Genomic DNA, 72,089 nt, shown 5'->3' on the forward strand with positions numbered 1-72,089 from the left:
TGCCTGAGGCGGGAATTGAACCCAGGTCTCTCGCAGTGTGAGGCAGCAGTGCTAACCACAGTGCCACCGTGGTCAGAGTACTGAGTACAGAGAGTTGGGAGGTCATGTTGCAGCTGTACAGGACATTGGTTAGGCCATTGTTGGAATATTGTGTGCAATTCTGGTCTCCTTCCTATCGGAAATACGTCCTGAAACCTGAAAGGGTTCAGAAAAGAAGTTGTCAGCTTTGGAGGATTTGAGCTACAGGGAGAGGCTGAACAGGCTGGGGCTATTTTCCCTGGAGCATTGGAGGCTGAGGGGTGACCTTATAGAGGTTTACGAAATTATGAGGGACATGGATAGGATAAATGGCTAAATTCTTTTCCCTGGGGTTGGGGAGTCCAGAACTAGAGGGCATAGGTTTATGGTGAGAGGAGAAAGATATAAAAGAGACCGAAAGGGCAACTTTTTCATGCAGAGGGTGGTGCGTGTATGAAATGAGCTGCCAGCAGAAGTGGTGGAGGCTGGTACAATTGCAACATTTAAGAGACATTTGGATGGGTAAATGAATAAGAAGGGTTTGAAGGGATATGTGCCAGGTGCTGGCAAGTGGGACGAGATTGGGTTGGGATATCTTGTCGGCATGGAAGGGCCTGTTTCCATGCTGTACGTTTCTATGACTCTATGACTCTAATATTGCTGAAAGAGTGTGAAGGGTCAATTTTGATATGGGCGTCCAGACTTTGGTCTTCACTCAACCAACTTAACGCTGGAATGAGGATGAAATTCTTCTCTCGTAGTTCATGTCTATTTGGAGCTCCTTTCTGTGACAACGCGTTGTCCAGAAGGTTAATTTGTATATCTCTGGCTGAGATTGATAGATTCGTAATCAGTAGGGGAATAAACACTGTTGATAAAGTGACTGTAATGTGGACATGCGGATTGTCTGACCAGTCATGACCTTCATGATTAACAGTTGAAGCTGATGGAATCAAATAGCGCACTACTCTTCATCATCCAAACCGTTTTAACTGAAGTTTAATTATTCAACTTTGATTTGAAAACATGACACTATACTCGAAACTTAACAGCGGTTTTGTTCTCAACAGATACTGCTCGGACCTGCTGAGTTTCTGAAGCCACTTCTGTTTGTCTTTCACACTTCCACAATCAGCAGGTCTGTCTTAATTCTGCTCCTTATTGTGAGTTGTCCAACTGAATTAATGTCATTTTCTTAGTCGTGTTCGACAGTGATATCTTAAAAGTATTTTGTTTTCTGATCCATTAAAACGATTTTAATCTCAGGTTATTCCACTTGAAACACATTTGCAATTTCTAATATGTATTCCTGAGTTTACATTGCATGACCAAAAAAAAACAATCCATCTGTACCTTACTGTAATAAAATATTAATAAATGTTTCAAGTCTCACAAGTACTCAAGAATTTTGATATTGTTAGTAAAGAACTGTGAGAGTTGATAATCGGAATTAAACAGAAAATGCCACAATCATTCTTACATAACTTTTCTCTTTGTTTTACTTGCTCAAAGTTCCCTGTTGATGATTTTGATTCTGGGGGCAGTAACTGTTCTGAGTCTTTTGAAGAATAATTTCTGGTATTTCTTGTCACCAGATATATATTATTTGACGAACAACCCATTGTTTTATAAAATGTAATTTCTTATTTAAATATCTCTGATCTGAAGAACAATTGAATTCATACGTCATATTCTAACACACTGTGCTCCAGTTATCCTGATTCTGTTGGAAAATATCTTCACTGTCAGACACATCTTGGTGAGCAGTAGATCCTGCAAGAAATTACAGTGGTGAGAATAAAAATGACTCAGAAATCAAGAACCTAACGAATTGATCATTTTGCTATTTGTTATTAGTGAAATTTCATTCTGTTATGGTCAGAGATTTTATTTTATAATATCAGGAAATGAAAGCAATATTCTTCGATAAAGTTGCCTTCCTTTGTGCTAGAAATGGGCTTGATGTTATCAATCATGGGTTGCTGCACAAACCTAGCTCGTTAAGCTGTAACACAGTCAAAATTCAGAGACCAATTTAAAAGCGCCCTGAAATATCCTTTTGCAGCACTTGTAAGACATTTCAAAATCGAAAAATAAAACCGAAAATGAAAAGACTTGGACCAGCCTCCAAATTGATCACAGCAATCACGATTGAACATAATTATCGGAAGTTTGCATTTCAGCGGCTTACAATTCTCATTTGCACAGGTATCAACATTGTGCATAATTCCACATGTTCATGTTGCTTTGAGAGAAGTCACTTCTGCTCGTGGTTTTACTTTAACTTCACCGCTCCCATCAAAAATCTATGGCCTCTCTTTGTACATGAAGTACTATCATCTCTACGCATACCTTGTTCACCCAGAGAGTAGATGGCTAAACTGTTAACTCTCTCTTCATAAGACAAACCCACTCATCTCTGGAACCAATTTCTTGAACATTCCCTGATTTGCCTCCAATAAACCTGCACAGCTCCTCAGTTCCCACGACTGCACTTCATACTTCAGATGCAGTCGCACTAAAGCATTGTCCAGGTTAAGTAAGTTAGCATCAAATGCCAGAATTATATTTGGCTTACATATGTACTGCTGTACATGCATACATGTGCACGAGGATAGACAGATCGGCGCGGGATTCTCAAAGGCTTTCCAGAATCCACAAGTCTCAAGTCAGAAAGGGCTGGCATTCCTCTCATTTGTCTGCATGAAAGGAATCTTAAATTTGTTTCTTTCCAGATTTAAATAGTACGTTACCTTCTCAAAGACATAACTTCACATTTATCGGCGGGATAATCCATCAGCCAGTTTTTAGGATAATCACTACAGCAATGCAATCTCATCTATAAATGTCTTGTTTATTTATTGCGGCTCAATTCCCCACTGTTTTTGCGTCATTGGCATGTTCTTTTTTTTCTCTGTTTTTTTTTCTATTGCCTCATCCAATTCAGCAATATTGATTGCGAATAGTTGGCCCCTGCGACCTGAACCTGTGGTACGCCAATAGCTGCATCTTGCCAACGAGGAATAGTGAATGATTTATCGTGATTTTCTATTTTCTGTTTTTAAATGGTTAATCAATCCTCTACCCAAGCTTATAAATTAGTCAAAACTCCAAGTAACTTGACATCGCATGTTATCATTTTTTGCAGCACTTCTTCAACAATCTTTTGGAAGACCAGACGTTTTGCGACCAAGGGTTACCCATTAACTACGTTCCTGGCATGTCGTCCAAGATGGTTTGTGAGTCTACGGATATTATATTGATTAACTGACCTCCTGATTCCCAAACATCGCCATCATCGACAAGGCACAAATCAGCAGGGTGATGACATAATCCTCATTTGTCTAAACGGATGAAACTTCAGCAATGATCGGAAAACTCGAAGACAATTCAAGGCAAAGCATCCTGCCTGAATGGCACTGTATCTATAATCAGCCATTTGCTCCACCACTAAACATCAGTTGCAGCAATGCACAACCTGCAGCAGGTGCAATGAAGAAAATCTTAGCTCCATCCAAAGCCAGTACCACCATTATCTGCAAGGACAGAGCATTAGATGTGTTGGAACATAGCCCCCTGTAATTTCATCTCAAACTGATGAGGTTTGGCGGAAAATGGAAAGGGTGAACAGAATGATGTGATTCCTCTAAAGGGAAAGGTTAACTCATGAGAGGTTTAATGTTAAAAAGAAAGTTAGCAGCTTCAGAGAAGATTCGAAGAAAACAAAACTTTTGACATGAGGTCCTGAGCGTCTGACTTGCCCTGCCTGAGAGGGATGTTGAGACCAGCACCCTCACAAGCCTTACAAATGTGCATTTGCATTTTCGGAACATTCAAGGCTGAGGCCCATTTGTGGAAAGTGGGCCACGTTTACATTTTGTTTATCTTTGCCAGTGCAGGCATTCTGGGGCAACGGTCCTCCTCTGTATTGCATAAATGTATGGTTTGCTCTGCCTTAGTTGTGGAATGGAGTGCCATCGAAAGATAACTTCCATTTCCATGTCCCATCCCTTGATAGCCATTATTGCACTCCTACACACGGTTGTAACATCCATGTTAACTGCTGTGTCTGTTTGACACATGGGTGTCACTGAATTTGTAAACTACACGATTGGAAAAAGCAAGACTCTCAGTGTGGGATGCGTCTCTTGGATAGAGAAGAAGGAGAGAATTTTGATCCAGCAGCAAAATACATCAGCTGGTGTCTTTCTAAGGCAGGTTTGCCCATGTGTAGCCCAACACCAAACAGTGAGGGGTTGGGGTCACGAGTCATAAAATATTTCAGGAGAATGAAAGTCTTTATTTATACAACTGCTGGGTGTGCATCCCACACATCCACCACTCTTCGAGTAAAGAACCTCCCTCTGACATCTCCGTAACGCTTCTCCCAACAACCCTGAAATTATGCCCTATCATGATAGAATCTTCTGGCCTTGGAAGAACTCTCTGTCCATCCACTGTATCCAAGCCTCTCCGACATCTTGTCCAACTCGATCAAGTCATCTCTCATCCGTCTTCACTCCAGTGAGAAAATTAATCAACTTTCCTCCATAAGACAAGCGCTCCAGACATGCAGCATCTTGGTAAATCTCCCCAGGACCATCACGAAAACTTCCACATCGTTCCTATAATGAGGCAACCAGAACTGAACGCAATATTACAAATGCAGTCTAACCAGAAATCTTTCGAGCTGCAGCATAGCTTCGCAGCTCTTAAAGACAATCTCCCTGCGAACGAAAGCCAGCACACCATATGCCTTCTTACGAACTCTATCATCTTGGGTGGCAACTTTGAGGACCTATGCTCATCGATCCCCAGATCCCTGTGTTCCTCCACACTGCAATGCATCCTGCCTTTGATCCTGCATTCTGCATTCGCATTCAAACTTCCAAAGTGAAGGACTTCGCACTTTTCTAGTTCAAACTCTATCTGCCACTTATCAGCCCATTTCTTCATCATGTCAATGTCCCGTTGCAACCTACAACAGGCCCTCCCCACTGGTCACAAATTCACCAACATTCGTGTCATGGACAAACTTACTCACCCACCCTTCCACTTCTCCTCCAAGTCATTTCTAAAACATCATCGAAGGCAGAGGTCCCAGAATCGATCCCTGTGTAACACCACCGATTACTGAGTTCCAGCCTGAATATTATCTATCTACCACCACCATTTGTGTTCTGTGGGGCAGTGAATTCACCATCCACACGGACAGGCTTCCTTGCATTCCTTCTTCTTACTTCCTGAATGAGCCTGCCATGGCAAAACTTATGAAATGCATTAGCAAAATCAAGATACACGAGATCCAAATAATGCAGTTCCAAAACACAGTGAGTTGCTGAAGTGAAGATGAGACTTCACTCATTTATTAAAGCAAACTTAACGAAATACACAAACAAACCAAAATTCTTAAAACAATGAAATTTGAATTGATACTTCAATATGGCTTGATGAATGTTCATTTAATTTGCAGAGTAATGTTACACATATTTAGCTAATTTATCAAATCCAGGTGACATCTTCAAACGTACAGCAGGAAGTTGTCAAATTGATGAACAGTTTTGGTTAGGATAATGCTGAGGAAAGAATTTTAAAAATCGATACAATATCTGATTAATTATGCTTGCTCGTCTGAATGACTTGTCAGACTTTTTTGCAGTGTCTTGTCTCAGCAACTTTGAAAAAAACAAGTTTTTATTTTGATAAGGTTACTTGCATTTCAAGAGACCAGCTTTTAACAAATGAAACATTGAACTGAATGGAAGAGAAATTCGCAAGTGACTGTTGTGTGCAACATTTTTGTGATAACATTTAAATGTCTATGAGCCCAAGCGTTGATGTTCGTTCCTCTGATACAAACATATTTTTTTTTAATTCACTCTCAAATCTCTTTTATTTTCCATTCAAATATCATTTACGTTACGGCTGCGACCAGACATTCTTCAAATAAGTTGCAATCTCTGGTGATCTTGTATGAGTCCTTACTCGTGCAAAGTCACATGTCTCCCAACCTCTTTCATAGAATCTTAGAATAACACAATGCAGAAGAGGCACTTTGATCCATCGAATCTCTGCTAACTTAGCTATACCATATTAAAAGGAGTCCCACTTGCGCACTCGGCCAATAACTTTGAAAATTATGACACTAGTGTTCATGTAAGTATTGACTAAAAGTCGACTACTCTCCAAGGCAAAGCGTTTCAGAATACCACCACTTCCGGATTTTCATTTTTGTCAGGAATTCCCCTGTGACTGTCCTGTATTTCACTGTAAAACAATGTGCCCATTTTTTTGCTATCCCTTAGTCGAAGGGAGACACCTCTTTCCTCATCACCCCCACGACCATGTCTCTTTCAATCATATGTATTGCTCGACCTGGTTGCTCACAGTAAGCAACAAGGGCTTACGCAGCCTCCATTCAGAGGTATTCCTTCCAGCTGTGTACTGCCATCCTGCATTCTTCATGAGGCAAGCCCTGGTCCCGACTGAACTTCCTCCAATATACTGGCAATGTGCAAATGCAGACATGTCAATTTTGCTCCTTTGCAGTCTCCCATACTAATCGTCTCAGTAAGCCCATACAGAACAAAAACTCTCGGAATGCTTGAATTAAATTCACGCCTTCGAATCTGTTAATAGAATAAAGTTTCTTCCTGTTTGAGTTGGAAGAAGGGACAAAAAAATCTTTCTCTGGAGAACGGCATTAAGTGCAATCACAACTGTTTCTTTTTAAAATAATCTACCATTAACCCCACTTTTCAATCTGTTTCTACAGTCCTTTGACTGGAATGACATCTGTCTTTTCCTGTGTATTATCCAAAGGCAGCATGAATTAAGAAGGGGAGCCCCTTGGGATTGCCCTGTTGCCTGTAAAGTAAAAGAGAAGAATCGAGATTGACTTTGTTTTTCTCTGCAGCTCCCGAGTTTTCACATTTTTCACATCTTCCTTCTTCCCCTGGAAAAGTCTAATATGCGAAATACTCCAACAAACACGACAGATGCACACCCAACACCGTATCACATATCCCTTCACCAATACAATAAGCCATATCTCACACAATATTAAAAGTCAGTTTACAAACACAATAATCCACCCTCCACGGTATATGAAAATTGTCTTGACGGACATAATAATGCACGTTTCACAATACAGAAAAAAAACCCTCACCAACACAATCACACACACGCCACACAGTATCACGAACACCTTCACCAAAAAATTTCCATCCACCAATGCCCTACCCCGACAACATCCTATTCATTGATCCAGTTTTCAGTTTCTAGGCGACCACCGAATATTCTCATTTTCGTGGTCACTTGGGTTTTTTCACTTTAGTTTTTCGAGTTTTGGCAGCAGAGTCTTGCATGGGAGATGATCTTTCAGCATCATCTGTACCTGGGGAGAGATGCAATTTTTCGGTGAGGAGTCGGGTATGAAAATTAGGAATTGCAGTTATACTGCAACTGACAGAATGAACTCAGGAGACATCACCAAACCCCTTTCACCATTGATAACCATTTTGTCTAAAAGAAGGAGAACTCCTGTCCCATCAATGACTGAGGAATCCCTTCATATAGATGTTACGGTATGAGGAACTGTCTCCCAATCCATCAATGACAGTTCCATCACTGAATCAGAAAGTGAAGGCTCATCAGTGCCATTTTACCAAAACCATCACGGGATATGTTGACGATGCAGCTCAGGATGTGCTAAAATTTGCAACTGCGGATGATCAGTTAATGCTGACTATGATAATTTAATCAGGGGTTGAAGTAACTGGGTATAACAGCAGAACAAACCCCTTACCTTTTCAAGATAGTCGCTTTGCTTCTCAGGAGTGTCCAGCTTGTTCCTGCCAACGTACATCACTTGAACATGGGCATTGATATGTTCGCATTCTTCCTCTGACAAATCCAGCATTACTAAAATGTTGAGAGGATATGGACTCAGCTTCAACACGTCAAAGCCCCGAATATGATTAATAGCTAAGAAATATTCTGAACGTAAGGCTCCACAAACATTTTAAAAAGTATCAGAATTACAGAGAATGATGTGTGCAAGCTCACAAATCTAAAGTATGCTAGGAGCGATTCGCATACTTTGGTTGGCACAGGTGCTTAGTTGCATGGCACAATGGTTCAGTGGTTAGCACTACTACTGTATAACGCTAGAGTGCCAGGTTCAATTCCAGCTTCAGGCGTCCGTCTGTCTGCGAATTGCAGAATCATCCCCTGTCTGTGTGGGTTTCCTCTGTACATGTCACTTTTCCTCCCCCAGTCCAAAGATGTGCCGATTTAAGTGAACTGGCCTTGGTAATTACCAATTTTGTTCAAGAATGTGTAGGTTAGCTGCATTATTCAGGGGAAATGTGAATAATAGATTATGGGTGTGATACTCATCAGAGGGTTGGTGTGGAATTGTTGTTCCAACTGGCCTGTTTCTGCACTGTAGGGGTCCTATGATTCTATCTTGACTTGATTTATGGTTGCATAGAGCGGAAGGTCAAAGAAGTTGTGATGAAACTGTGTAAGGCATCCTTCAGTGGATGATTGCATCCAATTGTGGGCGATGGACATCCAGAGTGAGACCGTGACATTAGATAGGAACAGGGAAAGATTCGCAAGAATGGATCTGCTGCAATTGGACTTCAATAACATAGATAACTTTGTTAATTTAGGACTGTTCTTTTTGGAGAGGTGAAGATCAAGACACTTTCAAATTCATTATGGATGTCGACAGTATTGATCCGGGGGAAATGGACAGGAGCACTTTTCCTTCTCATGCAACAACAGTCTCAAACTGAAAACGTGTAATTACTGAAAACGAACGAGAAGCAAATCAAGAGGGGAGGTTGGGGAGCGATGGCTTTGGATAATAAAGCGATTCAAGAGCAACTTTCTTGCATTGCTGGGGAACTGTTAGGGATCAATTTAAAAAATTCAGTGTAGCAGGTAGAACACTTACGAGGAATCTTGATTGATTTGTTTTTTTTCTCAAAGAAATTGTGCAGACAATACAGGGTAAAAGGCTGTGCTGCAGAAATTCTTCAACTATGTCTTATAGGAGACTTAAGTGTACCTCCTTGGAGTGGGCATTTGTATAGCAGGCTCATGGAGACTTTCAATTACGAAGCACCAATGATTATGTGAGAGAGTTAATGCCTGTAACAATTAAGTTGAATTTCTCCTCTCAGAAGCTTTTGGATACCTGGTGTGTCTGCTTGTTTGCACTCAGTAGTTGGTTCTGTTGCAGGGCTTGTTGATTCTGGAAGGAAAGACAAACACGTGAAATGTGGATTGAGGAAATAACTAATGTAAGGAGAGCTGTTGAGATTATGATGCGTGTAAAAGATTTGAATATGGACGCAGAATAGAAATACCGACAGAGTAGGGAAATGACATGTTGGAACAGGGTGTTGGAGAATTAGATGTGATCGATCAGAGGGTCCGAGCTTCGAACAGAGCAATGTAAAGTTATGTTCATCATGTTTCCAAAATGCATACAGGAACGAGATCTACACCATACAAAACGAGATGGTTATGACACGAGACAACAAGATCAAATGATCCGAGTAAATCACTTGTGGATGTGACTTCGAATCCAACACCTGGCAACGACTGTAAAACTGGAGCCTTCCATATACTTCATTGAACAGGACAAGCTGCAAAAGAGGATGAGTAAAGATTTTTGCAACTACAAAGGGTTTGGTTGAAGTAGATGGAGTGCATCTCTTACTCCTGATAACTGGCTGTTAATCCAGCGGACACTGTTTTAAACATGGTTCCAAAAGTTCAAAGAAAGTACAAAAGGAGGAGTTAGAACTTGGGATGAACCGTCGAGAAGAGTGAAGACTTGCAGCTCAGTTGAAGCATTCAACAGACAATCATGTAATCAGGAACAAGTGTCAGTGTAATGGAGAAAAGGTAGGACATTAACAGTATGGAGTGGTTGAAGAAGAGGCGAGAGAGAGGAGAGAACGTAGTTTGACGTTATCAATTTAATTTTGACCAGAAATATAAAATAAAAACATTAAAGCTATGAATTATCTGAAATAATTAGTACAATGCATAACCTGGTTAAGGACCTGAGTGGGAAAGAACAGAAGATCAGGGCTAGAAGAAGGAGAATAACAGGAAGCCCATGCAGGTTTTAAATTTCAACTGACTGGTCTGTTCCTATGATATACGAATCACAAAACCAGGTCAAATAAATGTTGTCAACGTCTAACCCTCTTTGAACTCTTAGTGAAATCTGCACTGAGTCATAGTCTCAATCACACAAGTTTTTTGAGGATTTATCGCGACACTTCTCATCCCTTAATCACATGAAAACTTAAATCAGAGGAAACGTTTAAATGGAATTCTGGTGATTATCCGAGATAGACTGCTATACAGTACTAAGAACAGGTAATTTCGATTCAAAGAGTATTTATTAGTCAGGGGTTTTTTTTTCCACCACTTTGAAGGGCTTCAGATTTGTTGGACATTGGGAACAGTTCTGGGGAAGGTGGAACTCTTATAAAATGGGCGGACATCTGTACCAGGCCGGAACCAATGTCTTGGGGGAGTTTTTGCTCCTGCTGCTGGGGAGGTTTTAAACAAATGTGGCAGCGGCCTGGGAACCAGAAGAGAAAACAAGTTAGGCAGCGAGGTGGCAACTCGAGACTGTAAGAATCATACAGAGAGCATTAATAAAGGGAAGAGTTGCCAGGGAATGTATAAGCTCAAAAGAACTGGTGGTCTGAAATGCATCTACTTCCATGCAAGGAGTATAGTGTATAAGGCAGATGAACTTAGGGCTTGGATTGAGGCCTGGGAGTATGACGTCATTGCAATCACAGAGACTTAGAACATAGAACATAGAACATAGAACAATACAGCACAGAACAGGCCCTTCGGCCCACGATGTTGTGCCGAACTTCTATCCTAGATTAAGCACCCATCCATGTACCTATCCAAATGCCACTTAAAGGTCGCCAATGAATCTGACTCTACCACTCCCTCGGGCAGCGCATTCCATGCCCCCACCACTCTCTGGGTAAAGAACCCACCCCTGACATCTCCCCTATACCTTCCACCCTTCACCTTAAATTTATGTCCCCTTGTAACACTCTGTTGTACCCGGGGAAAAAGTTTCTGACTGTCTACTCTATCTATTCCTCTGATCATCTTATAAACCTCGATCAAGTCACCCCTCATCCTTCGCCATTCCAACGAGAAAAGGCCGAGAACTCTCAACCTATCCTCGTACGACCTACTCTCCATTCCAGGCAACATCCTGGTAAATCTTCTCTGCACCCTCTCCAAAGCTTCCACATCTTTCCTAAAGTGAGGCGACCAGAACTGCACACAGTACTCCAAATGTGGCCTAACCAAAGTCCTGTACAGCTGCAACATCACCTCACGACTCTTGAATTCAATCCCTCTGCTAATGAACGATAATACTCCATAGGCCTTCTTACAAACTCTATCCACCTGAGTGGCAACCTTCAAAGATCTATGTACATAGACCCCAAGATCCCTCTGTTCCTCCACCTGACCAAGAACCCTACCATTAACCCTGTATTCCGCATTCTGATTTGTTCTTCCAAAATGGACAACCTCACACTTGGCAGGGTTGAACTCCATCTGCCACTCCTCAGCCCAGCTCTGCATCCTATCCAAGTCCCTCTGCAGCCGACAACAGCCCTCCTCACTGTCCACCACTCCACCTATCTTTGTATCATCTGCAAATTTACTGACCCACCCTTCGACTCCCTCCTCTAAGTCATTAATAAAAATTACAAACAGCAGAGGACCCAGAACTGATCCCTGCGGAACTCCACTTGTAACTGGACTCCATGCTGAATATTTACCATCTACCACCACTCTCTGACTTCTACCGGTTAGCCAGTTTTCTATCCAATTGGCCAAATTTCCCTCTATCCCATGCCTCCTGACTTTCCGCATAACCCTACCATGGGGAACCTTATCAAATGCCTTACTAAAATCCATGTACACTACATCCACTGCTCTACCCTCATCCACATGCTTGGTCACCTCCTCGAAGAATTCAATAAGACTTGTAAGGCAAGACCTACCATTCACAAATCCGTGCTGGCTGTCCCTAATCAAGCAGTGTCTTTCCAGATACTCGTAAATCCTATCCCTCAGTACCCTTTCCATTACTTTGCCTGCCACAGAAGTAAGACTAACTGGCCTGTAATTCCCGGGGTTATCCCTATTCCCTTTTTTGAACAGGGGCACAACATTCGCTACTCTCCAGTCCCCTGGTACCACCCCAGTTGCCAGTGAAGACGAGAAGATCATTGCCAACGGTACTGCAATTTCCTCTCTTGCTTCCCACATAATCCTAGGATATATCCCGTCAGGCCCGGGGGACTTGTCTATCCTCAAGTTGTTCAAAATGTCCAACACATCTTCCTTCCTAACAGGTATCTCTTCTAGCTTGTCAGTCCGTTTCACACTCTCCTCTTCGACAATACGGTCCCTCTCGTTCGTAAATACTGAAGAGAAGTACTTGTTCAAGACCTCTCCTATCTCTTCCGACTCAATACACAGTCTCCCACCACTGTCCTTGATCGGACCTACCCTCGTTCTCGTCATTCTCAGGTTTCTCACATATGCATAGAATGCCTTGGGGTTATCCTTGATCCTATCCGCCAGGGATTTTTCATGCCCTCTCTTAGCTCTCCTAATCCCTTTCTTCAGGTCCCTTCTGGCTATCCTGTATCCCTCCACTGCTCTGTCTGAACCTTGTTTCCTCAACCTTATGTAAGCCTCCTTCTTCCTCTTTACTAGACATTCAACCTCCCTCGTCAACCAAGGCTCCCTCACACGACCATTTCTTCCCTGCCTGATCGGTACATACATATCAAGGATACGTCGTATCTGCTCCTTGAAAAAGTCCCACATTTCCACCACATCCTTCCCTAACAGCCTATGCTCCCAACGTATGCTCCTCAAATCCTGTCTTACAGCATCGTAATTTCCCTTCCCCCAATTGTAAAATCTACCTTGTTGTGCGCACCTATCTCTCTCCATAACCAAGGTGAAAGTCACAGAATTGTGGTCGCCATCACCAAAATGTTCACCCACCAACAAGCCCACCACTTGTCCCGGTTCGTTACCGAGCACCAAATCCAATATGGCCTCCCCTCTGGTTGGACAATCTACATACTGCGTTAGAAAAGCTTCCTGGACACACTGCACAAACACCGCCCCATCCAATCTACTTGATCTAAAGAGCTTCCAATCAATATTTGGGAAGTTGAAGTCGCCCATGACTACGACCCTGTGGCTTCTGCACCTTTCCAAAATCTGTTTCCCAATCTGTTTCTCCACATCTCTGCTGCTATTGGGGGGCCTATAATAAACACCCAATAAGGTGACTGCACCTTTCCTATTTCTGACTTCAGCCCATACTACCTCCAGAGGCAGATCCCCCTCAAACTTCCTTTCTGCAGCCGTTATACCATTTCTAATTAGCAATGCCACCCCCCCTCCTTTTTTACCACCCTCCCTAATCTTACTGAAACATCTGTAACCAGGAACCTCCAACAGCCATTCCTGTCCCTCATCTATCCATGTTTCCGTGATGGCCACAACATCGTAGTCCCAGGTACCGATCCACGCCTTAAGTTCACCCACCTTATTTCTGATACTCCTTGCATTGAAGTATACGCACTTGAGCCCATCTCTGTGTCCGCTAGTAGTCCCTGTCAGTGCTACCTTCTCCACAGCCTCCCTACAGTCTTGGACATCCTGACACACAGCTAGCTTACTTGCTGGACTACAAGTCCGGATCCCATCCCCCTGCCAAATTAGTTTAAACCCCCCCGAAGAGTGCTAGCAAACCTACCCCCCAGGATATTGGTGCCCTTCTGGTTCAGGTGCAACCCGTCCTGTTTATACAGGTCCCACCTTCCCCAGAATGCAGTCCAATTGTCCAAATATCTGAAGCCCTCCCTCCTACACCATCCTTGCAGCCACGTGTTCAACTGCACTCTCTCCCTATTCTTTGCCTCTCTGTCACGTGGCACCGGCAACAACCCAGAGATGACGACTCTGTCTGTCCTAGCTTTTAGCTTCCAGCCTAACTCCTTGAGCTCTTGAATGACCTCCCCACCCCTCTTCCTACCTATGTCGTTGGTGCCAATGTGTACCACGACTTCTGGCTGCACACCCTCCCCCTTAAGGATTCTGAAGACACGGTCCGAGACGTCTCGGACCCTAGCACCCGGGAGGCAACAAACCAGCCGAGAGTCTCGCCCATGTCCACAGAACCGCCTGTCCGTCCCTCTAACTAGAGAGTCCCCTATAACTAGCGCTCTCCTCTTCTCCCCCTTTCCCTTCTGAATCTCAGAGCCACAGACCCCTTCACTGCAGCTTACACCTGCAAGGCTGTCCCCCCCAACAGTTTCCAAAGCTGCATACTTATTTTTTAGGGGAACGACCACAGGGGAACCCTGCACTGCCTGTTTCTTCCCCTTCCCACCTCTAACTGTTACCCAGCTACCTCTGTTCTCTGGCGTAACTATGTCCCTGTAGCTTCTATCGATCACCCTCTCAGCCTCTTGAATAATCCTCAGCTCATCCAGCTCCAGTTCCAGTTCCCTAACTCGTTCGGTGAGGATCAGGATCTGACTGCATTTCCTGCACACGAAGTCGGCAGGAGTATCGGTGGTCAGCCCTACCTCAAACATCCTGCAGGAGGAACATTCCACCGCCTGCGCTGCCATGACTGTACACTGTCTCCAAAAACAAGAACACTGAGTCAATAACCTTGGTTGAAGGAAGGGCATGATGATTGGCAACTAAATGTTCCAGGTTATAGACACTTCATACAGGACAGGGAGGGAAATAAAAGGAGGCACGGTGGAGTTGCATTGCTGGTCAGGGGTGATATCACGGCTGTGCTAAAGGAGGACACTATGGAGATAGTGGGTAGCTTGGCATCATGAAAAATAAGAAGGGTGCAATTACATTGTTGGGCCTGTATTACAGCCCTCCAAACAGTGAGTGTGAGATAGAAGAACAAATAGTAACCAGATTATGGAAAGATGTAGAGGCATGAATTTAGTGGTGATGGGAGATTTTAATTTTCTGAACATTGACTGGGATACACTTAGCGTCTGAGGTCTGGGTGGGATAGAATTTGTAAGAAGGGTATAGGAGAGTTTTCTAGAGTAGTCCGACGAGGAAAGGGGCCATATTGGACCTGGTACTGGGGAATGAGCCAGGACAGATGGTAGAAGTTTCAGTGGGGAATTACTTTGGGAACAGTGGCCATAATTCTGTAAGTTTTAGAATACTCGTAGATAAAGATGAGAGTGGTCATAAGGGAAGAGTACTAAACTGGGCCAAGACCAGTTATATCAAAATTAGGCCGGAGCTCTGAAACGTGGTTTGAACACAGCTATTTGCAGGGAAGTCCACATTTGATATGTGGGAGGCTTTCAAAGATAGGTTAAAGATCGTGTCAGATAGGCATATCCCGTTGAAGGATAGGAAGGGCAAGATTCATGAACCATAAATGACAGGAAAAATTGTATGACTAGCCAAAAGGAAAAGTGAAGCGTCCATAAGATCTGGGCAGCTAAGACCAGAACAGGCGCTGGAGGAATATAGGAAGAGTAAGACTGGTCTTAAACCATGAATCAGGCGCTCTAAAAACGGTCATGAAATACAAATTTAAGACGAATCCCAAGCATTTTATTCTTATATCAGGAGCAATGGGAGAAAGGATTGGTCCACTAAAGAATAATGAAGGAAGGTTGTGTGTCGAACCTGAGAGAATGGGTGAGATTCTGAATGATTACTTTGCATCAGAATTAACTGAGGAGAGGAACATGAATCTTGAGATTAGAGATAGAAGTTTGATTAGTCTGGATCACGTTGACATGAGTAGGAAAGAGATGTTGGGTAGGCTAGAGGTTATTAATGTTGACAAATCTGCAGGACCAGATGGGCTCTTTCCCAGGTTGTGGGAAAGTTGCTGGAGAGGGTACTGAGGGATTGGATCTGTTTATATTTCCAAAAGAACGGGCTTATCAGTAATAGGCAACATGGTTTTGTGCGGGGGAGGTCGTGCCTTACCAACGTATTAGAGTTCTTTGAGAAAGTGACCAAATTGATAAATGAAGGAAGGGCTGTTGATGTCATATACATGGATTTTAATATGGCGTTTGATAAGGTTCCCCATGGTAGACTAATGGAGAAAGTTAAGTCACGTGGTGTGCAGGGTTTTCCAGCTAGGAGGATAAAGAACTGGTTGAGCAACAGGGCATAGGGTGTCGTAGCGAGAGGGAGTTTCTCGAAATGGAGGAAGATGACCAGTGGTGTTCTGCAGGGTCAGTGTTGGAGCCACTGTTTTTTGTAATATACACAGATGATCCGGAAGAGGGCACTGTTGGTATTATCAGCAAGTTTGCAGATGACACGAAGATTGGTGGAGTAGCAGGAAGCATAAGGGACTGGGAAACAATACAGGAGGATATAGATAGACTGTAGAGTTGGGCCTAAAAATGGTAGATGAATTTCAGTCCAGACAAATGTGAGGTGATGCATTTAGGCAAGACTAATTCTAGAGCGAATAATATGATGAATAGAAGAGCTTTGGGAAAAGTTGATGGGCATAGAGATCTGGGAGTGCAGGTCCAATTTACCCTGAATGTTGCTGCACAGGTGGACAGAGTGGTCAAGAAGGCATATAGTATTCTTTCCTTCATTGGGCGGGTATTGAGTATAAGAGCTGTCAAGTCATGTTAAAATTGCACAGCACGTTAGTTCAGCTGCATTTGGAATACTGAGTACCGTACTGGTCGCCACAGTACCAAAAGGACTTGGACGCTTTGGAGAGGGTGCAGAGAAGGTTTACGAGGATGTTGCCTGGTATGGAAGGTGCTAGCTATGAAGAGAGGTTGAGTAGGTTAGGTTTATTTTCATGAGAAAAAAGGAGATTGAGTGGGGACCTGATTGAGGTTTGCAAAATCATGAACGGTATCGACAAGGTTGATAGAGACAAGCTGTTTCCCAGGGTGAACGAGAGGTCACGCTTCCAAGGTGAGAGGTGGAACGTTTAAGGGGGAATACACGCGGCAAGGACTTCACACAGAGGGTGGTAGAGGCGGGTACAGTAGATTCATTCAAGATGTGTCTGGACAGATGCATGAGTAGGTAGGGATCAGAGGGATACAGATGCTTAGGAATTGACCGACAGGTTTAGAGAGTAGATTTGGATTGGCTCAGGCTTGGAGGGCCGAAGGGCCTGTTCCGCGGCTGTAAATTATCTTTGTTCTTTGTTTCAATTACAAGGGCGGGGGGGGGGGGGGCTGGGTGGGACACAGGCTCAATGTGAGATGGTGAGATGTACGAAGGAGATTTCGATGCAGAGAGGAGTAGGGGATGAGCCAGAAAAGGTTATGGAAGCAGTCACATGGGCGACATTTCAGAGGCATTTGGATGGTTATAAGAACTGGATGGAAATAGAGAAATACGGATGAAATAAGGGATGACGGTTTGTTTTTTTTTATTCAGAGAGGGATTGATAATTGGCAAAGGATTGGAAGGCTGAAGGGCTGTTTCTGTGCTGTACCTCTCTTTCCTTCCTTAAGAATCAATGTTGGGGAACAATCTGAGAGACAACAATAGAGTCGTAATGTTGGTTGTAGAAAGAGATTTGAAAGAAAATTTCTGAGTGGTCTTTGGAATTTTTAGACCTTTAGATCCCCGAGTTGTTGAAACATTTGAAAGTGCAATGAAAGAATGAAAACACATGGCGAGAAGCAATACCAAGGAGTGTGGGAAATCACGAAGGTCGTTCTCAACATGAACAATTGTGAATAATCAGCCTGATCGCAGTCAAAACGTCACAGACAAGATTGATAAAGTGAAAAATTCACGCTGCCTTAATTAAAAATATGGCCTTCCGAAAGAACAGGATCACAGATTCCCAAGAAACTACAAGGCTCACCATAGCCATCACCTTCACTCAGTTAAGACATAGTGGGGATCTCATTTAATATGTTCCCACTGTCTGCAGCCACTACATGCTTCAGTCACAATGTCCCAATTCACACTGAGTCACTCCGATCCACCGTACCTCAGCCCTACGTTTTACACATCTCAACCTCTACAGCCATATCACCTCAGTCACTAAATCACATTGTCCCCAGCTGCCAAATCCCATTCACGTCTGTCACTACCTCTCACTTTGCTCAGTCACTCCATTACACATCTCAGTCAAAATGTCCCCACACGTCTCAGACACTGCAGCGCAGTCTGCTCAGTTATTACAGCCCACTGCCATAACTCACGACTTGTATTCCCCTCAGTACCTATCGATTCACCACAGTCATTTAATCAATTTGCTTGACACATCTTCCGGCCAACTCAGTTATTCAAACGCACTACCACCATTCATGAACAACCAATTCCCTCTGTCACTGCTTCCTTCATCCCTCAGCCACTGCAATCACTTCCTTCAAAATCTAAATGGCACTACCCTCAATCACGCAACAAAACTAATTTCAGACATGACATCTTACACACAGGAGCCACTAATTCTACACACCTCAGTCAGTACATCCCAATCTCCACCTCGAATAACATGACAGCTTCCTCTGTCACAATATTCCAGTGCTCTCAGTCACTACATTTCACCACCATCAGTTAATCCTTCTCTCTCTCTCCTCAGTCATTCAATGACCCTCCCTTCATTCATTGTTTCCAACTACGCTCATTCACACTACTGAACATCATTCCCTTAGTCACTACATACCTCTCTTCTTAGTTAATATGTCACTCTCCCCTCAGAACAATAAATTTCATTTCCATCACAAAAGGCACATGTTTGCCGTTCGTGAACTCTCAGTCTGCCCTGTTCTTCTGAGTGATATGTGCCGTGGTTTACAATTCAGAGCTCTTGTTCTAATAAATTGTATCAGAGTACATCACACCTTTTCCACACTGCATACCAACTTACTGAAGGACAGACAAAGTCCTTGGCACAACATTACAGCCAACTGTTAGACCTATTGTTGATATTGCTTTCAATGTCTCAAAAATACCCATTGGAAAACATCCGGTCCGACTAAGAGAGGATTTAAAAATCATATTTGGGGTATAATCCGAATATGAGTTCTCCCTGGTGCAGAAGATGCAACGGTTTGGATGACAATCATTCAGAGGATGATGGAATTATTTTACCTGCAGTTCCATAACTTGTTGGAAATTTGGAACTACAATAAAAGAATGCAAGAATCTCTGGGAGTTACTGAAAAGAGGAGCACCACATAATGGCGGGCACGATATCATATCTACCATAGAGTCATAGAGATGTACATCATGGAAACACACCCTTTGGTCCACCCGTCCATGCCGACCAGATATCCCAACCCAATCTAGTCCCACCTGCCAGCCCCCGGCCCATATCCCTCCAAACCATTCCTATTCATATACCCAACCAAATGACTCTTAAATGTTACAATTGCACCAGCCTCCACCACATCCTCTGGCAGCTAATTAAATACACATACCACCCTCTGCATGAAGAAATTAACCCGTAGGTCTTATATCTTTTCACCTTTCACCCTAAACCTCTGCCCTCTAGTTCTGGACTCCCCGACCACAGGGAAAAGACTTTGTCTATTTATCCAATCCATGTCCCTCATAATTTGGTAAACCTCTATCAAGGACACCCCTCAGCCTCTGACGCTCCGGGGAAAACAGCCCCACCCTGCTCAGCCTCTCCCTGTAGATCAAAATCCTCCAACCCTGGCAACAACAGTCTGAATATAGAGAAGTGTCCTGGATACCTGGCCTAATTCCAGGCACTTCATCTAAATTAGAACAAAAAAATGCAAGCATCACCCAGTCCTATCTGCATGATGACATATTTAAACAATACGTTCAAATTCCAAGGCTCATAACGTTAGACGTGTCCCATTAACTTCTATTTCAAACAGTCAACGTGGACAAGTTACAGTATTGAACATGCAATATTCATAGCCGATGATTCCAGTGAATCCTTTCATTCTGTTCCCTGTGAAGTCTTAATTACGCATATCCCAGAAACCTCAATCCACAGAAGTCATTGAAAAAAGTCACAATACCCTGCACTTACTCTGTACTGAAATGTTCGTGAGGAAAAGAGACAGTGTTTGACGTAATGTTACAGATATTTGTGGGATGTATCCGAAGTAGTGTTTGCATTTTTAACATCATGAATGTATCAATCGGAGATAGAAAGTGTAATTCCGACTAAGAGGCAATTTAGCTATTAATTTTGAAGTGTAATCGGGGAGATGTGATCAGAGTGGTGGATTATGTGTTAGAAAAGATGGAATGAATTTGGAAGACGATTTCTCAGTGAACTTTGGGGATGTTATACCTTCAGGTCCCAGAGTTGTTGGAAGTCTATTCACTGCAAGAAAGAAATGCAAATATATCTAGGAGGCACATGAAAAAGAGCATAATAATTTATTGCTCCAAACGTTACAGCTGTCCATCTCAATCCTGAAAAAATGATCTTTTCCCTGACAATATATCACAGATAGGCTAACATCACCCAGCATCACCCAGTCATTGCTGCATAATAAGAACATCAAAAGGAATAGGATTGTGTTTTAAGGCACTCTAATTCACGACATCTGCAATTGCATCCCACTTCAAAGAGTCAAATTTCACAAGTCACACCAAACTGAAATCCTTCTCGCAATAGTCATTGGATCATACTTCTGGCAGTTGGGCAACATATTCATTTCGGTGACTTCATTGCACCCTTCCTAGTAACTTTACCTCGCACATTCATTCAAAAAAAAAATCACGCTCCCTTTCGGGCATGCATCCTACAGTCAGTGCCCTGAATTCAATCCTGCAGCTATTTGTGGATCGAATTGAAAGTGAGATTGCTTTTAACTTCATGAGAGTGTGAGTTGGAGATTTAATGTGTACTTTCCACTGAGAGGGAACATATCAGGGAAATTTGAGGCGTTATCAGAAAGATATAAATCATACAGTTTCTCCACCTGATGCAGCACTTAACATATTCCGCCTCATCTAAGCACTAAACGCTATGGCAGTTCCAGTCTATGTCGTAAGACTTAAAATCTCCTACTATAACAATCCAATTGCTCCTGCAAGTCTCCCCAGTGTCCATGCATACTTGTTCCTCTGTGGCCCGTTGGCTATTCGGGGGCCCACATTTCAACTCCAGTAATGTCACTATCTCCTTCTTACTTCTTAGCTTCACCCACAAAGCCTCACTGGGTGATCCCTCAGTTATTTCATCTCTGATTACTGCTGTGATAGTTGACTTCACAAAAATGCAAATCCCACTCCATTTTATCCACCTTTTCCGTCCCGGCTAAAGCACCTGTACCCTGTCACAATACGCTGCTTGTATTATAAGACCATAAGACCATAAGACATAGGAGTGGAAGTAAGGCCATTCGGCCCATCGAGTCCACTCCGCCATTCAATCATGGCTGATGCGCATTTCAGCTCCACTTGCCAGCATTCTCGCCGTAGCCCTTAATTCCTCTAGACAACAAGAACCTATCAATCTCGGCCTTGAAGACATTTAGCGTCCCGGCTTCCACTGCACTCCGTGGCAATGAATTCCACAGGCCCACCACTCTCTGGCTGAAGAAATGTCTCCGCATTTCCGTTCTGAAATGACCCCCTCTAATTCTAAGGCTGTTGTGAAAAGAATACATTTCAGCGATTCAGCTCTGGCTGTTACCTGTTTCTGCCGTCACTCCTCTGTTTGATGATGAACTTTCCGTCTGTTTCTGAGTTGAATAAGTCGCGTCGTCCCCATGTTCAGTGGTGTTTGGATCTGAATCAATGGAGATACAGTATAAGAATGATTCAAAGATGGAACTCTTTAATTCAGATATTTCTCAATAATTCCCAGCGTGCCATGCATTTCATTGAGGCGAGAATGCAATAGTATATTCACTGAGATATTAATCCAGAGAATCGGCGAATGCTTTGGAGATCTGTTTTCAATCTTCACACTGCAGATGGTGGAGATTTAAATCGATGAAAAATAATATATCTGTAATGAAGAATCAACTGATGGCCATGAAACCATGTCCATTTGCTGGAAAAAGGATGACACTACTGGCTAATTAATCACTTCCTGGGAAGACACCCTCATCTGCTCTCGCCTATAAGTGAGATCAGACCTACAGGAACATTACTGACATCCCACTTCGCTCAGTCACTCTATCACACTCACCTCAATCACAGCGTCCCACACGTGACAGTCACTGAATCGCAGTCTGCTTAGTCATTACATCCCACTGCATTAGCTCACGAAATTCTATTCCCCCTCTGAACCGACAGATTCACTGCAATCATTTGATCCACTCTATTGACACGCCACCTTCCACTCGCCTCAGTTATTCAATCACACTACCATTACTCACAAACACGCAATTCCCTCAGTCACAGCATTTTCCATCCCTCAGTCACTGCATAACGCTTCCCGCAATGTCTAAGTGGCACTACCCTCAGTCACATCGGAAAACTAATTTCAGACATGACATTCCAGACACAGGAACAAATTATCTAAAATACCTGAGTCATGGCTCCCACTCTCCTTCTCAAAGGACATGACAACTTCCACTGTCACAATATTCCACTGCTCTCCGTCACTATATTTCAACAGGATCAGTTAAACCACCTCTCTCTCGTCAGTCACTCAATCACCCTCCCTGCTTTCATTGTTTCCGACTACTGAACACTACTAACTGGGTCACTGCATGCTGTGTAACTGGAGACATGTGATCAGAATGGTGGACTATATGTTACAAACATGGAATGGATAAGGAAGACGATTTCTCAGTGGATTTTGGAGTTTTTAATACCTACAGGTTCCAGAGCAGATGAAAGTCTTGTCACTGCAAGAAAAAAAAATGCTGATACATCTCGGAGTCACATGAGCGAGGAACACAACAAATTAGCGGTCAAGACATCACAGCTGTCTGACCCAATGAAAAGACCAATCCTGAACAATTGCTCTTTTCCCTGTCAATATATCATGGGCTAACAAAATGCAAGCATCACCTATTCATATTGTATGATAAGAACATCAGAGGGATAGGATTCTGTTCAAGTCACTCTCATTAGCGACTTCTGCAATTGCATTCCACATCAAACAGTCAAACTGCACAAGTCAAACCAAAAATGAATTCTATTCCCAATAATCATTAAAACATATTCTCAGCAGTTGGTGCAATATATTCATTTCAGTGATTTAACTGTCTGTACCTTTCAAAGTAACTTTGCCTCAAACTTTCATTCCAAAAAATCGCACTCCTTATCGGACATGCATCTTACACTCAGTGCCCTGAATTCAATCCTGCAGCTACTTGTGGATCTAACTGAAAGTGTGATTGCTTTGACCTTCATGGCCGTGTCAGTCGGAGAGTTAAAGTGTACTTCGACTGAGAGGGAATGTATCAAGGAACTTTGAGGCATTATCAGAGAGATATAAATTATAGAGATGCCCCAACCTGGTGCATAAGATGCAGCGGATTTGGAATAGAATCTCACAGTGGACTTTGGCTCAATACTGAACACCCTCCCAAAAGTGCAGCCTCAAAAACGTCCCGTGCAACTGCAACATAGCTTTCAACGTCTATACTCAATACCCTGACTGATGAACACCAATGTGCCCAAAACATGGCTCAACGCCCTGTCTACCTGTAACTACACTTTCAGAGAATCGTGCACTTGAACCCCAAAGTCCCTCTCTTTCACTGCACTCCTTCAGGCCCTACCATTCACCACGAAAATCCAACATTGATTTGATTATCCAAAATGCAACACCACACACTTCTCTATATTTAACTCCATTTTCCATTTCTGAGCCCACTTCTGCAGATGTTGAAAGTTCTGCTGCCAAACATCTTCACTGACTCTTTTAGTGTCATCTGGAAACTTACTAATCATGATTTGTACATTCTCATCCAAATCATGAATATAGATAAAAGTCAGGAATGGGCCCAGCACCAACCCCTGAGGCCTTCCACGATTCACAATCCTCCAGTCCGAACAGCATCCTTCCACTATTACGGTCTGCTTCCTATCATCAAGACAATTGTGCATCAAATTGCCATTTTCCTCTGGATTCCATGCAATCCAACTTTCCAGAGCAGTCTACCACTTGGCACATTATGAAAGACCTGAATGAAAGTAATATAGACAAGGTTATATGCCTTGTCATCGTCAACCTTCCTGGTTAATTTATCAAAGAACTCTAACAAATTTGTGAGGCATGATCACCCACACACAAAGCAATACTGACTACTCCTAATCAAGCCCTGCCTTTCCAAATTCACGTGTACATTATCTCCCAGAATTTTCTGAAGGAACGTATCGACTCCAGATGTTAGCATTATTGGTCTATGGTTCCCAGATTTTTCTTTGCCGTCCTTATGTAAACAGAGTACTACATCCTTTACCTTCGAGTCTTCCGGGACCTACCCGTAACTAATGATGATGCAAAAGGTATCATCTGGGTCCTTCGCAATTTCTTCTCAGCTCTCTTGAAGTCTTCTTGCATATATTTTGTCAGGACCAAAAGACTTATCCACCTTCACACATTATAGTGCATACAATATCACCGCTACGCTGAGAAGGAATGTCCCAAAGATATGACTACAAATTTCGTTCAGTTCCACACTCTTTCTCCACAGTAAAAATAGAGAAGTATTTATTGAGGACCTTGCCTGTCTCTGGCATTTCCAAACATACATGTCCACGCCTTGAGGAGTCATATTCTTTCTCTAGTTATTCTTTTTCTTTTAATACACCGAAGGAGCCTCGTTGGATTCTCCATAATCCTCACGGCTATTTCGTGCCCACTTTCGCCCTCATGATTGCCTCCCTCAGTAAACTCCTGTTTTCCCTGTATCCTTCTAGGAATTCCCTTGATTCCAGCTGCCTGCAACTGAGCCATGTCTCCTTTTTTTCTGGTCATAGCCACAATATATCTCGGATTCCAGGGTTGCCTATTTCTGCCAATCTTGCCCTTCACCTTCAAAGAAACATATAGACTCTAACTAGCTCGATTTTAAAGGACTTCCACTTGCCTTTGCCTGCAAATAAACTCCTGAAAATCCGGTGTAATTCCATCAAAATTCACCTTGCCCCAATTTAGATCTTGATTCTGGGGGCCAGTTTCGTCCTTCTTAATCAACATGTTTAAAGGCAACAGAACGATGGTTACTGAACCCAAAGGGTTCCACCTCTATCACTTTAGTTACGCCGTCCTGCCTTATTTCCCAAAAGTCGGTCAAGATTTGTCCCTTCCCGAGTCGGAACTGTATGTCCAGATTTTAAAATAGTTTTTCTGAACTCAATGAACAAATTCCACCCCATCTAACACTAAACACTATGGGAGTCCCAGTCTATGTCAGAAAAATCAAAACATCCTTCTCCAACAATGCAATTGCTCCTGCATGTCTCCCCAATATCCCGGCATATTTGTTCCTCTAATTCCCATTGACTATTTGGGGGACTAAAATACAACCCAGTAATGTCACCGTCCCCTTCTTATTTCTCTACTCCACCCACAAAGCCTCACTGTGTGATCCCTCAGTTATTACATCTGTGATCACTGCTATGATACACGCCTTGTACAAAAATGCAAATCCCACTCCATTTTATCCACCACTTCTGTCCCGCCTAAACCACCTGCGCTCTAGCCCAATACGCTGCTTTTATTCATTGCTATTGTGTAAAGAATACTTTTCAGCGATTCAGCTCTGGCTGTTACCTGTTTCTGCCGTCACTGCTTTGTTTGATGATGAACTTTCCGTCGGCTTCTGAGTTGAATATGTCACGTTGTTCTCATGTTCAGCAGTGTTTGGATCTGAAGGAATGGAGATACAGTATAAGAATGAATCAAAGATGGAACTCTTTAATTCCGGTATTTCTCAATAATTCACAGCGTGCCACGTATTTCATGGAGGCAAGAGCCCAGTAGTACTTTCACTGAGTTAGTAATCCAGAGACTTAGCGAACGCTATGGGGACCTGTTTTCAAATCTTCAAACTGCAAATGGTGAAATTTTAATTCGATGCAAAGTAACATATCTGGCCTGAAGGATTTACTGATGGCCATGAATCCATGTGCATTTGCTGGCTAATTAATCTCTGTTAGGGAAGGAAACCTCATCTGCTCTGAACTGCAAGTGAGTACAGATCTACAGCAACGTTCTTTACTTGCATACCCTCTGAAATGGCCGGGCACACTATCCTTCGACCACCAATCGACCATCAATCGCTTCGATGTTTCAACAAAGAAACAAATCCAGATAGATCACCTGGCCTCGCACGAAGCACTGGAAAAGATGATGGTCCAATAAGCTCTGTCACCCTCCAAAGTCCTCCTTACTATCATCTGACTATAGTGATAACTTCGCCAATGTTATTTCACAGATTAGTCAGTCATTAGCCTAATTTTGCTTACATCTTCAACCGTGGAAACAATTAACCAGATGTCACCATCGCCATCATAGATATGTCCTGTCCCACTTGCAGGACAGTCCTGGCAGAGGTGGCGGCACAGTGACCTAAAATCAGAATGAAGTTCAGCTCGAAGTCTTCCGCATGGAAACTAGTCCCTCACCATCTTGTGACGTCAGATTAAACATGGTTAAGAAAACTTATGCTGATTAGCACATCTGAGGAATCAGTACTGCTACATACTGCACGATGTATGAGATGTATGATGGGCGGCACGGTGGCACAGTGGTTAGCACTGTTGCCTCACAGCACCAGAGACCTGGGTTCAATTCCCGCCTCAGGTGACTGACTGTGTGGAGTTTGCACGTTCTCCCCGTGTCTGTGTGGGTTTCCTCCGGGTGCTCCGGTTTCCTCCCACAGTCCAAAGATGTGCAAGTCAGGTGAATTGGCCATGCTAAATTGCCCGTAGTGTTAGGTAAGGGGTAAATGTAGGGGTATGGGTAGGTTGCGCTTCAGCGGGTCGGTGTGAACTTGTTGGGCCGAAGGGCCTGTTTCCACACTGTAATGTAATGTAATCTAATCTAATAATCATAGAGTCTGGCAAGTACATAAAATGTACAATGAATGTGTGGGGAATTGCAATATTCAACACCGATAGTGTATTAGCATAACAGTGTTGATCAACCTGTTCGGTTCCTAAAGATAAAGCTGCTAGAATGGGGCCATGACAGGTGGTGAGGGGGTAAAATACACTTGCTTTCATTGTTATCACTATGCCGACTGCAGATGCTTCCGAGCTGAAAATGCGTTACTGGAAAAACGCAGCAGGTCAGGCAGCATCCAAGGAGCAGGAGAGTCGACGTTTCGGGCATCAGCCCTTCTTCAGGAATCAGGAAAAGATTCCTGAAGAAGGGCTGATGCCCGAAACGTCGATTCTCCTGCTCCTTGGATGCTGCCTGAGCTGCTGCCCTTTTCCAGCAACACATTTTTCAGCTCTGATCTCCAGCATCTGCAGCCCTCACTTTCTCCTTGCCGATGCATATGCACAAGAAAATACTGTAAAGAGTGACTACCGCATAGTTCTTGTCGAGACGAACTTGAAAACCATTCAAATTGTTATGTGGCACTCTCACCAAGCTAAATGGGACAGACTTCAAGCAGATCTAGCAATTTCAGGTTCGATTAAGCTCGGCTGGACATCAACAGCGACAAAACTGTATTCCATCCAAATCGGCAACATGTTGTTGAGCATACTCCCCACTCAAACCTTAAAATAAAATGATGGAATCGAACTTGCTCAGTGGAATGTGCAGGAGGGTACAGCAGGAGTAGCACCGAGCGTGCACAAAAATGCCGCATCAACAAAATGAAGCTACAAAACACGGCTACTTCGGGGGAGGGATGAGTGAGGTAGAATTGACTGGGAGATGAGCCTCGCATGAAAGGCAGTGAAACAGCAATGGCGGGAGCTTCTGGGAGTAATTCAGGAGACACACCAGTGATTCAAACTGAGGAAAACAAACAATGTTATACGTAGGTTCAGGCAACCACAGATAAGTCAGGGATAGCGTCAGAGCAAAACAGAGAACGTATAATATGTGGCACAAGGCCGTGGGATACCGAAAGACTGGGAAGCTCACAAAGATGAACAGAGGGCAACAGAAAAGAAATAAGGAATGCAAAGCTTTAATATGAAGTTCAGCTCTCCGGTAATATAAAGGGAGACTGCAAGAGTTTCTTTAGATAAATCAAGGGGCAAAAGAGAGGGCAACGTGGACGCTGGGCGGCTGGGGACGGGTGCTGGAGTGATAGCATTGGAGAACGAGGAAATCGATGAGAATGGAAATACTTATTTCGCGTCATGCTTCACAGTGGAAGACAGGCAAATATCCCAAATTTTACAGAGAGTGAGGGAGCAGAGCTTCGCGTGGTGACCACCACCAACGAGAAGGTGCGAGAAAAACAGAGTGTCCTGAAGGTGAAAACAAACACCTGAACCAGATGTATTACACCCAATAGTTCAAAGGGAGATATCTGCAGAGATGGTGGGGGTGTCAGTCGTGACAATTCAGGAATTGCTATAAACAGGAATGTTCCTAGAAGACTGGAAAATCACTAACGTGACATCCCTGTTTAAAAAGGGAGTAACTCAAAAGAGGAACACTTGCTGACCAACTAGCCCATCTTTGGGCCTGAATAAGCTACTGGAATCCATTGTTAAGGATGAGATTTCTGAGTATTTGGAAGCACATGGGAAAATAACAGAAAGACAATATGGTTTCATCGAGGGGAAGTAATGATCAGGTTAGACCGAGGAGAGGCTGCTATCTAACTGGAGTTCAAGAAAGTCTTTGTCAAAATGCCTCACAGGAGACTACCGACTAAGATGAGGGTCCATGGTATCAGATTTAAGGTGCCAGTATAGATAGCAGCTTAGATGTGTTATGAAGTTGAAGGTGTGTCCGTTACCTCTAAGAGAGAGTAAATGCTGTCTTGCACTGAGAGCTGACAAGCATCTGTCGTATAACGAATTGGCTGAGTGGAGTGGAACACTGAAAATATGTTACATTTGGCTGTGAAATAGATCCCTGCGTTCATTGCTGTTTTGACAACAATCCGAATGTAACCAATCAGCTTAAATTATGCACCAGGATGGTAAAAACAATCGTGTTTGAATTTATTGCTTTGTTAACCTCGAACCAATGAGACGATCTGATGTTTGGATATTAAAAAGAAGGCAGTTCAAAATTAGGCAAAGTATTGACATGGCAACTGCCATTTAAACAAGTCTCTGTGAAAGGTACCTTCTCGCCTGAAACATATTCGCAATAGAAGAAGGAAGACGACTTAGGGAGGACTTTAATGTAATTTTAATTAGTGTTTTATTGGAACAGTATATTGTTATACAGTTTGAGGCTGATAATAAGCAGTTAAGAGATGTGGGGGGTATTAGAGGTGTGGTTAGCTGTTCTTCAATGTGCACTCATAGAGTTAAAAAATAACTAGATGCCATTTTTAACAGATTGGATTTAGGAGTTCTGTTTTACTCATATGTTAATAAGTTACGAGTGATGGTGAGTTTTATTTTTGGGTGTTTGGTTTAATTAACTGAGGGGTTCACCACAATGTCGTTACAGCTATCCGGAAGAAATCTGAGAGTGGAGATTAACAGATACCTCTCAGGATGGCAGCAGGTAACAAGTGGTGTTCTGCAAAGCTCAGTTTTGGTGCTACAACTTTTCATTTCATACATTAATGATCTAGATGAATGAACTGACGGTATTCTGGGTAAGGCTACAAACAAAACAAAGATAGGTAGATGCACAGCTTGCATTGTAGGGGAGGCTGCAGAAGGATTTGGACAGCTTAGGAGAGTGGGCAAAGAAGTAACATATAGAGTAAAACGTGGAAAAATGTGAGATCATGCACTTTGGTCGGAAGAGTAGAGGCATGGAGTACTTCCTAAATGGGGGAAAAATGTAGAATTCTTAAGTGCAAAGGGACTTCTAGCTCATGAGTCCATCAAGGTAAACTTGCAGGTTGAGTCATTAGTTAGGCAGGCAAACGTAATGAAGACAATTGTTTTGAATGGACCGGAATATTAAAGCGGGGGTTTACCTCTGCGGCTCTATAAAACTCTAGTCAGGCCACATTTGTATTGTGCACAGTTTTGAGCCCCCATATCTCAGAAAGGATATATTCGCCCTGGATAATGCACAGAAAACATTCATGAGAATGATCCCAGAAATGAAAAACTTTTGCGGACTCTGGATCTATCGTCGATGGAGTTTAGAAGGTGAAGGGACATATTTGAAACAAAAAGAGATTAGCCAGAGGAGATATTGGAAAGATGTTTACATGGGCAGGAGAGACTAGGACACGACACCACAGCCTTATAGTAAAGGGACACCTTTTGGAACAGAGATGAACTAGAGTGTGTTGAGTCTTTGGAATTGATTGCCACAGAAGGTTGTGGAGGCGAGAACATTGAGTGTATTTCGGACTGAGATAGATGGGTTCTTCAGGTGGGTCATGGTTTACGGCTTGAGAAAATTATCAGGCATGATTGAATAGTGGAGCAGACTCGATGGGCTGAATGGCCTAATTTCTGCTCGCATGTCATTTGGTTTTATGGTCTTATGTCAAACAACATAATCTGCAAATGATAGACCGATATAAGCGATCCCATAAACAATGGATCAGAAGTGCCACATGCAGCGAATGGTGTTTTTACGGAACAACTCATTGCAGGAGGAGCCACAAATACCCTCATCATCAATGATGGAAAAGCACAACACAGTTGAAAACGCTAGTATGAAACGTTTGAGGTGCGATGGCTCTGTCGTTAGCACTGCTGCTTCACAGCGTCAGCGAACCTGGCTTCAATCCCTGCCTCAGACAACTGTCTTTGTCGAGATTGCACATTCTCTCAGGAAACTGTGTGAGTTGCCTCCCACAATCCAAACATGTGCAGGTCATGTGAATTGGCCATGTTGGACTGTCCGTAGTGTTAGGTGTATTAATCAGGAGTAAATGTAGGGGTGTGGTGGGATACTCTTCGGAGAGTTGGTGTGGATTTGTTGGGCAGAAGAGCCTGTTTCCATACTGTAGGGAATCTCATATCAGCATTCCCAAGTGAATCAGCCATCATGGCCTCCTCCAATTATTCCCTGCATCACAGACAGACGTTTTCAGCCTTTGCATTTACTCAGCGCAGTGAAAAGATAATTTTGAAGACATTGGATATTGCAAAGCTACAGAGCTCTGAGACTATTCCGGCAATAGTACAGAAGAAGTATACTGCAAAACTTGCCATGCTCTAGCCATGCTCTTTCAAAACAATTCCAAACCTGGCATGAACACTGCAGTGTCCAACATTTCCTAGTTATGTCTCATCCACTACACGCAGGACAAATCCAAAATATTTATTTTCTATTGCAGCAGTCAACTCCTGATCATCAGGGAAGTGATAGAAGGTGTCATCAACAAGTGAGATAAAGCAGCATCTGGTCAGCAATAACCCACTCAGAGACGCCCAGTGAAGTTCCACAGCAAAGACTCAGCTCCTGCACTCATTACAGCCTCGGTTCAAGAATGGACAAGAGGAACATTCCAGGGATGAGGCGCAAGTGTCAAACCCTGACACTGAAGCTGCATTCGAATGAGTGAGGCATCGAAAGCATGAACAAAAATGGGATTTATGGGTATCAAGGTCAAATATTCTACTGCTTCCAATCAAACGTGTCATGTAGAATTTGATTCTGTGGTTTGGGGTCAAACACCTTAGCTTCTTGGCATCACTTCAGGTCTTCCTGGCGTTAGAATCTTCGGTCAAACCATCCTCAACGTGTTCATAAATTACGTTCCCACCGTTTTAAGGTCAGACACTGGGATGTTCACAGATGGTTGCAGAATGGTCAGCTGTGTTTGCGCCCCCTCAGACATTGAAACAGTCCATGTTCAAATGCAAGAAGATCTAAGTAATATCCCTGTTTTGACTGACATGTGGGAAGTAACACCCACACAAATGACAAGAGATGACCAAGCAATCAGGATGAAATGGTTATTCAGTGTTTCACACTGCTGCCTCAAAGTGCCTGGGACTTGGATTCAATTCCAGCCTCATGAAAATGTTCACGTGGTGATTGTGCATCGTCCCCTGCCCACGTGGTTTCCTTCCACAGTCCAAAAACGTGAAGGTTGGATAGAGTAGCCATGAGAAATTTCGGATTAGAGGCATTGGGTTGTGGGTTGTGTGGGATACCTTCGGAGAGGCGGTGTGGATTCAATCTTCAAAAAGTAACACCGTAATCATTTACCTTGTGATTTCATTCCATTACCATGGCTGAATATACCTTTACTAGCATCCTTGGGGTGACTCAAATAGATTTGTCACAAAAAGATGGCAACAATAAATCCAGCCTAGGAATTCTGCGGCAGGAGCTCACGTTCTGACTCCCAGAAGACTGCTTAACACCTCCAAGGCAGGAGTCAGGATGCAAGCAGCACCAACAACACTCAAGTATTCCTCTTGATTTGCATTACATCCACAAACATCTGTCTCTCCACCACCAACATTCAGGAGCACGGTTTGTACTACTTACAAAATGCACTGCAGAATTCACGAAAGATCTTCAGACAGCACCGTTCAAACCCACGGCTGCTTCCACCTACACGACCATGGGAAGCAAACACATGGGGGGACAAGACAACTTGCAAGAACATGCCCCAGGCAATCGCCATCGTCACTTGGAAATGCATCGCTGTGCCTTTCCTGTCAAAATGCTGGAGCCCCCCATCGCTATGGACACGGTGGGTCATCCACCAACACACACACTGGAACTCATCAAGAAGCTATTGCATCCCCACTTTCTCAAGGGCAATTAAGCACGGCCAGTAAATGCTGGCTCAGTCAGCCACCCAGTTTCCCACGAATGTCTGATGCAAATATAATGCCGAGGCACAGTGCCTTCCCCAGAATTAAGACCAGTTACGAATCTATGCCCTTTGTGGTTTTCCTGAAGAAACATTTACAGCAGTGATTGCTGCTGCTCCCGATAACTGAAAGATTTTTTTGCCTCTGCAGTAATTGTACTGAACTGTGGGGACAACTTCATCTAAATCCCTGCTGGCGAAGGGTTCATTTTATTTTCAGATCCTACATTCTCTGTCGCATTTGTGAAATGTTCTCAAATGAACGTGGGAATGAGACTAGGATTCGTTGTGTCCTTTGACTAGATGGCAGTACTGTGTTAAGGCCAAGAAATGAGAGACTGAAACTTTGACAGTGTACGGTTACGGGGAAAGTGAATTTTACAACGCGTAAGCAAACAGCTCAGCCCAACAGGTCCAACTTGCATTTCTGAAGTGGATGCAGTGAGGATGGGAGGAGAACATGGTGACTCAAGTGAGTTCAATGCCGTGACAGTGAAAAATGTCATATAATACCTTGGGGCAGTGGGACGCAGTGATTGAGGGACTGGGATGTGTTTTCTGACATGAGAGGGACATCAGAACAGATTGCAGAGTGATGTAGTTAGTGTAGTGAGCGTGATGCTGTTGTTGAGCGAAGTTAGAAATGTTCACTGATGACCTGCTGTCTCTGTTTGTTTGCTTTCTTTGTCTCGTTCAGAAGAAAACACAAGGCCGTTTGTGTTGTGGCTTACTGCACCTATCCCTCCCCCATTTACATTATTAGATGTTCAAAGTGCTCAACTTCACATTACACCCAATTTACGCATTATTGCTCACTTCTTTAACCTGACAGGTTAGATAGATTACTTGCAGTGTGGAAACAGGCCGTTCGGCCCAACAAGTCCACACAACCCTCCGAAGAGCAACCCACCCAGACCCATTCCCCTACATTTACCCTTGTACCAAACACTATGGACAACTTAGCACGGCAAATTCACCTGACCTGCACATATTTGGACTGTGGGAGGAAACCGGAGCACCCGGAGGAAACCCACGCAGACACGGGGAGAATGTGCAAACTCCACACAGCAGGCGCCTGAGGCGGGAATTGAACCCAGGTCTCTGGCACTGTGAGGCAGCAGTGCCACCACTGTGCCACCGATTAACCTACCAATATTATTCAGTAAACTTGTTGCATCCCCTTCACAACCTGTGAGGCTCAATCTGTTATTCCCCTCCTGTTTAAAATGCCTCCGTCTCGCTAGATTTGTCTCCCTTGGCCTTACTGTGGCGCTATTTTGTTCGTCATCCAGAAACTGCTATCGTTTCTCCTGTGTCTCTCTGAACCCTCTTCATCGGTGCCTATTTACATTATTACACATCCGACCAAATCCATCAAGACCTGACATGAGATAGTCTTGACATATCCTTTATCTTATTCAATGGTAAGTGTAAAGTGTGGCATTCCAGATGTGATTATGTTGGTCAAACTGTGATGGTTTGAGCAAAATACATTGTTTCCCCACACCAGCGTTAAAATACAAAAAAAAATTGGCATGACTTTAATTCTGTCCAAATAGTTGAGAAAATAGTTATATATTAACGATGACTCATCAACTGTTCCAACGTAGTACCATTTCAGAAACACATCCTTGACAAAAAAGCAAAGTCAGGAAGCGGACTTCCCGTGTTTGTGATTTTCTCCAGTGCAGGACAAAGCACAAATATAACAGCAGATTGAGACCTCATTCTTTTTTTCTTCTGCAGCAGAGAGAGGGTTGTGTCTTCAGTTCCAATTCCGAAAGGCCCAACTCCAACAACTGACAGCAAAAACTGAAACACTATGACTGTGTGAGCCAGACTCCCACGCTCATGCTTCATTTGGCCACTTTTATGGAAGAATCAAAACTATTGAGTCATCTTTACATGGAGTAGATTATCGTGGTAACATTAACAACACTTGTTTCCTCCAGAAACAAGATGGAACAAATCCTTCTTCGAGGCCATCCTGTCACAATGTTTAATCAGTTATTTTTCCACCTGATGGTTCCGACTTCACCCAGTTCCCATCCATGCAGTCAAACTAAGGTAGTTTCATGATGAAAAGAACATTATCCATCGTTAATGGATTATTGCCAGGTAGAAATCTGTATTACCTTTTGAATCGATACCATCCGTGTTTAAGGTGCACATCACATTCTGCTTTACCAGTACATTCAGTCTTACGGCAATTCAAACTTCTCCAGGGCTGTACTAACACGTTGTGAAACACACACGGGTCAGTGTCTCCAGATTCTGCAACTGGGTGACAAAAAAAAATGTTCAATAGTGACATCCAGCGCTGTTACAAAACAAGAGAGACGTATTATTCTCTGAATCACCGAATCATAAAATAGTTCAGCATCAAAGAGGCCCCTCAGTCTGTGAAATTGATTGGGAAAGAAAACAAACACTGATCCCATTTCCCATGAACCGGCCAACGCATTGAGTTCAATGACACCACAAATGCTCATCGAAGGAACTTATAAAGGCGTGAGTTTCCCCATTTGGCAATACTTTCGCAGACAGTCCATTTCAGACACCAGCGACCACGAGACGATGGGTGAAGTCCCCTTGAATACCGCCTGCACTTCAGCAGTAAAAAGTGTGCCACTTTGCTTTTGAGCCATCAAACCAAGAGTACAGCTGATTGACATCCCACACTGGAATTGCCCCTCATAATTGGGCACAGTTGCATCAGATGATGTGGAGGTCCCACTGTAGGACAGGGGTGGACAAAGGTAAAAATCACACACTACCAGAATCATGTTCCAAAAGGTTTACTTCAAAGCACCAACTTTCAAAGTGCTGCTTCTTTGTCAGGAATCTATTGGGGCAGGATCATAAGACACAGACTTTACAGCAAAAGGTCGCAGTGTCATGCAATTAAAACGATATATTGAGCCAACCGAGATTGCTGTTAACATTTTCATCTTTGATATGCTCGGTTCGTTAATAGGTAAGACCCAGAACTTCTATTAAGTCATGTTCTCGAGACAATCTAATGTTATATCGAAAGAAAATGTGACATCTCAGCTCAGAGAATATATTAAAGGTCTGAGGTTAGAGTATGTCTCTGTCACCATCTTGAGTCAGACGTTCTATTTCCAAAGTAGGAATTTCTAAACTGTCACATGGATTGACTGGCTGCAAGTTGGGAGTGTGGTGCTGGAAAAGTACAGCAAGTCAGGCAGCATCCAAGGAGCAGGAGAATCGTCATTTCCAGCATCAGCCCGTCACCATGACTGAGACTTGTGGGCTGGGAGTGCTAAGCGGGAAATAGCAGGGAGGTGGGGCTGGGTGGAAGGTAGATGAGAAAGGGTCAGCTAGATGAAGCTGAGAGTGAAAGTGATAGTGGGAGAGGAGGGTAGAGCACACAGGTGGGAAGGAAGATGGACAGGTCAAGGTGGCGGTGCTGTGTTGGAAGCTTGGTACTGGGATAAGGTGGGGGAGGGGAAACAAAGAAGCTGATGATATCCACATTGATCCAGTGTGGTCGCTGTGTCTCAAGGTGGAAGATGGGACTTGGAGTGGTGAGTGTTTGGTGATGGAGGAGGCCCAGCACTGACGGGTCTGTGGTGGAGTGGGAGGGGGGAGTTAAAGTGTTCAGCGACGGGTTGGTGAGGTTGGTTGGTGCGGGGGACCTAGAGATGTTCCCTGAAATGATCCACAAATTAGCCTCCTGCGTCCTCAGTGGAAAACCAACAACATTGTCTGTAACGGATACAGGAGATGACGTGTGTGGAAGTACACCTAAATGTCTGACAGATGTGTAAGGATACTTTAAGGCTTTGGATGGAAGTGCCGGGGGCGAGGGGGGGGATGGGGGGGGGGGGGTGACCTTGCAAAGAGCAAACCCTGCACCCACTTGCGGAACGTTTCAGAGAACATCTCTGTGACACCCACACTCAGCAACCCCACTGGCCCCGTGGCCGAATACATTAACTTCCCCTCCCTCTCCGCCAAGGACTGCAGCTCCTCGGACTTCTCCATCACCAAACCCCAATCTCCCGATACCTGAAAGAAGAACGTCTCTTCTTCCACTTTGTGACACTGCAGCTGCACGGGATCAATGTGGATTTCACCATTTTCCTCATTTCCCCTCTCCTCACCTTCATCAAGTCCCAAACCTCCAACCCAGCACCGCCCTCTTGATCTGTCCATCTTCCTTCCTACCTATCTGCCCCCCCGCTCCCTCCCCGACCTCTCACTCACCCTCCCTCGTTCACCCACCTGTCACAATCCCAGCTTCCTCTCCCCAGGCCGACCCTCTCCCCCCCTGTTTATCTCTCAGACTCCCACCCCGAACTACATTCCTGGTGAAGCCTGATGCCCGAAACATCGATTCACCTGCTCCTCAGATGCTGCCTGACCTGCTGTGCTTTTCCAGCACCACACTCTCGACTCTGACCTCCAGCATCTGCAGTGCCCAGTTTCTCTTGCCTGCAGGTCGTGTGATTTTTCAGCAAAAATGCAATGTGTCTGCAAATACATTGTGTTTTTTTGATCAAAAAGCACACGACCTGTCGGCAGTCAATGCAGACAGCCAATCCGTATAACATTTCATCAATCCTACTTTCAGGAGTTAACTACAGTAGAACTGTGCCTGCTAACAGGCAGTCAAGACCAAATGTAGCAAGAAACAGCGAAAATACTTTTTTATACGAAGGCACTTTGCAGATTTGCAGTAATTTCGACGAAAGGACTTTAAAATAAAAAGTCATTAGTTTGTCACTTCTGAGACCAAAGTATGAAAATCTGAAAAAGATCAAACAACAGGACAGCTCCGAAGAAGCAGCGATTCCTGGAAATGTCAGCTGGTTGAGGTCCTGTCCTAACATTAATCAGTTAATAGCGAAGTTGGGTCACAGGCTTGTGCTCACTTACTTGAAAGGTCTAATATTTGGTACAACGTGGATTAAATTCTGAACTGTTGTTTCAGTATTTGATTCCCTGCTGGATTTCGGAATAAGTCGCCGAATTCAAGGTGTTTTCTTGTGAATTGCCCCCAATAAACTCATGGCTGATCTGAGGAATAAATCCATCGACCAGTCATTTACTCAAATTCCTTCATCCTTTACATCATTCAGACACGGAAGAAAAGCTGTCTCTGATTTTTAAATAAAAACATTGATCCAGCATATACTGCTGTTTATGGAAAAGATTTCAAAAAATCTACCAGCCCTTCTGCCTGGAAGTGGTTCCTAACGTTTCGCCAGAACTGTTTAGTCCCAATTCTGAGACTATGCTCCCTATTTCTAGAATCTCCAGTGGAAATAAATGATATTTCTTTATTTTCTTTCTTCTGTTCATATTTGAAGACTCTGATCAGAGAAACAGGCCTAATTTGTCCATTCACTCCCGAAGTCCATGTGTCATTCCTGTAACCTATAACCTACATCATTATCCCTCCAAGGACAGTATACCTTTACAAAGACGTGAATCCCAGATCTACTCACATTACTGTCAGTGTGTGATTCTTTACTCCGAAAGTAGTTGGAGCGTGGAATGCACTGCCTGCAAAAGTAGCAGATTCGCCAACTTTAAGGGAACTTAAATGATTGTTGGATAGGCATGCGCAAGAGATAATCTAGTGTCGATTATATGGGCTTTAGACTGGTTTCACATGTGGTCCGCGCCACATCAAGGGCTGAAGGGCCTGTAGTGCACTGTAATCTTTTTTTTTTAGATTAGATTAGATTAGATTAGATTACTTACAGTGTGGAAACAGGCCCTTCGGCCCAACAAGTCCACACCGCCCCGCCGAAGCGTAACCCACCCATACCCCTACATCTACATTTACCCCTTACCTAACACTAGGGGCAATTTAGCATGGCCAATTCACCTGACCCTGCACATCTTTGGAGTGTGGGTGGAAACCGGAGCACCCGGAGGAAACCCACGCAGACACGGGGAGAACGTGCAAACTCCACACAGTCAGTCGCCTGAGGCGGGAATTGAACCCGGGTCTCAGGCGCTGTGAGGCAGCAGTGCTAACCACTGTGCCACCGTGCCGCCCACAATCTTCTATGGTCTAAGTTCTATATTCTATCTCCCCGAACAGTCCACACCTCCTCTTTATTTCTGCTACATGCTTAAATCCAGCTTCCCTCCTTTTTTTTGGAATGAGTTTTTTTTCTCTCCTGACCCGTATCTTATTTTAGTGAGATATTAACATGTTAGGGCCATAAAAAAATGAAGAACAGCAATCAGCCATTTGGACCCCTTTGCTATCTCTGCCATTCACTACAATCTTGGCTGGTCAGATATTTCCACTGACTTGCCTTTTCCCATGATCCTTGTATTCTCTCATGATTAGGAACCTGCCATCTCAGCTTCGAGTAAACACAAGCACCCTATCATTCTTTGGGCAAACATTTTCCAAGTTGCACAAGATTCCCGTACTCTGTCCTGTTGACCTTCCTTCTAAAATGAGCAACTTCACATTTTCACACCTTCGGATCCATTGGCCAACAGTGCTCCCACTGTCAGAGCAAAGATCTTTCTGCTAAATTCCAGGCTGGATTTGTTCTTGCTAATCTTATGATTATAACATCGAACCATATAATTAGGGAATAAAGCAGCCCATAAGAGTCCTTCGGGCCATTGAGTCTGTCTTGCCAACAATACACCAATGAGTACACTCGTCCTACCCCACACTCGACTCATACCCGTGAATGTTATGACATTTTAAGTGCTCATGCAATCACCACCACCCACCATCTTGGTGAAATGGTTCTTCCTCGAATCCAATCAAAGCCACTTTAAAACTATGACAACTCATTATAATTTCGACTGTTGGAGATGGAGGTAGGAGGGGGAAGGTTTCCCATGTATGTCAGCGCAACTACTTACTCGAAACTCTTGACAATTTTCCTCATAATCTTTTGGACCTCTATCAGGTCTTTTTTTTCCCCAAATTTCTCTGCTTCAAAGAAATAGCCAAACACATGCACGTTTTATTCATTGCTAAGATGCTGCACCATAGGCAACAGGCAGGTGAATCTCCTTTGCACCCGATCCAACACAATCACACCGCATTTTAAGTGTGGTAATCAGAACATCATGCAATATTCCTGCTGTGACTGACCAAAGTCCTGCACTTCTCCAATGTGCAACCCTTGCTCTTATAATCTACGCCAGGGTTTAAAAAGGCAAGAATTGTGCATACCTCCTCAACGATCCCAATGCGTTCTCTTTCCACTTTTAGCGACCTGCTTAGGAGCACCACAAATCCCTTTATTTCTCCGAGTTATCTCTTTTCTTGGCATTGAGTATTCGTTTGACATTGTCCTTTTTTTCCCAATTCGAGTGTCCTTGCGCTTCTCAGAGTTATCTCCAATAGGCCAATGATGTGTTTACGTCACCAAATCCAACCATTACCCCCACCCCCCCAACTACCACAACAACATCAGTGGCACTGTAGATCAGTGGCAGGCACTGCTGCCTCAAAGCACCAGGGACTCGTGTTCAATTTCAGCCTCGGAGACCTGTCTGGTGAAGTCTGCTCATTCTTCCCACAACTGCGTGGGTTTCCTCTGGGTGCTCTGGTTTACTCCCATGGTCTAATAGTGTGCCTTTTAGGTGGATTGGCCTTGTTACATTGCTCCAGAGTGTTCAGGAGTGTTGGGTTAGCAATGGGAAATGTCAGTTTACAGGGATAGGGTCTGGGTGTGGTAATCTTTGGAGTGTCAGTGTGGACTGGAATGGCATGCTTCCAAACTGAAGGGATTCGATTATTTTTTAAAAAAACATCATAGACAATCAAGGAGTCAGTAATGATCCATGTCGTATGTCATCGCACAACAGGATCCTGTCAAGTAACAGCTTTCAATAACTACACTTCAATGTTGAGCATCCTGCATTGAAATAAATGCAGGATAATTTATCAGAGGGAACAAAGTGATTGATGAAGGCAGAGTGGTCCATGTGAACTATATGGTCTGCATTAAGGCGTGTGAGAATTATCCTCAACATCTCATGGAATGAGATCTCATGGAATGCAGGGAGAACTGGCCAATTGTGTATGGAATGGGCTTGAAGGTGTTGGTGGAGGGTTGCTTTTCAAACTGGAGGCCTGTGACCAGTGGTATGCTACAAGAGGGGTGGGGGGGTGTGATGGGTCCATGGCTTTTGGTAACTTGTATAAATGATTTCGATGTGAACGTAGGAGGTATAGTTACTCCGTTTGCAGATGACACCAAAATTGGAGCTGATGTGCACAGTGAAGATGGCTACCTTAGAGTACAAACGAGGAGTGGCAGATGGAGTTTAATTTCGATAAATGTGAGGTGCTGCATTTCAGAAAGGCAAATCAGAGCAGGATGTATTCATCTATTGGGAAGGTCCTGGAGCGTGTTGATGAACAATGAGACGTGGGAGTGCAGGTTCATAGTTCTTTGAAAGTGGATTTTAAGGGAGACAGAAGGCATTTGTTATGCTGTCCTTTTTTTGGACAGAGCACTGCGTACAGGAGAGGGGAGGTCATGATGCAGCTCCACAGGACATTAGTTCGGGCACTTTTGGAATATTTTATGCAACTCTGATCTACCTCCTAGCGGAAGGATATTGGGAAACTTTAAAGGATTCAGACAAGATTTGCAGGATACTGCCAGGGTTGGAGGATTTGAGCTCCAGTGAAAGGCTGAATAAGCTGAGGCTGTTTTTCCTGCTGCATCTGACGCTGAGGACTGACCATGTAGAGGTTTAAAATTGATGAGATGTATGGTTAGAGTAAATAAACAAGATACATTCCCTGGGATGGTGGAGTCTGGAACGAGAGGGCATACATTTAGAGTGAGAGGGAAAAACATTTACAAGGGATCTCGAGGATAGGTTTTTCAGGCAGAGGGTAGTGGGTGTATGCAATGAGTTGCCGGGGAAGTGGTGGAGGCTGATACAATTACAACTTTTAAAAGATATCTGGATGGAAAAATGAATAGGAAACGTTGAGCCGGAAATGGACTAAGTGCTGGCAAATGAGATTAGATTAGGTGAGCCTATCTGGTCCACATGGATGAGTTGGACCAAAGAGTCTGTTTCCATGCTGTAGACTTTGTGACTACATTATTTCGGATATGATGTGATAGACATTTGGAAAGGAGACATGCTCAATAAAATATACAGTCGCTGTGAGTCACACCATTCAGTTACTTCATCTCACCTCTGGTGCTAACCTTCTCTCGCTTTACTTTGTTATCGGAAGACATTACCATTAGTCACAATTCCTCATGGCAACACACACCACATCACCCTCCCCTCAGTCACTATGTCACACTCACCTGAATCATTATATCTCAAATCCCTCAATCATTGCATCTCACTCACTTCAGTTGATATGTCACACTCACCGAAGTCACTGCATTCTACTCACTCCAGTTACTGCATTAGTGACCGTGTCATCATTCATTGTATTACACACATCTTAATAACTACGTACCCCTCTCTTCAGTGACAGAATCGCAGTCACCTCAGTCACTACACCTAAATGTCAGGGCACTCTTGTCAGTCAGTGTATCCGTAATCCACTCTGACACAGCACCCACTCGTCTCAGTCACAGCATCTCCCTCTCCTTATTCAATGAAGACGGCATACCTCAGGTATGCCATTCCACTCCCCTCAGTCACTGCAACCTCACTGCCCTAACTCAGTGCACTCTACACCCCTCAATTTCTGCATCAGCGTGCTGGTCTTCTTGTGGTACGTGATAGTCCCTCAGCCTGAAAAGACCTCAGCCTTCCCTGGCCTCGAAGGCAATTCCAGAGCGATCTCCCAGCCTCATGAAACTCATCGACCAGCCATGAGCCCAAATTCCTTCATCCTTTACTTCACGCATGCACGGAAGAAACTTTGTCTCAAATTTAATCAGAAACACTGATCCATCATATACTGCCATCTACGGAAAATATTTCAAAACATCTACCACCTGGTTAGGAACTGGAAGTGCTCCTAACTTTTCCCCAGAACCGTAAATCCAAATTCTCAGAAGGCTCTCCTTATTTCTCGAATTTCCATTGGGAACGCTTTATAACTTTTTTTCTCCTGTCGTGTCTTGAAGACTCTGACCAAAGACGTAGACCTAATTTGTCGATTCCGTCCAGAAATGTAAGTACTGAAGTCTATGTGTCATTCCATTAACCCTATATCATTATCCCTCCAAGGAAAGTATACCTTTTCAAAGACGTGAATCCCAGATCTACTCATATTACTGTCAGATTGGTCTAACTAGGGTTTTGTATAGCTGCAAAAATACATTGGCTCACATATACTCCAGTCCTATAGATATAAAGGTAGTATTGCATTCGCTTTCTTAGTTATTTTCTGAACTCATTTGTGATATTTCAAAGGACCAAGTAACTGATCCCTTGAGTCAGTCTGTACATTTATCTTTATATTGGTCAAGAAGTACCCTGATTGATCATTTCCATTCCAAAATAGATAAACACACACTTTCTTGTATTGAAGTCAATCTGCCACAGTTGTTCCCATTTATGTAGTCTTTTAAAATCCTTTGTAACTCTATGCAATCTTCCAAAATGTATGTTATTCTGTGTAATGTTACGTGATGAGAAAACTCGGATGCGATCCTGTCGATGCAACATCTAAGTTGTTAAGAAATGATGTGAATAATTCAGACCTATTGCAGGTGTTTCTGGGACATCACTAGTCACATGCTGCCAATCGGAGCACTGTCAATTGTCCCCATATTTTGTCGCTTTGTACTCAAATTTTCCAGCTATGTTAGTAACTTACTCTCAATTCTGTGGGATTATAATTTAGTTAAAAATCTAAAAAATGGGGCTTTATTCAATCTCTTCTGGAAGCACCTATGAGTAACATACATCAACATTCTGCAGCACTATTTTCCACTTGGGTCCAAGCCCCCCCCCCCCCCCCGCCCCATCCAATTCAGTGCATTCTATCATCCCCCTCCCATCTACTCCTACGGCTGTCCATATGTGTTCAGATTCTTGCAGCATGTTTGAAGTCCAAAAGCTTAATAGGTTAGGGATGAGCAACATAAGTGCGATCCCTGCTTCAACTGCCGTCGTTCTGTGGTTCATTCCTGCACCAACCTATCGAGCAGCTGGAGATAACATGTGCCTTTAGACAGCAAACTGAAGTAGAACTGCAAAAAGAGTGCTTCAGTTTGCTTTGCTGTAACTCTTTGCCTTGTTTATTTACGAAGCAGAATGTGTGTAAATTCTTTGGTGTGACTTTGACGTTAAAGGGACACTTGGTTTTCAATCATTCTATAACATAACAGAATTGTACCTGTGCAGTAAGCGTGTTTTTCCTTTGTTTTCTTCAAAAAATACACAAAGTAACTGGAACAGTTTTGAATCTTTATCCGTTCGGTCCAATGACAGAGGTTGCCATTCCAGTTGAAGCACACTGTGCCATGCGTTTTTCCCTGGGACTCGGTGGGATGGGTTGCTGCAATAACGAGTTCACAATTTGATTATCTTGCTTTTAGGGGCAACGAATGCCAAATACATGTTCTGTGAAAAGAGTGAACGTACCATTTAACCATCCTGAAGCTTCCGTGGAGCAATGATGTGCTGGAACAGCAGTCTCTGGCATTTTCCATCCACCGGAACTGAACAAAGGAGAAAGAGCGAACTCCTCACAATTGTTTAATGACTGTCCCATTCGAGAGGAATTCACACTGTGTTCCAACGGTTTCTCACAATGGCCACCTTCAACTTGCTCTTTTCCCTCAAGAGCTGACACCTTATCTTCTGTCTCCATTGACTATCATGACATATATTTCTAATGCTTCTAATGTTGCATGATATCCATGCAGCAATAATAAGCTGACAGTTGCATTCTACGTAAGCCTCCACATATTGCCATTCATGGCAATGACTAGCATGAGGGGACATGGTTATACACTCAGGTGTGACAGATGTAGGACATATGTCAGAGCTAGTTTCTTTACTCAGAGAATAGGCAGAGGTGGAACGCACTGGCTGCAAGAGTAAATTGTCTTTAGATTGGCGTACAGACAAGAACGGAATAGCATAGGTTAGATGAGATTCAGATTGGTTTCAAAGGGCGGTGCTACATCGCGTGCCGAAGGGTCTGTGCTGCGCTGTAATGTTCTATGTTCTATATTCTATCTCTCCGATCAGTCCACACCTCCTCTTTATTTCTACCTGATCCTTAAATCCAACTTTCCTCCTTTATTGGGAAATCAGGTGTGAGTTTCCTCGACCCATATTTTATGGAGTGAGTTATTAAAGTGACAGGACCATAAAAAACATGAAGATCAACAATCAGCCCATTTGGACCCTTTGCGACCTCGGCCACTCACTACAATCCTGGCTAATTGCACTTACTTGCCTACTTCCATGATCTTTGAATTCCGTCATGATTAGAAATCTGTCATCTCAGTTTAAATGAACACCAGCACCCTATTATTCTTTGGGCAAACATTTTCCAAAGATTCACAACATTCTCATACTCTGTTCTGACGTCCTTCCTTCGACAATGACCAGCTTTAAACTTTTGCACCTTATTTGCTTCCATTGTCTGAGCTTCTGCTAAATTCCAGACTGGATGTGTTCTTGCCAGTCTTATGATGATTATCTCTCCAGTTCATAGAACTGTCGGTTTGGGGAATAAGACAGGCCAGAAGAGCCATTCGGGCGATTGAGTCTTTACTACCAGAAAACACGAATGACGCGACTCATTCAATCCCACACTCGGCCCATTGCCTTGTATGTTATGACATTTTAAATATTGATGGAAGCACCAGCATTCACCCGTTTGGTGAAATGGTTCTTCCTCGATTTCAATCGAAACCACTTCAAAATTATGCCACCTTGTTCTTATTTCGACTGGTGGGGACGGAGGTTGGAGTGGGAAGGTTCCCCCGTGATTATCAGTGCAAAAACTTTCTAGAAACTCTTGACAATTTTCCTCATACTATTGTACACTTCCATCAAGTCTTCTTTCAAAGTTCTCTGCTTCAAAGAAATAGCCACACATATGCAGCTTTTTTTTATTCATTGCCGAAGTGCTGCATCATCGGCAGCAACCTGGCGAACCTCCTTCGCACCCGATCCCATGCAATGCAAACAGAGCATCACACAATACCGGCGCTGTGAATAACCAAAGTTCTGCACTCCTCCAACTTGTTCTCCTTGCCCTTATAATTTATGCCTGGACTGAAAAAGGCAAGAATTATGAATTTACTATCCCATTGCAGTCTCTTCCCACTTTCAGCGATATGCGCAGGATCATCACAAGTCCTTTTTTATCGCCAAGCTGCCTATTTTCTTGGCATTTGACATGTTCCTTTTTCCAGTTTGAATCACCTTGCACTGACTAGAATTGTCTCCCATCTGCCACTGATTTGTCTAAGTGACAAAATCCTCCCCCCTCCCCACCAGCACTACCAGTATATTTGAATCGACGCCATTAGTGACACGGTAGCTCAGTGGTTAGCACTGCTGCCTCAAATCGCCAGCGTTCCACGTTCAGTTTCAGTCTCAGAGGAGCACCTGTATGAAATTTGCTTATACTTCCCGCATTGGCATTGGTTTCCTCTGGCTGCTCTAGTTTACTCTCCATTGTGTTTCCACATCCTTGCCCAAATCTAAAGCACATGATATTATTTTTTTTACTTTGCTGTAACACGCTCCTCATACTGTATTGATAGATTATGGAATGTACATTCGGCTTTCCCTGTTACCTGTTAAACCTGTACCATCCATTCTCCAGTTTATCATCGCTCTTTGTCTCATTGGAATATTGAGTATGAGTGCAGTCAATGCTCCTCCAAGCGTCATTTAGGACTTTGTGATTTACGCACGGGTCATTCTCTGCTGTCGAGGGGCCTATATGATAGAAAGATGTTTTAACACGATTGTGCAAATTATCACCAATATCACAAAGTGAGCCGCACGGACATTCACACAGCCACAACTGCAATCTCAAGTTACCATAGCGACCTGGAAGGAAGAAACATCAATGCGTCCTCTGGAAAACCAGTTCCCGAGTAAAGGAACAAAATTAAGGTATGGAGATTTGATCATAGAAAGCGATATTCCAATGCATCTGGAAAGTATAGGACTGAATGAACTGTTCTCAGAGAAGAGAGAACAAAGAACGAGAGGTCAAGTTGGAAAGATGGATGGTGAAAGAAAAAAAATAAGAAACAAGAACAAATTTAATTGGACGCAACAGTTGTTTGAATTCAAAACAGCACTGCCAGAAAGTACTGAAACAGATTCATCCAAGTTTAAGAGATCCAGCATCTCCTCTTCTGTAATATGGAAATTTTTCCAAATATCACCGTGTTTTCGACACATTCTGTTTCTTACATGTCCTTCTACACAGAAAACACTGATGCTAAACACTTGTTTCTTATATCCCCATCTCATGTGGCTTCCCACATAGGTTGCCTTGCTGATCTTTGAGGGGCCGTATTGTCTCCCTGGTTACCTTTTTGTCCTCAGAGTTGAAAAATATGGTGCTGGAAAAACACAGCAGGCCAGGCAGCATCCGAGGAGCAGGAGATTCGACGTTTCGGGCATAAGCCCTTCTTCAGAATAAAGGCTGGTGTGCTGAGCGGGTTGAGATAAAAGGTTGGGGAGGGAATTTGGGGGAGGGAAGCTGAGAGTACGATAGGTGGAAGGAGGTGAGAGTAACGGTGATAGGCCGGAGAGGGGTGGGAGCAGAGTGGTCGCGAAGAAGATTGCAGGTCAAGAGGGCGGTGCTGAATCCGGGGGTTGGGACTGACATAAGGTGGAGGTGGGGGGGGAATGAGGAAGCTGGAGAAAGCTACATTCATACCGTGTGGTTGGAGGGTTCCTAGGCGGAAGATGAAGCGCTCTACCTCCAGGCGTCGTGTGGCCAGGGTCTGACGATGCAGGAGGCCAAGGACCTGCATGTACTTGGCGGAGTGGGAGGGGGAGTTAAGGTGTTTAGCCGCGGCGTGGTGGGTTTGTTGGTGCGTGTGTCCCAGATTTATTCCCTGAAACATTCCGCAAGTAGGTGGCCTGCCTCCCCAATGTTTCAGGGAACACCTCTGGGACACCTGCACCAACCAACCCAACCGCCCCGTGGCTCAACACTTTAACTCCCCCTCCCACTCCGCTAAGTACATGCAGGTCCTTGGCCTCCTCCATCTCCAGACCCTGGCCACAGGACGCCTGGAGGAAGAGCGCCTCATCGTTCTTCCAGACATCTCCGCCCCCCAACCCCTCTCCGGCCTAACACCCTCACCCTCACCTCCTTCGTCTTCCCATCACCCCTCCCCCAAATTCCCTCCTCCCTACCTTTTATCACATCCCGCTTGGCACACCAGCCTCTTTCCTGAAGAAGGGATTATGCCTGAAACTTCGATTCTCCTGCTCCTGGGATGCTGCCTGGCCTGCTGTGTTTTTCCAGCACCACATTTTTCAACTCTGGTACCCCAGCATCTGCAGTCCTCACTTTCTCCTAGAATTTTGTCCTCGGTATAGTTATAAAACCCCTCTGGATTCTCATTCAACCCGTTTTCCAAAGCTATCTAATGTCTCCTTCTTATCCTCTTGATTTCCATCTTAAGTATACTCCTCCTGCCTTTATACCCTAAGGATTCACTCGATCTCTGCTGTCTCTACCTTACATTTGCTTTCTTTCTTTTCATATCCAAAACCTTAATTTCTCTGATCACCCAGCATTCCCTACAGCTACCGGCTTTTCACTCTAAGTGTAATATACTGTCTCTGGACTGTCATTCTCTCATTTCTGAAGGCTTGCCATTTTCCAGCTGTACCTTTACCTGCGAACATCTGGTCCAATCAAATTTTAGAAGCTCTTGCCGATAGCATTAAAAATGGCCTTCCTCAATTTTAGACCTTCAACTTTTAAATCTATCATTTTCCACGACTATTTCAAAACTAAAACAATTATGGTCGCTGGCCCCAAAGTGCTGCCCCAATGACATCTCTGTCACCTGCCCTGCCTTATTTCCGAAAAGTAGGTCACGTTTTGCTGCTTATCTAATAGGTACATCGACATACTGAATCAGAAAATGTTCTTATTCACACTTAACAAATTAGTCTCCATCGAAATCCTTGAGAAATTGAGGACCGCAGATGTTGGAGATTAGAGTCGAAAATGTGGCGCTGGAAAAGCACAGTCAGTCAGGCAGCAACTGAAGAGCAGTAGAATCGACATTTCAGGCATAAGCCCTGATGAAGGACGTATGCCTGAAACGTCGATTCTCCTGCTCCTCCAATGCTGCCTGACTGGCTGTGTTTTTCCAGCACCACACTGTTCGACTCCATCTAAAACTTTAACACTATTGCATTCCCAGTCAAATTAAAGCCCTCTACCAATGCCACCCTATTATTCTCACAGATAACTGAGATCTCCTTACAAATTTGCGTCGCAATTTCACGTTGACTATAAGGTGGGATCTAGAATACAATCTCAGTAAGGTGATCATCCTTGTTCTATTTCGCAGTACCAACAAAATAATTTCCCTGGATGCATTCATAGGAATTTCCTTCTAAAGTTCAGCCATGACGCTATCCCTTATCAAAAACACTGCTCCTCCTCATCTCTTCCGCCCTTTTTATGCTTCCTATAGCATTTGCATCCTGGAAAATTATGTGCCAGTCCTATCCATCTCCCAGCCATGTCTCTGTAATTGCGATCATATCCCAGTCCCGAGTCCCTAACCATGTTCTGACTACACCTAGTTCAATGTTGGGCCTCTTGCATTGAAATATATGCAGTTTAATTTTTCAGAAGTAACAAAGAGCATTGATGAAGGCCCAGCAGTTGATATGCTTTACATGCACTGCAGTAATGCATTTGAAATGTATCCTCATGGTCACTGGTTAGCAAGGATAAATCTCATTGAATGCAGGGAGAACTAGCCACTTGGATACGGAACTAGGCTGAAGATAGAAGATGGAGGGTGTTAGTGGAAGGTTGCTTTTCAAACTGGAGGCCTGTGAACTGTGGTATGCCACAAGGAGGGGTGATCTTTCCATTGCTTTTGGTCACCGATATAAATGATTTGGATGAGAGCATAGGAGGTATGCTGAATACATTTGCAGATGACACCAAAACTGGAGCTGTCGTGGTGCACGAAGGAGGTTACCTCAGAGCACAACTGGATCTTAGTCAGATGGGCCAATGTGCTGAGGAGTGTCAGATGGAGTTTAATTTAGATAAATGTGAGGTGCTGTATTTCGGAAAGGCGTATCAGAGCAGGACTTAAACACTTAATGGTCACGTTCTAGAGAGTGTTGCTGACCGAAGAGACCGTGGAGTGCAGTTCATAGTTCATTGAAAGTGGTGTCACAGGTAGCTAGGATAGTGAACAAGGCATTTGGTATGCTTTCCTTTATTGGTCAGACCATTGAGTACTGCTGTTGGGAGGTCATGATGTGACTGCACAGAACGTTAGTTATGCCACTTTTGGAATATTATATGCTATGCTGGCCTTCTTCCTAGCGGAAGGATATTTGGAAACTTTAAACGGTTCAGAAAAGATTTGCAAGCGTGTTGCCAGGGTTGGAGGATTTGAGCTAAAAGGAAAGGCTGAATGAGCTGATGCTGTTCTCCCTGGTGCATCGGCGGCTGAGGGGGTGACTGTGCAGAGGTTAGAAATTGATGTGATTCATGATTAGAGTAAATAGACAAGATATTTTCCCTGGGATGGCGGAGTCTGGAGGGTATAGTTTTAGAGTGAGAGGCGAAAAAATCTTCAAGGGATCTAAAGGGTAACGTTTTCATGCAGAGAATGGTGGGTGCATGTATTCATTTGGCAGGGGAAGTGGTAGAGGCTAATACAATTGTAATTTTTGACAGGTAACTGGATGGGAATATTATTAGGAAACTTTAAGAGGGATATTGGACTAGTGATGGCAAATTAGACTCGATTAGGATATCTGGTCAGCATGGACGAATTGGATCAAAAAGTCTGTTTCGATGCTGTCCAACTCTATGATTAAGTTGGTTAGGATATGATGTGATAGACATTTCGAAAGGAGAAAAGCCCAATAATATATACCTGTCACGATGTGCCACACCAATCGGTTAACTTACCTGACCTCTGGTACTCACCTTCTCTCACTTTGGTGTGTAATTGGAAGACACTGCCATCAGTCACACGTCACGTCCTCACACACCCCATCTCACTCCCCTCAGGCAATGTATCACACTCACCTCACTCACTGCTTCCTACTCACCTCAGTCACTGCATTCGGGACCGCGTCCTCGTTCATTGCATCACACACATCTCAATAACCATATCCCCTCCCCTCAGTTATGGAATCTCAGTCACCTCTGTTATTACACCAAATTCCAAGCCGCATCATATTCTCCTTCGTCATTTAATGCACTTTCCTCAATCAATGCATTCATAATCCACTCCGACACAGCACCCAACCCGGCTTAGTCACACCATCTCCCTCTCCTTATTCAGGGAAGAGAGCATACCTCAGGCACATCAGTTCACTCCCCTCAGTCACTGCATCCTCCATGCTCTAACTCAGTACACTCCAAACCCCTCAATTTCTGTTTCAGCGTGGTGGTCTTCTTGTGGTACGAGGTAGTCCCTCGGCCTGAAAAGGTCTCAGCGTGGTTTCTTGCCCTCGAGATAATTCCAGAGCGATCTCCCAGCCGCCTGAAACTCGAGATGAAGCCCAGTGTGGTCTGTAATCAGCGCCCAGTACGTGCAGAAAGTGCAGAGTGCTGTATTCTCGGTTGGAATACTGTTGTTCAGAAACTTAAAATCTCCAAACTGACATTTTTATTTCTCCATTTCTTAGATTAGATTAGATTCCCTACAGTACAGAACCAGGACCTTCAGCACAACAAGTCCACACCGACCCTCTGATTTAATACAATCCATTCCCATCAGACACTTCATTCCACAACTTTTGGTCACTGAGTGATATTATTCTGTGTTGCAACATGGAATTATCCTCAGTCACTGTATCTCATTTCTCCCAGTTGTTACCTTCATTCAACACATTACACTTCCCAAAGTCACTACATCTCAATTATTTCATTACTTCAATATATTCCCCCCAGTCACTATGTCACATTCTCACTCTTTATGTCCTGTTTGCCGGTTCACGAAACTCCACTCAGAAAAGTCACAACATCATTTTCCCATTTTTGACATAACGCAACTCATCACAATCTCTGAATTTCTCACGCCTCAATTACTATATCCAACTTCAGTTATTGACTGCATTCCACTCCCCTCAGTGACAGCATGACACTATCCTCAGGAATTGGATTCCACTCTTCGGAATCACTGCAACCCACTCCCCTCAGTGACTATATTTCACTTCCCTCCGTCACCACTTCTTACTTCCCTCTGTGTCTGCATCTCACTCCAATAAGTCACTCCATCATGTTCCGCTCAGTCACTCGGTCATTCCCCTCAACTCCCCTCAGTCACCATACCATGCTCACAACAGTCTCCATATTCCACGTCCCTCAGTTTCTGCATCCCATTTCCCTCAGTCACTAAATCTCACCACTCTGAGTTACTGATACCCACGGTTCTCATTCATTGCTTCCCATTTACCTAAGTCACTGTATCCCAAACTGCACAATGGCTAAATCCCATGCCATCTCACTCATTCGAACCAACTAACCTCAGTCAACACATCCCACTCGCCTCAGGCTTCATATCACACTGCACTCAGTTATTACATTCCCACTCTGGTCATTCACTTCAATGCATTCCACATAGACGCTAACTCTGTCAACCCTGTTACCATGTTCTAATCCCCTCAGTTACAGTATCACACTCACCTCAGTGATTACTTCCCACAAGCCTCACTCCACACACCCTGGACAAGTGCTCCACCCCTTTGCCATGGTCTGTACTCTTATCAGTTTCGATGTTGAGCTCTCCCACTACTGCAATCTCTTTCACAGAACGCGTGAGTGAGAGGAAGAGCTGAAAGCGCCGTTCACTTATTTTACTGAACGGTTAATATTATACATCTGCTTTTATCGCCTTCTTCACTTTCAAATTTGAGGGTTACATCTCACAATCGCAAATCTGTTCAGAATGTTTGATGCAGAGAATCACACTGTATGTGATTAGTAAACAGCTCTATGCCTGTATAATAAGCAATGCTGTGTGGGCAGCCAACCTTGCCTTATGTAGAAATGAAACAAATAATTAAAAGGAAAGAAATCCTGATTTCTATGATCACAGTTCAGCCACGATGTCATTGAATGCTCAAACGGGCTTGAGGGCCTGAATGTTGCAATGAAAGACTGGAGAGTCTGGTTCATTTCTCCCCCGTGCCATAGGCAGGGTTAATAGCAGATTTCACAGACGAATTATGAATCATATGAATGCTGCATTGTGTGTACACTAGAGCAACATGAATCCGATTCGGTACAGTATCAATTAAAATACTGATGAAAAGGTTCCAAACTGAATTTGGGGACTTGCTCCATTCACTAATCAGCAGATGGCTTTAGTGGCATAATCTAACTGTTGTTGTCACTCTAATTTGGTAAGAACTGTGGGTAGAAAATCAGTCAGTTCAGCTTCTACTGAATCCAGATATTCCCCATTTTTAAAAAAAAGGCTGGTTAATCCTTTATATTTCCAATAGGAATGAACTCACCATTGGGAACGAGGAAGTCGATTTAACAGAGACCTACCATTCAACTTAGTTTTAAAATTTGCATTTATGTTCTGTGTATACTGCAAAATTGGCATCATTCTTTGCAACACGCAAATCGCAGGAATATCCATCAAGTCACGGATTAATGTTACCAGGTGAGCTGTTGCTCCCATTTAATTTATATTTAAATCAACCACATTGAAGTTTGACTATTATGCAAATGACTTACTCAGCAACCCGAGAATCAGCAGCAGTGTCCTCATCTCAATATGTGATATTCTAGAAAGTGAAACAAAAAAATTATGTTAGAGAAGGGGAGTTCAAGCGAGAATAGGAGGAAATGTATCTTGATGGGGGCGGGGGGAAGGCGGGGAATTAACTGCCGAGAATTTAATTTGACAGAGGTTGACGTCTGTCAGTGTGACACAGAGACACAATAGTTAGCACTGCTGCCTCACAGTGCTCGGATCGATTCCACTGTTGGACAAATTCCTGTGTGGAGTTTGTACATTTTCCCCTTGTCTGCGTGGTTTACTCTGAGTGCTCTGCTTTTCCCCTACAGTTCAAAGATGTGCAAAGTAGGTGAATTACTTATGCGAAATTGCACATACTATATATGGATAAGCAGGTTAGCTGGGTTAGTTATGGGTAATGTGGGCTTAGAGGAATATGGTCGGGGCGAGGGTGTTGGTGAGATGCTCTTTGGACGGTCCCTACGGACTCAATGGGCCTAATGGACTTCTTTTACACTGTTGGGGTTCTCAATATCTATGATCTCGCCCCATCACTTGGACCCCCACAGACAAATTTAACTTTGCCCCTTTCATTCAAGAATTCACCTATGGAGTGTAATCTGCACAATTTCCTCTTTGGGAACCCAGAGGACGGAAGTTAATCTGTCTCCTGCACTGCAATATTTGTAAATGTTGACGCTGGAAACACACGTTTCATAACATTGAAGGCTATGAGCATCAAATGAGAAACTCGGTTGTGTGTAGCCATTAGCTTCTTTTTCTGTTCTGTATGATTGCTTCTGTTCAGGAGTCAATCAAAATGATGTCAGACATTTGCTCATCTTTTTCATCACTCATGACCTCCACTGCTCTGGAGGGAATGACATTTACCTTGGTGGTTCCATAAGGCAAAAAGGAAGTTATACAATGAAGATGTCATGTATTCATGACAGATTGGTCTATGAAAATATCGCAAGATTTTCCCATGAAATCTTCATGCTGGCTATTAAAACCATTCTCTATTTTTGTTTTCGAAGTCATGTGTAGTTTACAGATCTCCATGACCACTTCTTTTGTATTATCCCAAGCATACTCAAATTTGCTTCATATGTTACCAGCCACAATAAGCTTATTGTTCAAGAAGATGCCAGCCGCAGCTAATACTCCATTACTTTGACTGCAATGTTATCTCTTCAGAGGGACGGATCAAAAATCTACCTGGCTCACTCACTCACCCAGACCCGAAGCAATCTCTCTCCATTATTGTAGCTGTGAAATATTGATTGCTGTATCCCACGATCTCTCGTTTGACTTGAAATTTATTATTCACTTTCAATAAGACATCGAAAGACAGAAGGAGCTACCTCTGCTTTTCTCACGGATAACCCAATGGATATTTAACGTTCATGTTCATCTCTCAATGTGGGATCCAGACGGATTAACATCAACTCTGTATTTCATTCTTCAAATGGGCCCAAGCGAATGGACTACAATTGAATTGTTTACACTTGTTTTAAACTTGAAATGTCTACAGTTACGTATGTAGGACTGCCTACGATATGACACATGTATTGATTATGGTAAACTGTCATTTTAATTGAATAATCCACAGAACCAAATTTAGAAATATTTACGTCTGCATTTCTCATGTTTTTGTTGCAAACTGCATTGTTTTGATGGCATTGTTTAACATATCCTAGAATGATTACTCTGTCATGAAGAGTGCTGTGTAATTAACCTTGGCCGACATACTGACCTTTTATCCAGGCCCCTGTAAACATCTGGGATGACATGAAGTTGAGCATAGATCTTGGCAGGTTTTATGTGAACGCTATGAGGTTAAAGATGCGGTATAGCGAGGCAACATGCGACATTATCGACTTTTGGAAGGGAAGTGGAAGAAAATACTTTATGAAATGGACTGTAATGACAGTTTAAAGTAAAATCATAGATTGCTGTAGCTCTCCAGGTCATGTAAGCATCAGTGGAGGAATAGTCAGTTTCTGTTTGAGCTCTCGAAACCCTTCCTCATGAAACCAGAAATTTTAAATCTGTTTCTCTCTCCTCAGATCACGCCAGACCTGCTGAGTTCGTAACAACATCTTGTTTCTATTTCAGATTGCCAACACTGGCAGTTGGGCAGGTCTCACTTTCCAGAAAGGAAGCATCTGTTCGTTTTCGCTCATCAGGAGGAATAACAAGATGACAGCATTTTACGATGGGCATTTCGGCGGCGGGGTGGGGCGGGGGGGTGGTGGTGGCGAAGAAAAAATAAAATCCATGGAAATTGTAGTCAGTGGTCGGGATTGCACTGTCAACAAGAACGTTGGAGGTGGCAAACGGCGAATCGTTTTCAGAATACTTGGATGAACAGCTGTGCCTTAATATTCAAGGTTTTGGGATGAGGACGTAAATTTGACATGACCCGAGTATTTTAATGGTTCAGAGTCAATAGGTTGAAAGTGTCTCTTATATGTTAGAAGATTCTGTGATGTAGACAATTGGTGGATTACCATTAGAGTCAGCAAACCAGGGGTGGATTGAAGGATTGAAAAGAAGAGTCCTTTTTGGCGAGGCCAGCCACTGTGGGAAAGGAAGCTCCTCTGCTTGGATCATTCTGCATCACAAATCAGCCGATCTACCAGTTGAGCTACAAAAGGCCATTTGGTTTGAATATCACATGGAAGTCAATGGTACACCACAGACATTGAGATGTAACTATCAACATCACAAAGCCCTCCGCCACACAGAATCCAACACGAACTATTCCAATACTTCCACAGAATGTGACACGTATACTGACATCACTTGACATCGCTATGGTGCATCTAAGTACTTCTTCATAATATGTTTCCAAAGTAATGAGAGTTTTGGCTTCCCACTGCAAATTCTGTGGCAAGCTATATCCTCACAGATTCTTGAGATCTCCTGCCCCGATCTTACACCTATGTTCTAGCCATTTCAGCGACCCCTCCATCAACCTGAAAAGTTCTTTGTGGAGTTTTGAGAAGATTTGTAGTTCAGGTTTAGGTTCTGGATATAGGTTTGCTCGCTGAGCTGGAACATTCATTTTCAGATGTTTCATCACTGTTCGAGGTAACATCTGCAGTGAAACACAGAATGAAGCACTGGTTGTGTAGCCTTCTATTTATGTGTTTGAGTTTCCTCGGATCGGTGATGTCTTTTCCTATGGTGACATCATTTCCTATGGTGATGTCATATCCTGTTTTCTTTCTCAGACGAATGTTGGATGGGGTCCAAGTCACTGTGTGTGTTGATAGAGTTCTGTCGAATGCTTAGAGGTATTCTCGTGCATGTCTCTGGTGGCTTGTCCTTGGGGAAATTCAGATTGGCATTGACAGGAAAACTGCAGAAGGAATCATCCCAACATCCACAAATGAAGCTGCATTAGAACACTATTTCAATAATCCGTCACACATTGCAGCACAGAAGATATACACAGAATAGAGGAAGATCACTGAAACAGTGTATTTAAAAACAATACGTACCAAATGAACACTGTCCGCCAATTACTGAGCAACAAACCCAAAACAAGCAGACAAAACATGTCCAGAAACCCGAGCCACTCTCTCCTACATCAAAGACACCTCCGAAATGACTGACAGACGACTTAAACCTCTTGGCATCATGATAGTCCACAAACCCACCAACACACTAAAACAGTTTCTAGTGAAATTGAAAGATCCTCTCTGACCAATAAGCAAAACTAATATTATTTACAATATACCCTCTAAGAACTGCAACAAAGACTGCACTGGACAACAGGCAGAACACTCGTCACCTGGATACATGAACATCATCTCGCCACAAAATTATGTACGCTTTCACTGGTATCCTTACAGAGGCATGGAATTGAGGGTGATTTAGCAGTTTGGATTAGTAATTAGCTTTCTGAAAGAAGACAGCGAGTGGTGGTTGATGAAAAATATTCAGCTTCGTGTCCAATTATAAGCGGTGTGCCGCAAGGATCTGTTTTGGGACCAGTGCTGTTTGTCATTTTTAGAAATGACTTAGACTCAGGCATAGACGGATGGATTAGTAAGTTTGCAGACGACACTATAGTCGGTGGAGTAGTGGACAGTTTTGTCGTATGTTACAGGTTGCAGGGGGACTCTGGATAAACTGCAGAATTGGGCTGAGAAGTAGAAAACGGATTTCAATGCAGCTAAATGTGAGGTGATGCACTTTGGGAAGAATTACAGGATGGCAGCGTACTGGGTCAATGGAAAGATTCTTGGTACCGTGGATGTGCAGAGGGATCTTGGAGTCCATCTACATAGATCCCTGAAAGTTGCCACCCAGGAGGATAGTGTCATGAAGACGGCATAAGGTGTGTTAGATTTCATTGGAAGAGGGATTGAGTTCCGGAGCTGCAATATCATGTTGCAACTATACAAAACGCTGGTGTGGCCACACTTGGAATATTGTGTACAGGTCAGGTCCCCTGAAAATTTTGGGAAGGACGTGGAAACAGTGAAATAGGTGCAGAGGAGGTTTATCATGTTGTTGCCTGTACTGGAGTGTAGGTCTTTTGAGGAAAGGCAGAAAGACTTGAGTCTGTTCTCATTGGAAAGAAGAAGGCTAAGAGGGCATTTGATAGAGACATCCAAGCTGATCTGAGGATCAGATAGGGCAGACCATAAAAGTCTTTCTTCTATGATAATGATGTCAGCTTGTACGAGGTGGCATAACTACAATATGAGGTGTGATAGATTTAAGACAGATGTCAGAGGCAGGTCCTTACCCCACCAGTGAAACGTTGGAGGCTCAATAGACAATAGAGAATTGGTGTAGGAGAAGGCCATTCTGCCTCTCGAGACTGCAAATCCATTCATTATGATCATGGCTGATCATCCTCATTCAGTATCCTGTTCCTGCCTTATCTCCATAACCCTTGATTCCACTATCCTTGAGAGCTCTATCCAACTCTTTCTTAAACGAATCCAGAGACTGAGACTCCACTGCCTTCTGAGGTAGAGCATTCCACGCACCCACCACACTCTGGGTGAAGAAGTTTCTCCTCATCTCTGTCCTAAATGGCCTACCCCTTTTTTTAAGCTGTGTCCTCTGGTTCGGGACTCACCCCTCAGTGGAAACATGTTTCTTGCCTCGAGAGTGTCCAATCCTTTAATAATCTTATATGTCTCAATCAGATTCCCCTCTCAGTCTTCTCAACACAAGGGCAAAAAAGCCCAGTAGCTCCAATCTTTCAACATCAGATAGTCCCGCCATTCCAGGAATTGACCTCATGAGCCTACGCTGCACTCCCTCAAGAGCTAGAAAGTCTTTCCTCAAATTTAGAAACCAGAACTGCACACAACTGCTGTACCTGCATGCTTACCTTCATTGACTGGTGTACAAAAACACACAGATCTCTTTGTACTGCCCCTTTTCCTAACTTGGTCCATTTAGGTCGTAATCTGCCTTCCTGTTCTTACCTCCAAAGTGGATAACCATACATTTATCCACATTAAACTGCACCTGCCATGCATCCGTCCACTCACCGAGCCTGTCCAGGTCACTGTGTAATCTCCTAACATCTTCCTTACATTTCACCTTGCCACCCAGCTTTTTATCATGAGCAAATTTGCTAATGTTACTATTAATACCATCTTCTATATCATTAATATATATTGTAAAAAGCTGCGGCCACAGCACTGATCCTTGCGGTACCCCACTGGTAACTGCCTGCCATTCTAAAATGGAGCCGTTTAGCACAACTCTTTGTTTCCTATCAGCTAACCAACTTTCAATCCAAGTCAGAACTTTGCCACCAATACCATGCGCCCTTATTATGCTCGCTAACCTCCGATGTGGGACTTTATCAAAGGCTTCTGAAAGTCCAGGTACACTACATCCACTGGATCTCCCTTACCCATCTTCAGAGTTACAACCTCAAAGAATTCCAGAAGATTAGTCAAGCATGATTTCTCCTTCATTAATCCATGCTGACTCTGACCTATCTTGTTTCTGCTTTCCAGATGTGTCGCTGGCAATGTTACCTCGTTAGGTGACGAAACATCCGAAAATGAACCTTCCAGTTCAGCCATCAAACTTTAATCTGGAAACGTTCTTTGCTGTCTACTATGTCCATACCTCTCCTAGTTTTGTTGAATTGCATCTGTTCCACTCTCCTGACTTTCCCCAACTTTACCAAATGCCCGCAGCCACCCGTGTCACATTCTATGCTCCTATGATAAAAAGCGCAGTCTGTTCAAGCATTCATCATCACTGAAAATTTGCAGTCAAATATTTTCCTGGTCAATCTCCTCTGCACCCACTGCTGGGCAATTATGTTTTTCCTAGAATGTGCAGCTTCCTTAACTACATGCAACTGTCTGGGTGCAGCACAAACAATATGACAACAGCTATTTAATTTGGAGAATTGTACTGTCTTCAGGGTCTGTCTTGGAGTCAGAGATTTTCCTACTTTCAGTCTCTTCATTAATTTCAGTACCTGCATTGCTTGCAGGTTATCTCTTAATGTTAGGGCCTGTATTCGTCTATGCTGACTGTACTGTTGGGATCTTTTTTCATCGAGAGGGTGGTGGGAACCTGGAACTCACTGTCTCAAAGGCTGGGAGAAGCAGAAATCCTCATAACTTTGAAGAAATAGTCAGGTGTCGACTTCAGACGACAGGGCACACAAGACATCGAAATCGGTTAGAATATTAAGTTGCATGGCATGGTACAGTCAGCCAAAGTATTTTAATTTTCTCTGTTATTAACATCAAATGCTGTATGACTCTGCCTGTAATAATTTGTGATCCCTATTAGTTTTACGAATGTTGCTCCAACATTCAACCCTTCCTCAGTCGTTGCATCCTACACCTGCCAGCCACGACATTCCACTACCATCAGTCGTGAAACCCTTCTGCCCTCAGTCTCTAATTTCGATTTCTATCAATCACTACATCCCACTCGCGTCAGTCACAATATCTTTTTCCCATCAGAAGCTAAATTCCATCCCGTCAGTTAATGATTACCATTGTCCTCAGTGACTGCATCCCACTCACTTTGTTCCAATTCCCCTCACTCATAAATCCAACCCCACCTCAGTAATTCCATCCCACTACTTTTAGTCACTATGCCTTATTTGCCTCAGTCACCACATGCCACTCCATTCAGTCAGTGCACCCCACTATCCTCATTCAGTTCAACCCATTCACCTCAGTCACTGCATCCGATTCCCTAAAGTCAGACTATCCCATTCACCTCAGTCACTACTTCTCATTCCACTCAGTCAATGGAGCCTCTTCCACTCAGTTACTGTATCACACACAAGTCAGTGATTTCTTAATCCCACATGTCCCGCCCATGTCCTTCTCCACCCTGTTGTGGTATCTACTCTTCCTCTGAACACATTCGGGCTGCCACACTACGGTAACTTTCGCAGACAGAGTGTGAATAACAGCGAAAACTGAACACGACTGGTACCGATTTCATTGTCGTGAAAAGGTCACAATATGTTTCTGACATTTAGTACTTTCTTCATTAATGGTTTGTGAAACACTAAATTCTGTTGTTCATGCAAAACCTGTTAATCAAACTGTGGGTGATTTATGAATAATTGTCCCTTCTGTTGCATATTTTGTGTCACACCCAGACTACCATGTGTTGTTCTGGAAACAATATATTACAGGAGGGATATAACTGTCCTGCATAGCGTGTACAGGACATTGACCAGGATATTCAATGTGACAGAAGGGAGCCAGCTTCAGCATAAACATAAGTGAATGAGGGAAGCTTTCAATCTTGGTTTCTATGATCATCTCACTGAAGTTCTGATCAGGCATGATGGGCTGAGTGTCCGAACTCTTTTGATAGAACATTTATAAAGACTGGAGAATTTTTTACGTTTATCAGTGTGGTAAGCAGCGTTCAGAGGAAAATCTGCAGACCAGTTCAGAATCATCTAGTGACTTTCCTGAGAGGACAGTCAGAAAGTGTTTCCATTGAAACAATTCACACTGTGCACGGAGGTGCATTTTCAATTGAAATTGAACAGAAACGACAGTGAAACAAGGACAATTTGTTGAATTAGGCGAGTTGCACCTTTTGATAATCATCATGAACATGCAGAGTGGAATGACCTTCCTCACTGCTGTTGTCACTCTGTAAATTACTGTAATTTGTCAGATGGGAGCCTCCCTCAGTTTGACCTGCCTCCACTGATTCCAACAGTTTTGGCTTCCAGAATCAAAAAACGTAGCCTGTTTCAGTCCTTTGTCCAGTCCAAAGACAATTAGTTTATCATTTGGGAAAAAGGAGGCCTGTCTGTCACAGGTCTGTTATTCACTTTTTTTTAACACAATCTCGCTTAGTAACGTTTCATTTTATGTATTCTTTAAATTGGAGTTAATCCTTCTGGACAGGTCATACAAGTGTAGTCAACCCCCATATGGTCTCAAATGACAGTCACAAGCGAGTTTTCTTTTGGTACCTAGTGATTTTTAAAAGTCTCATAAATTTTGAATGTTATGAAAATGACTTCATAGGAAACTGAGAAACCGCAACAGAGGACCGACCTCGTGCACAATATTGGAGAAAGTGAAAAACAGAATTTAGTTTCGAGAAAACAAATTTTAGCGGTAATACAAGTGAAATGCAATGCGCAGAGAGGGCACCTGATTAAAGAGGATTTCAACTTACACTGGTAATGCTCTATCTCTCTCACTCACTGGAAACACAACGGACAGATTTACTTCCATCCTTACATTCAAAAACATTCCCTGAAAATGTAACGTACATGCACGTTCATGGTGGGAACATTATCTCTCTCCTGCACTGCGACCATTTAAAAAAGTCTTATGTCGCGACTCAAGACAAACGTTTAAAACACCTCAATTGCGTGGGCATTTCAAGTATTGAAATCTTCTAGACTCTCGGCCCAGTGCAGGAAGTTGGGAGGAGTGTTGAGATTACTGTATGTTTGGTTGTGTTATAACTATGCAGGATTAAATCAGACATCGTTAAGATATATTTGCTCTACTTTTTTCAACGTCTATCACCTTCTCTGTGTCTACATTCCAGTCAACTCCTCCAATGGAGAAAAAATGCATTACTCGGTAGCTCCAGAAAGCAAACAAAAATGAATTAAAAACAAAAATGTCAGGTTTGCTGAACAAACGAGTCTGAGAAAAATCTTAGGACTTTAAAACATATGTTTCAGAAAATGATCAGATTTCTTTTCTCGAAATAATTTGTAGATTGAGGATATTCATGATCGTTGCATTTGTATTGTCACAAACATCCAATATTTCATTTGGTATTTAAAGTAACGCATGCTACTTATTGTTCTAGAATTTGTAGAGCACAAATAATAGGCCATTCTTTCCCCATACAGACTTCCTCCCCACAGACACAGATTGAGATTTCCCTCACTCACTCATTCCAACCTAAATTGCCAGAAAGATCTTTACAATTCGTCATCACTGTGGCCACAAAATGCAGCATGGGATCAAACAATTTCTCTCTTTCCGTCCCCACAAGATCTCCCAACTTCAAATGGTTCGTTGAGAGGCAGAGGGCAATTCAACTCTTTCTGTCAATGACAACTCAATTGACTTTACGTCTATGTTTCTCGTTCACTGTGAAACAGATAGAGTCATATCCGGCTCTTTCCTTAACAGAGACCCAAACCAAACACTATGCATTAATTACAAACGCCATTTTCGACGGGTAAGCCTTTGAGTCCAACAATTATTTTTCCACATAAACAATCCCCAAACACCCAACCATTAAAACCTATGCATTCCTGGTACAGGCATTCTCTTCTTCAGCTCCACTTCCAGTCCTGATGTTTTGTAACGCTGTCAACATTCGAAACAAAATGGCATGAAAGGAGCATTGCATCGGTAGAATAATCACCAAGTCAATCATTGATGGGCTTGCTTCGATCATTAGTTCACACTGGGCTGCTTACCAGAGTCTCCAAAGGTGATGCTGCTGTTGAGATACAGCGGGATATATGTTCACGTTATTCACCTTCAGGCAGGCAGAATGTCTTGATATTACGAATGGCACATTCAGCACTACCCGCTGTGTTACACATACAATGACAATGGTTATTTATGCTATTTATTTACGCCAAAGATTTACATTAATGTACGTTCCTGAGTTTGCACTGGAAGAATTTACATACCCGAAACAAAGAAGCATCTCATTGGTTTGTTTTTTTAGTCTCGGAACAGTCTTCCATAATGAAGGATGGTAACTGAGATTAGCTTCAGAATAAGCGACAGAAATAGCCTGAGAAGAGATATGGGCGGGTTTGATTTGCAGGATAGAAATTTGGTACATAGAATATAATGTGACAAAATGTGATATTATCTCAATATAAATGCAAATTGGACAGAATGGGAATATGGAAATGAAAACAATGTTATTATAAAGCAAAATACACATTCAGCAGATCTTACATCATCTGTGGAAAGAGAAACAGAGCTAGCATTTCGGGTCCAGAGAGTCTTCTTCACAATTTAAAACCTGAAACGTTAAATCTCCATGGCTGCTGTCAGTCCTATTGCAAGTTATCCAGACATTTCAGTTTTTGTTTCAGGTTCTGAAAGTCCACAATCCTTTGTGTCCTTCGCTTCTTTTTCTTTTGTCTGACAGTCTAAAGATTGTGATACAATGGAAATGTCCAGCTTTGTTGGATTGAGATAGGTCAAGTCGCCAAAGTCAGGCAGGACCACAGGCAAGTTCTTCCACTACAGAAAGAAGGCTGTTAGTCAACAAGGGTCGAAAACAGTGCAGAATCGTTATAAAGTGAGAGACAGGACATTTGGAAAAGATTTGAGAGAAATGAATAGTACCAGTCTGGAAATACACAGTCTTGGAGGGATGTTGACACGGGAAATGTCGCAATCTTTAGATAACATTTGGAAAACCAGTTGAAGTAACATAGTATCCAATGTTATGCGTCACTTCCGGGAGACTAGGTGTTTTGCACATCATGTATTGCTGACAGGAGAGAATCCACAGTTTGAAGGTTCACTTGCAACTGCAGGAGGCGATGAAAGAGGCAATTATTGGCAGTTTCACTGGGTGGTCAACACATCTCAGCTGGAGGTAAAGGTTGAGAAGACAGTGCCATCATGGAGATCAATGCCGTTGTGGGAAGAGAAGCCACTCGGTTGGGACCCCACTGCAAATCGACAATCATACCAAGTGAACGACCAACCACAATGTTTAATACACAGGTAACAGAGAAACCATGCACTTACTGAGTCAGATAAAAGCTGCAGCACAAAAAAGGACCTTTAACTGATAAACTTACGGCCAGACAAAAACAAAAGCCGAATAATTCGAAACCCATTTTACAATCTTTAACCCAAAACCTTGTTTACATTCGTAATGCAAAGGCATATCTAAATATTTGTTTCCAATTATATGAGGGATTCAGAATCCCACCTCAATTCTTTAAGAAATTTTGCCTCACACATCCTTCACACCTTCTGCCCATTACCTCAAATCTATGTTCCCATCCATGACTTTGATGCCTCCATCAACGTGAAAGATAGTTTTTCCTCTTCACTTCAATGTCTGTGTCCCACCCCCTTAGTCAATGAATCACAATCCCCTCAGTCACCATGTCTCCGCCACTTCAATGTCTGTGTCCCACCCCCTTAGTCAATACATCACAATCGCCTCACTCACCATGTGCCACTCCACACATGTGCCACATCTCACTACGGTCATTCCTTTTATCCTTGCCACTCATTCACTGCATCCGATCTGCTCTCAGCCAATATATCCCATTCTTCTCAGTCAATCTATCCCATTCTGGGCAGTCACAAGAATGCACTCGCCTCATTCACTACATCCAATTCACATTTATTTATTGTACATCATTTATCTCTCACTAACCTTCCTCCCATTACATCCCCCCCGCCTTTTCCGCTTTGATGTTCCAAATACTCTACCCATTCTCACATTTGGGACTTCCTTGAATGGGGAACATCTGACAGATACACAGAATAAGCGACACTCAGAACATAACGTGGCCATTCAGTTCCTTCACGGTGATGTAAGGGTTACCTTAGCTGTCTCTCCGTCAACATACTTTCTGACGAGCATTCTTTACTTATGAGGATAAGGATGTGATCAACTCTCGAAATGCTGTTGGGAATGGATGACTGAGAGAACTCCATTGTAGACGCTTTCGAACACAATTTCTATATTTGTAAAATAGTCACCGTTAAGGAGGGGAACACTCTTCACCTGATGCCCAGATAAACTGAAGCAGTTTCTAATCTTGGCTTCTGTGGTGACAGATCAGAAATTATCTCACTGAATGGTGAAATAGGATTGACGGGTTGCATGACCTACCAATTTTCGTAAATTCTTTGAGAGACTGGAGTGGTCTGACGATTTTGTTTTCCTGGTGGGCAGAGGTGAGAGGACATTAAACAGATGAGTTCGAAATCATGTGGTGGTTTAACGTGCAGACAGGGAAAAGCTGTCTCCATGGATGCAATGAGGAACAATCATACGGTTTCAGCTCATCGATTACAGAAATAATGTTGAAAGTTGAAAAATATCTAATTTAGAACATGGTTCCTTTTTTATAATCAGCATAGACGATCAAATGGCCTTCCTCCCTGCTGTTGCCAAACTAATTCTCTGGAAACTGTCCATGGAAACATTGGACCCTTTTCACTCCACTGATACAAGCTTGCCAACCTGTTATAAAAGATCCTGTTCAAAACTATTTCTGGTCCAAATTCAATTAGCGAGCAATTGAAGCGAACATGGAAGTTCAGTTGTCACAGGCCTGCCATTCCGATTTGTTCTTTTAGATTTTCGCACTCACATTGCTTGCAACCTGTCACAAAAGGCTTGTAGCTTTGTGACCCAGTCATGACAGTGACATCAACTGCCATAATGTTTTAATCGGCAGTGCGGTTTGAGAATTTGCGGCCGTACTAAAATAAATATATTGCAATGGAGTATGGCTGAAATACCTGATAAGGAAGTCAGCAGTTGAGTCCTCCACTCTCCGTCGAATTTTCCAGGGAATGAAACACATTTAAGTTCGAAAAATTGAACTCTTTGACGTGGGGGATATACTTTGATAAATAAGGATTTCATCCTCCAGTAGTTGTGCGCGATCTTGCTCCCTCGCCAGGGCACGGTTGACAGTTTAGCTGAACCTCTCTCACTCAGGGTTATTCCCAAAATGCCTTCATGTTTTACTTATTGTGCACACAGTAGAGAGAACCCTACCTCTGTCCTGCTCTACTAATTTTTGAAAAAGAAAGTAAATTGAGGCAGTAAACTTCATGACTTTAAGCCAAGCATTTAGAGTAGCAGTTGAATTGTGGCATTTAAGATTATGGGAATAGTGCAGAAAGTCGGATAGTGTTATGCATTACTTTATTTTTGTTAGTATGCGCTTGATGGACTGTCAGGATGCCCTCAATACCATAGGATTTGCTACTGTATCTGCTCACAGGCCAATAAAAAGTTGCTTGCCACCTATTTTCCCATCCTTTGCCATGATCCTACATCTCTTCAGTACCGACATTTGAGTTTACTACTCCACGAGACAACACCCCCACAGGACCTCCAACTCATCCACGCCGACCACATATCTTAAACAAATCTCATCTCAAATGCGAGCAATTGTCCGCTAGCCCTTTGAACTTTTCCTATTCGCACACCCATCCAGATCCCTTTTACATGTTGTAATTGCCACCACCATTTCATCTGCCATACATGCCCCAACCTTTGCATGAAAATTTTGTAATTAGTTCCCTTTTATATTTTTCCCCTCTCACCCTAACCCTATGTCCTGTTGTTCTGGACAACCCCACCCAAGGGCAAATACCTTGTCTATTTATCAAATGTCGGCCCCTCGTTAAAGTAAAACTCGATAAAGTCACCCCTCAGCCTCTGTCGCTCCAGTGAAAAGAGCCTCAGTCTATTCAGCCTCTCCCTGTAGCTCAAATTCTCCAACCCTGGCAACATCCTTGTCAAGATTTTCTGAATTTTTCCAAGTTTCACAACATCCTTCCGATAGAAAGGAGACAAGAATTCCACGCAATATTCCAAAAGTGGCCTAAACCATGTATTGTACAGTAACAACATGATCTCCAATCTCCTATACACATTGCTGTGACCAATAAAGGAAAGCATACCAAGCACCTTCTTCAAATTCCTCTCTACCTGTGACTCTATTTTCAAGGAGCTATGAACCTGCACTCCAAGGCGTCTTTGTTCAGCAACACTCCCCATGCCCTCACCATTAAGTGTACAAGTCCTGATCTGGTTTGTTTTTCCAAAATGCAGCACCTCATAAGTATCTAAATTAAATTCCATCTGCAATTACTTGGCCCATTCGCCCATGTCGTCAAAATCTGAGTTAAGTGCACCACCAGTCTTGATGTCACCTGCAAATTTTATATAATGTGGTACATTAGACATAGCAATGATCAACTAGCCACAGTTTCAATTAGAACACTCTTACTGATATGAATCGACTTTATGTCTTCAGTTCCACAAATCCTATTTGATCACCTGGCATTTCTCTGAGATTTCCTGGATCTTCCTCCATGAATATTCGTGCAAAGTAACTGGTTAGTTTCTCTGTCATTTCCTTGTTCTCCACGATAAATTTTCCTATCACTTACAAATTTTCACATTTGATTTTGCTTTTGTTTTCTTTGATATACAGATCATAGATTTAGGAAGTCTTCGTTTTTCCTGTTTGCTTGCAATCAAGTTCATTTTAATTTCCTCGTGAGTTTCTTGGCACTCAATTTCTATAACATAAATTTTTCCAAATTCTCAGGTCCCCACAATATCTGGAATTCTGCTGAAGCTGCTTCCTTTGACTTAATGCAATCGTTAATTTCTTATGTTAACCATCATCGATTTAACTTCCCTTTCTTTGGTGTTTGTAACACAGAGATATATATGTATGTGTCAGACTTTGCAGGAATTCTATCAACAACAAACATTGCTTTTCGAACACTCAATGTGATATTGCATTTGGTGCCCATTCTCTGCAGTTTCCTTCCCCATCCTATCGATCCTAAATCGTGCCTAATCTCATCGTAATTGCATTGCCAACATCCATAACTCTTGCCCTGTGGTGTATACCTATCCCTTTTCATCGCGAAAGCAAACACAACTGATTGTGGTCACTATCACCGAATTACTCACTCACCTCCTAATTTAACAACTGGTCTGGTTGATAAAACAGTACGAAATCCAATGTGGCCTTAGCCCTTGTTAGCCTGTTCACGTACTGAGTCAGGAAATCCTCCTGCACACATTGGACCAAAACTGACCCATCCAACGTTCTTGAACTACACTATTTCCAGTCAGTATTTCGAAAGTTAAAGTCCCCCATAACAACTTACCGATCTCTCTCCCTCCTATCGATAATCATCTTTGCTATTCTTTCCTCTTCATCTCTGGAACTTTTCGGAGGCCTATGGAAAACTTCCAACAGAGTGACCTCTCCTTTCCTGTTTCTGACCTCATCCCATACTAACTCAGTAGACAAGTCCTCCAACGTCCTTTTTTGCAACCATAATATTTTCCTTGACTGATAATGCCACACATCGCCCCACCCCACTTTACCATCTTCTCTGTTCTTACTGGACCATATAATTCATGGAACGTGCAACAACCATTTCTGTCCCTGCTCTACCCATGTCTCCGAAATGACCACAACATCGAAATCCCAGGTTCGATCCCATGCTGCACGTTCACCCACCTTTTTCCAGATGCTGTCTGCGTTGAAGTAGACAAACTTCAAACCGACTTTTTGCTTGCCAGTACCCTCTTGCGACCTTGAAACCTTGTTTCAGACCTGTCTTCTCTCAACCTTCTGTATACTCGAACGGCAATTTAGGTTTCCATCCATCTGCTAAATTATTTCAAACCCACCTGAAGAGTGTAAGCAAATTTCGCCAAGCACCCTCTGGAATATTTGTGCCCCTCTGGCTCAGTTTTCGAAGGCCCACCTACCCCGAAACGAGCCCCAAGTATTCAGGAATCCAAAACCCTCCCTCCTACACTATCCATTAGCCATATATCCAACTCCTCCCTCGAGGCCAAAGTGGGTACTGAAGATACTGGAGATTGGAGTCAAGATTAGAGTTGTCCTAGAAAAGCACAGCAGAGCAGGTAGCAAGAAAAATCGACGTTTAAGGCAAAAACTCTTCATCAGTAGTGAGGCCTACCTCCTCTCTCTCCCTATTCCTCACCTCACTACCACAGACATGGGAAACAAACCAGAAATAACAACTCCGCCTGCCCTAGCTCTAAGCTTCCATCCTAGCTCCCTGAATTTCTGCTTTAAATCCCCATCTCTCGTCATACCTATGTCGTTGGTGCCTATGTGGAATGCGACTTGGTGCTGCTCCCCCTCCCCCTCAAGGATTCCGAAAACATGAGCAGAGACATCACGAACCCAGACACCTGGGAGGCAACACACCACAAATCCTCCTATCTGTCCCCCGGATTATACAGTTCCCAATTACTTATGCTCTGCTCCTCTTCCCCCTTCCCTTCTGAGCAACAGGGATAGACTTTGTGCCATACACAGGTCCCATTGTTTACCCCTGGCATTGAGAAGATTAATCCGGAAGGGTGTTGTCTTATTTGGAATAATAACATTCCCTACTTCCAGCTCATATTGGACAATAGAATTAGTCCTCCACATTTTGTTCCTGCGGATGTCCTCAGAGTCTTGCAACTAAACTTTCATTTAGTTCTTTCCTCCTGGGACAGATATCTCGCTATCCTATCTCATTCTTCAAGGAATTCCTCGTTATTTTACATATTTTGATGCATATCAAAATCAAAGCCATCTGGAATGCTTCTCTATACAGGGCAGCAACTATGACCTGTTTCTTCAGTTTGCTGTCCCTTTTGTTGTAAGGTTTCAACATACTCACATTACATCCGATAGAGTTTCTTTTTGTCTGACCTCTTTACCAGATTGTTTGTCTGATTCAACTTCTTCTCAATTTGTTCGGGACCACTCAATCTGGCTTTGAGAGGCTCTCCTCTCACTTGTAACAATACCCATGGGAAAAGGTACTCAGCTTCGAGCTTCTTTTGTCTGCCTCGTGCTTCCGTCTGTGCTTTTCCCTCTTCAGGTAATTCACTTATTCGATTTAATTTCTTCCTTCACTTTACATATACAATCCAAATGTGAAATCTCTGACGTCGGTCCTGTCAATTGTTTTCTTTATTAGTTTGAAATGCCTTCTCACTTCATACACAAATATTGACTCAAAGGGAGTAAACTAAGTAGATTCGTTTGGAGCATCTCTAATGGTAATCAAGATGAAGGGGATGCATTTATCCCCATCATTCGGGAAAGAATGACAGTACACTTTTAACATTATCCTCAGGTTCTGAAGCCACGTTCCCAAGTCTCCATGATGGTACACGCTTGGTTGAACATGCTGCATGTCTAATCTATCCATGATTTTCATACATAGTTTAGCAGTAAATTTCGACCATTGGAGTAACTGAATCTCCCTGTGTAGCCCATACCATCTAAACAAAATGGCCTTTGACGTAACAGTAGGAAATGGAATTGCCTACGGAAAACGGGGAGACACAGCCTTTACGGTTGGTAAGGACTGGGTCCCATTTTTAGTTTTAGAGAGGGTACATACGCAATTAAGCGTATAACCCGTGCGAAATGTTCCGCAAAAGTGGCAATTAGCAACAAAGGTGCTGGTTTTGTAATTGCCTGTGGCTTCCCCACCATTTGGCACGTATGAACTTATGGCATATTTTACCAACCTTCTTGTTCAGTGCAGGACAACGACGTAGCCTGCATCGTCCTCACATTGAGATTAACTCCGACAGGTGATTCGGACATTACTCGCAATGTTTCCTGAACATATGATAATTGCAACACAATCTGGTGCACTCCGCCCATTTCTTCTCTGCATGAACCTGCTGTTATGTACATTTTACCCCTCGAATTCTGTCCTTAAGACAATAATACTCGGGAATATATTCTGACTCCTTTTCTGAGTATGCACCATGATATAGATCTGTTACCGTCTCATTTTTCGGTTGTAAGTCCATTTGCTTTTCAGGACAAAGCAACTCTGCCTGATCCTCTACCTATTCTGGTTTTTGCTGTACCATGACATCAAGCAGGGTGTCACCTAACTGAAGATCAACTTCTTAATCTGTTTCTTTAGCTTTTCGTTCTTGCTGTAACTTAACATAATGGGATCTATTTACTACACGGCCTGGAATAATTCCAATAATTTTGCTT

This window comes from Chiloscyllium punctatum, chromosome 43, assembly GCF_047496795.1.
Source record: "Chiloscyllium punctatum isolate Juve2018m chromosome 43, sChiPun1.3, whole genome shotgun sequence".
In the NCBI taxonomy this organism is placed as follows: Eukaryota; Metazoa; Chordata; class Chondrichthyes; order Orectolobiformes; family Hemiscylliidae; genus Chiloscyllium; species Chiloscyllium punctatum.